The sequence below is a fragment of the Peromyscus eremicus genome, chromosome 2, assembly GCF_949786415.1.
Source record: "Peromyscus eremicus chromosome 2, PerEre_H2_v1, whole genome shotgun sequence".
In the NCBI taxonomy this organism is placed as follows: Eukaryota; Metazoa; Chordata; class Mammalia; order Rodentia; family Cricetidae; genus Peromyscus; species Peromyscus eremicus.
In genome coordinates, this window is record NC_081417.1 from 146,922,099 (window position 1) to 146,990,661 (window position 68,563).

General features: G+C 49.4%; 4 protein-coding genes and 1 pseudogene across 5 annotated transcripts; 2 read left to right on the forward strand and 3 right to left on the reverse strand.

Annotated features, from left to right (window-relative positions):
* Positions 1–9,085: 9,085 nt before the first annotated feature.
* LOC131905227 (Y-box-binding protein 1-like) lies at positions 9,086–10,027 on the reverse strand (annotated as a pseudogene).
* Positions 10,028–14,631: 4,604 nt separating this feature from the next.
* Hmgcl (3-hydroxy-3-methylglutaryl-CoA lyase) lies at positions 14,632–30,200 on the forward strand. Of its 2 annotated transcripts, none has more exons than XM_059255194.1 (9): positions 14,632–14,743; positions 18,649–18,732; positions 20,441–20,548; positions 21,150–21,245; positions 22,856–23,004; positions 25,717–25,780; positions 27,017–27,205; positions 28,235–28,360; positions 29,628–30,200. In XM_059255194.1, exons 1-9 carry the CDS (start codon positions 14,681–14,683, stop codon positions 29,727–29,729), a joined length of 981 nt encoding a protein of 326 aa, XP_059111177.1. In that variant the 5' UTR covers positions 14,632–14,680; the 3' UTR covers positions 29,730–30,200. The 2 variants fall into 2 exon arrangements, with proteins under 2 accessions (XP_059111177.1, XP_059111178.1); XM_059255195.1 differs by lacking the exon at positions 14,632–14,743 and adding an exon at positions 14,954–15,108.
* Positions 30,201–33,142: 2,942 nt separating this feature from the next.
* On the forward strand, positions 33,143–37,471 carry Gale (UDP-galactose-4-epimerase). The gene is made up of 11 exons (XM_059256195.1): positions 33,143–33,250; positions 34,816–34,941; positions 35,039–35,154; positions 35,605–35,718; positions 35,969–36,145; positions 36,408–36,521; positions 36,600–36,666; positions 36,739–36,824; positions 36,921–36,998; positions 37,136–37,250; positions 37,350–37,471. The coding sequence occupies exons 2-11, from the start codon at positions 34,821–34,823 to the stop codon at positions 37,406–37,408; spliced, it is 1,047 nt and encodes a 348-aa protein (XP_059112178.1). The 5' UTR covers positions 33,143–33,250; positions 34,816–34,820; the 3' UTR covers positions 37,409–37,471.
* Positions 37,472–37,802: 331 nt separating this feature from the next.
* Lypla2 (lysophospholipase 2) lies at positions 37,803–42,197 on the reverse strand. The gene is made up of 10 exons (XM_059256196.1): positions 42,013–42,197; positions 40,423–40,528; positions 40,169–40,200; positions 40,000–40,065; positions 39,518–39,565; positions 39,359–39,429; positions 39,164–39,237; positions 38,992–39,093; positions 38,714–38,887; positions 37,803–38,639 (listed from the first exon to the last, which is right to left on the reverse strand). The coding sequence occupies exons 2-10, from the start codon at positions 40,498–40,500 to the stop codon at positions 38,589–38,591; spliced, it is 696 nt and encodes a 231-aa protein (XP_059112179.1). The 5' UTR covers positions 40,501–40,528; positions 42,013–42,197; the 3' UTR covers positions 37,803–38,588.
* A 2,548-nt stretch (positions 42,198–44,745) lies between these two features.
* Positions 44,746–56,104, reverse strand: Pithd1 (PITH domain containing 1). The gene is made up of 6 exons (XM_059255196.1): positions 55,852–56,104; positions 55,302–55,345; positions 54,882–54,959; positions 47,608–47,712; positions 46,544–46,652; positions 44,746–45,647 (listed from the first exon to the last, which is right to left on the reverse strand). The coding sequence occupies exons 1-6, from the start codon at positions 56,047–56,049 to the stop codon at positions 45,546–45,548; spliced, it is 636 nt and encodes a 211-aa protein (XP_059111179.1). The 5' UTR covers positions 56,050–56,104; the 3' UTR covers positions 44,746–45,545.
* Positions 56,105–68,563: the final 12,459 nt, after the last annotated feature.

The following is a 68,563-nucleotide window of genomic DNA, read 5'->3' on the forward strand; positions in this document are numbered from 1 at the left end:
AAATAGCAAGTAGACTGGAGAGATGGCCCAGCAGAGGATCAGGGCTTGGTTCCTAACACTCATGACAGTTCACAACTGTCTGCAACTCCAGTTCCAGAGAGAAGGCCTGTTGCCCTCTGCTGGCTTCTGTGGGCACTGCACACGTGGTGTACAAACACACACACAGGCAAAACACCCATAAACAAAAATTAATCATTAAGAACAATAGTGTGAATATCTTTATGTCAAGATTTTAAACATGGCTGGGTGTTGGTATCTGTTATAAGTCTAGCACTCAGAAGCAGGGGATAAAGAATTCAAAACCAGGCTCTGGTGTAGACCAAGTTTGAGGCCAGTCTGAGCTACATGAAACTCTGTCTCAAAACCAATGGGGCTGGAGAGATGACTGAGCAGTTCCTACTGCTATTGCGGGGGACAGAGTTTGGCTCCCAGAACTTACAGATACAGACAACCACCTGGAACTCCAGCTCTAAGGAATCCAGTCTTCTCTTCTGCCCTCCAAGGTTACTGACTCACTTCCCATACCCATACAAAGGCACACAAGAAATTCAAATCTGGCCAGGCAGTGGTGGTGCACGTCTTTAATCCCAGCACTCGGGAGGCAGAGCCAGGCAGATCTCTGAGTTTGAGGCCAGTCTGGTCTACAGAGCGAGATCCAGGACAGGCACCAAAACTACTACTCTGTCTCAAAAAACCAAAATAATAATAATAATAAATAAAATCTATTTTACTGACATATAATTCACACTGTATGACTCACCCACTAAAAACGTACAGTTGGGCCAGTTATGGTGGCGCATGCCTATAATCCCAGCACTCAGGAGGCAGAGGCAGGTGGATCTCTGAGTTTGAGTCCAGCCTGGTCTACAGCATGTGTTCGAGGGGAGCCAGGGAGACACAGAGAGATCCTGCCTCAAAAAAAAAAAAAAAAAAAGAATAAATCAAACAACCACTTACAGTGGAGTGGTTTTTAGGGTATTTACAGGTTGTCCAGCCACCACTGCAGTAGTTCGAACAATCTCATCATCCCCATAAAAAGCAATGGCTGTTAGAAGTCATCTCTCCAGCATCCTACCTCCAGACAGTCACTGTCACCTTCTGTGTCTGTGAAGTCTTGTGTTCAGGGTCTAATGTCACTGTAATCCGGCAGCATGAGCTTCCTTGTTCATCTTCTAACACTCGGCAGGTTTTGTTTACATTCATTCACATTGTGACACATCCCAATACCTTCAATCTCCTTATGGCTGAATAATGTTTATGGACATAACATTACTTGGTTTCTGAGACAGGGTTTCTCTGTGTAATAGCCCTGGCTGTCCTGAAACTCGATCTGTAGACTAGGCTGGCCTCGAACTCAGAAATCTATCTGCCTCTGCCTCCCAAGTGCTGGGATTAAAGGCATGTACCACCACTGCCCAGCATAACACATTATTTGTTCATCATTTGATGGACATTTGTGTAGCTAGAGTTTTCCTGCCTGGCCCACGGTCAGGGCAAATCTCTCTCACCCGCCAGTCCCACAGCCACTCAGACCCAACCAAGTAAACACAGAGACTTATATTGGTTACAAACTGTATGGCCGTGGCAGGCTTCTTGCTAACTGTTCTTACAGCTTAAATTAATCCATTTCTATTAATCTATACCTTGGCACATGGCTCGTGGCTTACCGGCATCTTCATATGCGGCTTGTTATGGTGGCGGCTGGCAGTGTCTCTCTCTCCGCCTTCCACTTCCCAGAATTCTTCTCTTTGTCCCGCCTATACTTCCTGCCTAGCCAATGGCCAATCAGTGATTTATTTACTGACCAATCAGCAACACACTTGACATACAGACCATCCCACAGCACATTTGAATTGCTTTCAGGTGTGTCCAATCCACGGTTGGAGGGCCACATATGCCCTGGGGTGTCTATGAAGGTGCTCCAACACAAATCATAAATTTACTTAAAAACATTGTCTTAGTTTCTTGTTGCTGGGATGAAATACCCTGACAAAGGCAACTTGAAGGAGAAACATACAGGATGAGGTCATTGTCCAAAGGAAAAGATAGTCATCCTGTTTGGGGACATAGTTAGCCAAAGTCACAGAACACCTGTTTAAAAGGTTAGGGTGATAGATGAGAGTATGTCGGGGCATGCCCAGTGTGCTGGCTAGTTCTGTGTCAACTTGACACAAAATACAGTTGTTTGGAAGAAGGAACTTCAACTGAGAAAATGCCCCCACCAGGTGGCCTCGAGGCAAGCCTGTGGAGCATTTTCTTAAGTAGTGATTGATGTGGGAGGGGTCCAGCCCATTGAGGGTGATGTCACCCCTGGGCAGGTGGTCCTGGGGTGTATAGGAAAGCAAGCAAAGCAACCCACGAGGAGCAAGCCAGTAAGCAGCACCTCTCCATGGCCTCTGCCTTGAGTTCCTGCTCCTACTTCCTTTCAGGACAGACTAACTTACAACTGGAAGCCGGAATTAACACTTTCTTCCCTGGGTTGCCTTGGTCAAGATGTTTTATTTTTTCATTTTGTTTCTTTGTTGTTGTTGGGTTTGAAAGATTTACAACACGCCCCCACGGTCAGGCGTGTTCGCATATGCCTGGCGGACACTTCCGTCTAGCCAGGCCCAGGTCAGGATAGCCATTTCCGGGTCAGGGCATCTCGCGCGACTGAGATGCGTGACGTTTCACTGGCCACGTAAGCGCGCAACGTGGCCATGTGACCTACGCGCTTGCGTGTAGTAGTGACGCTGATCTGTCCACGCCCAGCATTTAAAATCAGGCGCCATGCTCCTGGCTCCCCCTTCTCCACACACGTGTTTCCCGCAGGCCTGTTCACTCTCTGTCCCTTTACCTTTAATAAAACTCTTTGTTAGCGGATTCTGTCGTGTTTCGTGGCATTTCCTTGCTGGGTAAGAACACAACGCAGCTAAAAAACTAACATTTTGGTGCCGAGACCGAGCGGGCGCTTCCAGGCGCCCTGCGCCTGGAAACCCGTAAACCGGGGACTGCAACACTCTGCTCCGTACGCGACAGACCGCTCTCCATTTCGCCTGACCGCAAAAATTACATGCAACACCACTTTCTCCGATTGTGAAACAAACAGGGCCTCTCACTCTCAAGCTCCAGAGGACACCAGGATCCACTGCCTTGTCACCAATTCCAGAGGAATAAGGTATCACCCCTTCATTTCCCAACCAGGGCCACACAGAGCCGGAGGCAAAAAGGACCATCAATATCCAGGCGGTAAGGAATAATGTAATACAATAATCTATCATTCTTCAATACTCAGCAACTGATCACCTGCGTTTCCTAAGTGCTAACCTAATAAGGGAAACAGGTGCCTTAAATAAACTACCTCTAATAAGGCTTGTCTCAGATAAAAATTAAGCAGAGTACTAAGGCCAGATCTACCTCAGGTAAATATCACATGTCTCTATCTGGACAAGCCAGATCTACCTCAGACAAATACAAACTCCAAAATAAAATAATAATGATTCTTTCTCTCTAAGTCTTTTCTATGTCAACAGTATCTTGTCAAACAGAAGGTTCCTAGCCACAGCACGGAAGGTTCTCAGCCACAGCACGGATGGACAGCTGCAGAACGAGGGGACGGCAGAACTTCATTCCAGGACCTGCCCACCATCATTCCAGGACTTCACAAGATACTCTCTCATCCCCCTGCCCCCAAGAGCCAACCAACGCCCACTATTCAGCTGGAAGCAGTCTTTGAGAGAAACGTCGCCCCCATACCCAGTCAACCACAATTTTTTTCTTTTTTAAAAACAAAGAGTCAGGAATGAAAGATTTACAACACGCCCCCACGGTCAGGCGTGTTCGCATATGCCTGGCGGACACTTCCGTCTAGCCAGGCCCAGGTCAGGATAGCCATTTCCGGGTCAGGGCATCTCGCGCGACTGAGATGCGTGACGTTTCACTGGCCACGTAAGCGTAAGCGCGCAACGTGGCCATGTGACCTACGCGCTTGCGTGTAGTAGTGACGCTGATCTGTCCACGCCCAGCATTTAAAATCAGGCGCCATGCTCCTGGCTCCCCCTTCTCCACACACGTGTTTCCCGCAGGCCTGTTCACTCTCTGTCCCTTTACCTTTAATAAAACTCTTTGTTAGCGGATTCTGTCGTGTTTCGTGGCATTTCCTTGCTGGGTAAGAACACAACGCAGCTAAAAAACTAACAGGGTTGGTTATTTATTTTTAGACTTAAAAAAGGAGGAAGGGAAGAGGAAAAAAAATGACTAGTTTTTAGTTGCTTTTTTGAGACAGAATCTCACTCTATAACTTAGGTCTTCATGGGACTCAGATGTGTTGCCCAGGCTAGCCTCAAACTCTTGGTGGATCCTCCTACCTCAGCTTTTCAAGTGGTGGTGATGTTGTCTAGAGGGGTGAGAATAGGTTCATTTTCTCTGCTAACTAAAGAATTAAAAGGGAGCAAAAAAGGTTACTGGGCGTCTTGGGAGTCCCAGCAGATCCTCATACGATACTGGAGATGTCAGGGTCCTTTCCTGGGCTCTCAGTTTCATTAATAACAGAATTTAAGAATGAGCACACAAGGACAAAGACCTGACTCAAATCGAAGCTTGGGACAATGTGTTAGAGTTTGAAAGGAGAAGCCCAGGGTGGGCGAGCTGTAAACCTCACAGCTGGCCGGAAGGGAGGAGCAGGATGGAGAAGAGGAGGAACAAATACCACTCTGCTGGAGATGTGGCAAGGTCATCTGCCGGAGGGAGACGCGGGGAGGTGGGGATGGGAGGACAAAGAAGCCCGAAGCTTCTTAGGGAACTTCATGGTAGCTCAGGCTCTGGACCAGCATCCGAGAGAAGAAGAGAAAGAGAATGATTATGCCAAAAAAGGGGAGAAGGAAGGGAGGGGGTTACACCTCCCGAGTCAGGCCTCAGACTAGACCCAGTGGAACTTCATGGTGGCTCAGCCAGTAGGACTTCATTAGGGGGTGGGGATTCTGAGAAGGAAAACTTCATCTTCTTAGGTGAACTTGCCCCAGCCGGGTCCTTGGCCTGTCCCACTGGCTAAACCCTTAAAGGAGGAGACAAGGGCCTGTCTCCACCCAGAAGTGTGTGTTTTCTTTATGGTGGAGTTGCAGGTACAGGCCGCCACCCCAGGCCTTGGCTTCCTTTCCAATGTAGCTATAATGTTTTGTTATGGTACCTTTTCCTTATCATTCCATCCTAATTACAGTGTGGGCACGTGTGTGCGTGCACGGGCATGCCAGGGATCATGTGGCAGTCCAAGGACCGGCCTCAGGTGCTAAAGTCTGGTCCTCAGCCTTGCACTCAAGTGTGCTTTTACTCACTGAGACACCTCACTGGCCCCATTCCTCTATTTTTGGGCTTTTTTTTTTTTTTTTTTTTTTTTGAGAAAGGGTCTTTCTGTAGCCCAGGCTGGCCTGGAACTCACAGAGATCCTCCTACTTCTGCCTCCAGAGTACTGGGATTAAAGATTAAAGATATTAAAGTTATGTGCCACTGTAGACAAATTTCTAAATGGTCTTAATAATAAATAAAAACACGTAGAGCCGAGTGGTGGTGGCGCACGCCTTTAATCCCAGCACTCGGGAGGCAGAGGCAGGTGGATCGAGGCCACCCTGGGCTAAAGAGTGAGTTCCAGGACAGACTCCAAAGCTACACAGAAAAACCTTGTCTCGGAAAACAAAAACAAAAACAAAAAAAAAACAGAGCCAAATATAGGGGTGAAAGTCTTAGAGAAAGATCAGAGGAATAGGACAAACCATGAGCCAACCCTCACCAACTCCGAAGCTTCCAAAGAGAGCTCCTTCCTGTATACTCACATTTATATGCCTTTTCTGTTCTGTTCTCTTCCGAAGGACCTGGGTTCAATTCCCAGCGCTCTCATTGACTCTCTTAGCCCAGCTACATCACTTCCTCTTCCTACACAGCTTTGTCACTTTCTGTCTGTCTGTACAGACCTTCAGACCTCTATGGTTGGTACAAGGATTAAAGGCATGTGTCATCACACCTGGCTCTGTTCCCTAGTGTGGCCTTGAACACACAGAGATCCTGCCTGCTAAGTGATAGGATTAAGGGCATGTGCTGCCACTGCCTGACTACTTTGTTTACTTATAATGGCTTGCTATTTCCTCTCATCTCCAGGCAAACTTATTTATTAAAGCACAAATAAAATATTACCACATGCCACTACATATGTGCCAGGTCTAATTAAAAAACAAAACGAAACAAGGTCTCATGTAGCTCAGGCTATCCTCAACCTCACTATGTAGCAGAGTGTGGAGGAATATTACTGTAACTATGTAAATGTGTGTTACATTTGTTTAACTATGTAAAGATGTGTTGCTGTTTCACCTTGCCTACCTAAGGCACCTGATTGGTCTAATAAAAAGCTGAATGGCCAATAGCTAGGAAGGGGAGGGATAGGCAAGGCTGGTGGGCAGAGAGAATAAGTAGGAGGGATCTAGGCTCAAGAGAGAATGAAAGAAGAGGAGAGAACAAGGGAGAAAGAGAGAGATGCTCAGGGCCAGCAGCCAGGCAGTTGCCAGCCAGTCAGACACATCGTAAGACATACAGCTTGAGGGCTGGAGAGATGGCTCAATGGTTGAGAGCATTGACTGTGTGTGTGTGTGTGTGTATGTATATATATATATATATATATATATATATATATATATATATACACACACATATACATATACATATATACATACATATATGGTCAACCTTGTCTCTACAGAGTTCCAGGCCAGGCAGGACTACATAGTGAGACCCATCTCAGAAAAAGAAAAGGCCCCTCTGCTTTCACATTGTCCCTTTACTTCGTGACCTTAACCTTTGGGACATATTCAACCCCGTTCTGCATGTAGCCGTGTTAACCATTTGAGGACTGTTTCCCACTTGAAGGCTGAGGACACCAAGATAAGAAGGGGGTGAGATAGTGTCTGCATGGGGACATCATGACTCACTAATGACCAGCTGCAGGGGTTCGCAGTTCATTCCAGAACACCAGGAGCAACAGCCAAAAGTCCTGGGTTATCAGTCCTTTCCTAACCTAGCCCTTCCTGCCTTCCCTGTTGCCACAGGTTAAAGGAGCTGGAAAATGGCTGAGCTGAGGCCTTTGTTGGCAAGAGCCTGCCACCAGTTTCCCTGTTATCTTCATCCCTAGCAACACGGCCTGGAAACACTAAGCCTCTCAGAAGGCAAGTAAATGGACTTGGGTTGGGAACCCTGTGTGTGATTTAAGATGTGGGGAAGCAGGTGGAGATGAAGTTATTGGGATGTGCACACGAGCTATCAGACATCACGGCTCTTCATGGGACACATGTTCAGAGAATCCTGCTGTGGGCATGATCTGAGGGTAGAGCTTCCAGGCCCTGCACACCGAAGGCCACTCACTAAACACTTCAGGTCACCAACGTCTCCATGACCCACACACCAGCCATGTCATCTACAGCAAAGCCAGTGAGACACTAGCAAGTTACGGCTCAGCTGCATTCCTGCTTCTTTCCACGCTCTCTCCCTCCTCCCTCCCTCCTCCCTCCCTCCCTCCCTCCCTCCTTCCTTTCTTTTTGATGGAGTCTCACTAGGTAGCCCAGACCGCCTGAGAACTCTCACCCCCCCCCACTTCAGCTTCCAGAGTGGTTGAGTTAGTCCAGGCTTCATTTTAACTAATACAGCCCCTAGGAAGAGTTCAGTTTAATTCAGCTGCTTCTTCTTCTTCTTCTTCTTTTTAAGATGAGGTCTCATGTAGCCCAGGTTACATGAGCCACCATGGCCAGTTCTAATTTTGCAGTGGAGTCTTACGTTATCCAGGCTGTTCTGGAATGGGAAGACTTGTCATCCCAATTCAGTCTTCTGTTTGCAATTTTTTTAAAGACCTTTATTAACAGGTGCTTACAGTTTGTTGACTTTTTTTTAAAAATCAAGTTGTAAACTTTTATTACAAATTAAAAATGAAATTCTTAAAATCTCAACTTGACCAGATATGAAACAATTTAAAAACCATTAAAGGTGTATTGAGAAAAACCAGACTTTTTTTTTTTTAAACCAAACACATTTGTCATTACCAAAAACAGATATCTTTAGGTAAAAATAGTAAAAACCCCATGCTGCATAGATAATGCAGACCATTCTGGTGTATCTGGTCAATGGGCAAAAAGCAAGCCCTTAAGGTCTTCGGCTCCAATCTTTGTTCATTTCTTCTTTTCTTTCTTTCTTTCTTTTTACGATTTATTTATTTATTACATATACAGTGTTCTGTCTGCATGTATGCCTGAATGCCAGAAGAAGGCACCAGATCCCATTATAGATGGTTGTAAGCCACCATGTGGTTGCTGGGAATTGAACTCGGGACCTCTGAAAGAACAGCCAGTGCTCTTAACCTCTGAGCTGTCGCGTCCGCCTCGACCAGCAAGGATGACGCGACGCCAGGCTCTTCTCTAAGCAGTTTATTCAGGAACCTTGAACAATCTTCTGACCCCGGGGAAAGTCATTTTCTTCTTCTCTCTCACTCATACTCACTCTCCCATTCTCTCTCTCACTCTCCTCTCTCACAGTCACTCTCACAATCACTGCTCGGGAAAGTCAGCCCACGCCCTTTATAGCCACTGGGCAATCAACCCCGTGGTGCCACGTGGACAATGCCGCTAGGGTCAGACATACACAAGTAAGCCAGATTAGGTCCAGGTGTGCAGAAGCAAGCCAGATCCTAGCCTTAGCCAAATAAGGAGCACCTGCCATCTGGAAGGCAGAAACCAGACGCCGCGCCATCTTTGAGGCACGGCCGTGCAAGGCTCTCTACACTGAGCTATCTCTCCAGCACCTAGAATAAGACAATGCTTTTTTTTTTGGTGGTGGTAGTGGGGGGGGGGGGTTCGAGACAGGGTTTCTCTGTGTAGCTTTGCACCTTTCCTGGAACTCACTCTGTAGACCAAGCTGGCCTGGAACTCACAAAGATCACCCTGCCTCTGCCTCCCGAGTGCTGGGTTTAAAGGCGTGGGCCACCACCGCCTGGCTGTTCATTTCTTGTTGCTGGAATTTCATATCATTTCTTCTTGTTGGATGACCAAACCGGATGACGGTAGAGATGGTAAGCCGGCGTTTACTCAGGCCCGCCCTGCTCAGCCCCGGGAGCGGACAAATTCTCAGCTGGTGGATCGGCTGCTTTTGTCTCTGCCACCTTGTGGTTTAGGGTTCTCTGGGCGTCTGCATCAGTGACTGAAGTTGTGGCGACACCGACGTTGAGGTGGCTGCTGACCTTGGGTCTCCTCTCCTTGGTTTTCCTTGTCCTCTTCCCTGCCATCCTCTCTAGGCTGTCTTTGGCGAGGAGGGACCCTGCGGAATCGTGGTCTGTAACAAATAATCTCACTGTCTTGCTCTCCCGCACCCCGGTTGTCAGCACCCTCCATCATTTCTCCTTGCACAGGAGGGTTGGAATACTGTGGTCCACGCCCGTAGGGTCTCCGCGAGTACTAAGGGGGACCCTTCGCCTGTGATAGAGCCGGCGTTGTTGGGCTTGGCCTTCAGGAGCGCTTTCCGATCCCTCGTTCTTTTCCCCACTCTCACTATTCCGGTAATTTTGCTGGTAATTGTGTGGAGGACCCCTACCGCGTGGATAGCGTCTATAATGGTTACGGTCGGCTGCGTATTTACTGCCTTGACCTGGAACTCCACCAGGGCCTGTAACATTTGCTGCCTCCGCACCGTTTTCTCCTTCAACAACACCAAACCCCACAGTCTCTCCATCTCCTACACTGCGAAGGTAGCTCCTCGGGTTGTTCTTTTTCATGGCCGTCTGGTGTACAAATACGTCTTCCTTGGTGTCATTCCTGTTGATGAATCCGTATCCGTTCCTCATATGGAACCATTTTACTGTTCCCAGAACCTTCCTTATGATGATCTTCTTGTTCCTGCTGGCTGGCGGCAGCCGCCAATGTGAGGCCCCAGGGCCGCCACTCCCCAGGCTGCTGCCTGTGGAGCCGGGCTTGGTGAGGACGTTGGTGGGTACAGCGGGTGGCTGCTGGGTCTCTGCCTCAACGCTCATATGAAGGCAATACAGATTCCATCTTATGGAAGGGCCACCATCTCAGACCACCTGCTGTACTCAGTTCCAGGAAGGACCTCAGGAATGTGCGATGACAACTTGAACAGCTACAGGGCAGTATGCTCCTGCAGACATTCTATCTGCGGCTTATGACCCTTGAAGATATCCAGATAATCCTGCCGAGCCGTCCAGATAATCCTGCTCAGCACGTTGTGATTTCCCTGCTGAAAGTCCAACCCAATAGTTTCAAATGTGGTTTCCCGCCGAAAGTCTAGACCAATAGTTTCAAAAAAATCACCTTGCCGCATATCCCTTCTACCCAATCCCAAGTTGCCAAAGCATGTAATTCCCAGCTTGCGGTTTTTCCCTATAAAAACTCTCTACCCCTGGGCCTGCCACCACTGCCACAATTCCCTCCATCTGCCCTCTAGTGGCCCAGGTTCGAACCTGACAATAAAAGGACCCTATGTGCTTGTATCAGAAGCCGGCTTCTTGGTGGTCTCTGGTGTGGGAGCCCACGACTGACTCAGTTTCCCAGTTTGAATCTGAAGTCTATTCTGAGTCAATAGAGTTCAAGCTTGCTTGCTCTGTGCTGTGAGAAAGTCCTGATTAGTCCATGGCAAGGAACATACTACCTAGCTAGATGCAGGCTGCTGATGCCAGCCGGAAGTACATCAAGACAGAAAATGGAAGCTGAGCAGTGGCGCACGCCTTTAATCCCAGCACTTGATAGGCAGAGGCAGGTGGATCTCTGTGAGTTCGAGGCCAGCCTGGTCTACAAATTGAGTTCCAGGAAAGGCGCAAAACTACACAGAGAAACCCTGTCTCCAAAAACAAAACAAAACAAAAAAAATAGAAAATGGAACTGCCTGCTCCTTGATGCAAGGCAGGATAGACAGTGGTTGAATGCCTGCGCTGTGCACTGTTCTACCTCTGTCCTTCAAACCTGTATACAAGCTGCTGTGAAATAAACTTGGGGCTGTCCAGCATTGACTGGCAATCCTCTCGACTCTGTTCTGTCTCTTTTATTGTCTCTACAATCCGAATGCCTCTACCCAGCTACCCAGCTGACTGTCGGCAGGCTCCAACACTCCGGGGGTTTCTCGAAATGGGTACAACACTCATGGTTTTGGTGATGGTGACTGGGGCCGGTGGCGATGGCTGTAACTCCTCCTCGGATGTGATGGTGACTAGGCCGATGGCAGCAGTGGGGCTCACAGGGCTCTCTGGGGTCTGCTCTCCTCTCCAGCTACCGATCGAACTCTTTGCAAGATTTTTTTTTTAAATGTGTGTTGGGGCTAGAGAGATGGCTCAGAGGTTAAGAGCTCTGGCTTCTCTTCCAGAGGACCCCAAGTTCAACCCAGAGGACCCAGCAACCACATGGTGGCTTATAACCATCTATGAAAGCTGGTACTCTCTCCTGGCCTGCAGGCATACATGCAGGCAGAACATTGTTATGCATAATAAATAAATAAATCTATAAAAAATTAAAAATGTATGTGCTCACATATGTGTGCATGGGTGTTCTTGCCCATGTGTGCACATATGGAAGCCAGAGGTCAATATCCGGTGTCTTTTTTTTTTTAAGATTTACTTATTGTGTATACGTGTACACCTGCATCTCACTATAGTGAGCCACCAATCAGGGAACTGAACTCAGGACCTCTGGAAGAACAGCCAGTGCTCTTAACCTCTAAGCCATCTCTCCAACCCCAATATCAGGTGTCTGTATCGTTATTCTCACCTTACTTTTAGAGAAACAGCCTCCCACCTAATCCTGAACTCATCATTCTAACTAGATTGACTGGCCAGCAAGCTCTACGGATCCCCATTCCCCAGCACTGGGGTTAGGTATGTGCTGCCATGCCCTGATCTTTTGTGGATGCTGGGGTCCAACCCAGGTCTTCATGCTTGTGTGCAAAGGCTCCACCCTCAGGCCATCTCCTCACCCTCCAAGATCTAACTCTGTTGTGAGACAGTTACAGCTCATCCTGGTTGGCCAGGAACTGTCTGGGGCTGAAGATGACCTTGAAGGTGACCCCCTGCTCCTCTAGAGGAACGCTGGGGTTAGAGGCCTGTGTGCCAACACTCCAGTGTATACTTCCTGCGTTCTAGTCAGGCACTCTGCCAACTGAGCTACATCTGCAGCCAGCCTTCTGAGTATCTCAGACTGCAGGAATTAACCACAACACCCAGTAAGTTTATTTTACTTGGCTGGAGAGCCAACTCAGTGGACCCATGCTCAGTTTTCAACACCCATCTGTAACTTACAACCATCTGTAACTACAGCTCCAGAGACTCCAACAGCGCTCACATGCACATTCCCATACGCAGGCACACATACCTACATGTAATTAAAAAAATAATTTTGTAAAATTTATTTTTGTTTTTTGTTTTTTGTTTTTTGAGACGGGGTTTCTCTGTGTAGTTTTGGTGCCTGTCCTGGATATCTTACTCTGTAGACCAGGCTGGGCTCGAACTCATAGAGATCTGCCTGGCTCTGCCTCCTGAGTGCTGGGAATAAAGGCGTGTGCCACCACCACCTGGCTAAAATTTTAAATTTTTAAAAATTTAATTTTACTTTGCAGCCTGTTGGACATGTGTTGTAGACACAAAAGTTTAAATGATTAATTGATCTTATGTATATGAGTGTTTTGCCTGCATGCCTGTGCATCACATATATGCAGTGCTTGAGGGGCCAGAAGAAGGCATCAGATGCTCTGGAACTGGAGTTACCAATGGTTGTGAGTTGCCGTGTGGGTGCTGGGAACTGAATTCAGGACCTCCGCAGATACAAGTGTTCTTAACTGCTGAGCCATCTCTCCAGCCTGTTTTACTACTCTACTATAATGTTCTCTGATACCCACTATTTCTTTATTTTCCATAATGACTGATACCCCCCAAGTGGCTACTGCGCCAGTTAATGGGGTGCAGCAGGCAGACTGGTGTAGCAGGACTCTTAGAGAGTCTTATTAATAAAACAAACCCAGAGCCAAGTATTGGGGTGAACTGGAAGATCAGAGAGACAGAACAAGCCACAGCTAACCTCACCTGGCCAACTTCTCAGCTGGTCTTGTTTCCTCAGGCTGGAAGCCTCTGTGTCCTCATATCCAAATGACTCTCAGCTGAACTGTGCTGCTAGAAGCCTGAAAGCTTAACCAGCCAAATGCTGCTTCTAGTTTCTGGTCCTCACGCCTTATATACCTTTCTACCACCACTCCCTCAGATTAAAGGCGTGAGTCACCATGCCTGGCTGTTTCCAATGTGGCCTTGAACTCACAGAGATCCAGAGGGATTTCTACCTCTGGAGTGCTAGGATTAAAGGTGTGAGTGCCACCATTTTCTAGCCTTTGTATCTAGTGGCTGTTCTGTCTCTGACCCCAGATAAGTTTATTAGGGTGCACAATATTTTGGGGAACACAATACCACCACAGATAAGTTTATTAGGGTGCACAATATTTTGGGGAACACAATACCACCACAGACTGGAGAACACGCCACTAGGCATTCAGTTTCCCTACCTCAGGGTCACTGCATCTGTATTTGATTTGTCTGGAAACCTTTTTGATTAACTTTAAAATTTCTTTTGTTTCTTTGAGACAGCATCTCACTATATAGTCCTGGATGTCCTGGAGCTCACTGGTTAGACCAGGCAGACCTCCTGCCTCTGACTCCCAAGTGCTAGGATTAAAGCCGTGCACCCCTAAGCCCGACGGTGGCGGGTACCCGGCGGGCACCAGGGAGTCTCAGCTCAGGACCTTCTGCTATGCAGCAATGGTTTCCCCCCACGGAGTCATCTCCACAGCCCAGAGTTCTGCTAAATCCTGAAGGGAAGACTTTCAATCTTCTACTGTCTTCTACTTGGTAAACTCCTCACTTGGATAGCTCTTACTCCTTCAAACATCCATCAAAGGATGTTTTCTTGCCGAAGATGTTTTCACCGTCTGAAGATGGTGGCAGATACTACATGCAGAAAACTCAGAACACAATAGAAAATAGGTGTACTGTGCCTTATCTTGAAAGTTAGACATTAAATGTCTACGTTTCTCTCCATACCTCTCAGACTCTAAACCCGGGAAGAAAGATTTTCTCTTTTTTTTCCCCCTTTGGTTGGATTTGGTTTTTTGAAACAGGACCTCTCTATGAAGCCTTGACTGGCCTGGACCTTGTTATATAGACCAGGCTGGTCTCAAACTTGAGGCAGTCCTGCCTCTGCCTCTGGAGAGCTGAGACGGCAGGCATGTGTCACCTTACCTGGCTGAAGTTTTACCCATCTCTATGTGCCTTGCTCCTTGCTTTCTATCTTTACAACAGAAACCTGGAAAACTATGTCAAGGGGGTGGTGGCTCACTCCTGTCCACATCTGGGAGGCTGAAGCTGGAGGATTGCCTCGAGTTCGAGGACAACCTGGGTGATATGTAAGTTCCTGGCTGACTTGGGCTACATAGTATCAGAAAGCCAAAATCACAACAAAACCGAATAACAATCCTGTTAAGTGGAGACTAACCAGTCGGGAAGGAAAACAGAGGCAGGCTGGGGGTGGAGCCAACTCTGGGAGCCACACGTCACGTACAAGGCCCCGCCCCACGCCTGAGTCACGCCCACAGCGGTCACGTGGGGTCCGGCGGGTGTGGCCGCGGAGACTGGGTTAAGATGGCTACAGTGAGGAAAGCTTTCCCCGCGCGGAGGCTGCTGGGCTTGGCGTCTCTCCGGGCTGTAAGTGCCCCAGGCGGGTGACAGTCGGGGTCGGGTGGGCCTCGTCGGCTGCTGTGACGGACAAAGCGGGGCAGCTCCAGGGGCCGGAGCCGGTAGGGTTTGAGAGTTCCGGACCCAGTCCATCTGGCTCAGATCCCTTTGCAGGAAACCGGGAAACTGAGGCGGGGAGCGGGGGGGGGGGGGGGGGGGGGAAACGTGAAGCAACCTGCTGTCACCGTGGAGACCTGGGACATCATTCTGGGTGTCCTAACTCCCTTACGGTGGCCCTGGCTCCTTTCCCTCATTGAGCTTCGGATCTCTCCAGCCCTTCGTTAGTGGAAAACACGTCCCACGTGGAAAAAGCAAAAACTCGCCGCTTTCCCCAGGTATTGTTGCTTTTCTGGACGCCTGGCGAGAACGTGGATCGCGTGGGCCGGGCAGGGATTCCCTCGGAACTGTACTTTGGGCCTGTTCGATCCTGGTGTTCTGTCCTCTCCCACGCGCAGTGAGGGAGGGAAGGGGCCAAAGAGCTGTGCTGGTTAAACCGCAGACTGGTGTCCGGAGGAGCCTGCCACTTTCGAGGCTGAGTGACAGAGATACTTACTCATACTTGGTGAATGATCAGTCATCGGTAGGGGTTTGGTGGAGTTGGACTTTGTGGGGATCAGCTCCCCGCTTCACTGCTCGACCACGGAGCTACATCTCAGCTCAGTGATGGGGTTATTATGATTGTGTGTTGGAGAGTTTAGGCATTATATCAGTACTTGGGAAAACCACACTTTGTTTGCATCTCTTGGTCTCTCTCAGAAAACCACTTCTGTATCCTTAGTCTGCCCATCTCCAAGGATCAAGTGAAAATACCAACTCCAGAAGTTAAGAAAGTTAAATGAGATGGTAATAGTGTTTTATTTATTTGAGATAGAGTCTTTCTGTCCTGTAACCCTGGCTGTCCTGGAACTCATTATTGTAGACCAGGCTGTTCGGAACGCACAGAGACCAGCCTGCCTCTGCCTGTAGGATTACAGGCATGCACCACCATGCCCAGCTAGATAATAATCATTTTTAAGAACCTGGTGTGTGGTTGATATATTATGCACCCCAATAAACTTTTCTGGGGGTCAGAGAACAGAACAGCCACTATATTAAACATAGAGGTTAGGCAGTGGTAGCACACACCTTTAATCCTAGCATTCCAGGGGCAGAGGATCCATCTAGATCTCTGTGAGTTCAGGCCACACTGGAAACATACCTTTAATCCCAGCACTTGAGATCTCATGTCTTGCTTGGGAAAGACACACGACTTTAATCCCAGGAAGTGATGGCAGGAAGCAGAAAGGTATGTAAGGTGTGAGGAACAGGAACTAGGGGCTTTTAGGCTTTTAAGCTTTGAGGCTTTTAGCAGCAGTTCAGCTGAGATCCATTCCTATTAGGACTTAGAGGCTTCCAATTAGAGGAAACAGAATTGGCTGAGAAGTTGGCGAGGTGAGGTTAGCTGTGGCTTATTCTACTTCTCTGACCTTTCAGAATTCACCCCAATACCTGGCTTCCCTGAGTTTTTTATTTAATAAGACCATTTAGAGATTCGTTTTACACTGGTGTAATGAAATGATCCCTCATGTGTTTGTGGCTAATGTCCAAGCTGTCACTTTTCACTTTTATTTGGTTTTTAATTACATTTATTCATTTGTTTGTTTATATGTGAGTTCATATGCATTGATGTTTTGTCTGTGTGAGGGTGTTGGATCCCCTGGAACTGTAGTTACAGACAGTTGTGAGCTGCCTTGTGGGTGCTGGGAATTGAACCCAGGTCCTCTGGAAGAGCAGCCAATGCTCTTAACCGCTGAGCCATCTCTCCAGCCCCACTTATGTGTATTTGAGTTATATAAATGCGTGTGTGCCTGGCTGTGTGAGTGCAGGTACCAGTGGAGGCCGGAAGAAAGTATCTGGTTCCTTGGAGGTAGCCTTACAGGTAGTTGTTAGCTGTCTAACGTGTGTTGGGGAACCCACCTCGGTCTTCTCTAAGAGCAGTATGCACTCTTAATGGCTGAGCCATTCTTCAGCCCCTGGGGATATTTTAAATATAAGATCTTTCCTATCTCAGGCTGGTCTCAAGTTTGCTATGTAGCTTTTCTGATCCTCCCGCGTCCACCTCCCAAGAGCTAGAATTAGGGGTGTGAGCCACCACACCTGGCCTGAGTTGTTATATGAAGGGCTGTTGTAGGGAAAGAAGTAGAACTAAGTTCAACTTGTTCCAAAAGAGAAAAAAAAAAGTTGGAAGCGGGTTTTGCTTCAGCATGTACTTACTGAGTCTGTTATGTCCCAGGGCCTTGGGAAAGGCGATGAGTAGAACCAAGTTCCTGGCCCATGACACTGAAGCCCCACTGGGGTCATTTTAGGGAAATACACCAGCAGAGGCTGACAGTCTGTTGGAGGGAGACTCCAGGAGCAGGGACCTTCACTCAGCCCTCTGACTTCCTGTAACCCAGGGCCTTATCCCTTGGTCTATCAGAAACCTTTGCTGGCTAAAACCAAAGCCACTTCAGGTGCGTTGATGTGTTCCAGCTGATTGGTGGCAGGGGATATGTCCTTCCCTAAGGGTTTCATGAGTTTGGAGTCCTCGGTATATTATTGTGCAGTATGTTTATTTGGGGGTGTGGGAAGGACTGGAGAGGTGGTTGCTGAGTGGCTGAGTTATTGCTGCTCTTCTAGAGGACCCGGTCTTGATTTCTAGAACCTGCCTGGTGGCTCACAACCATTTGTAACTCCAGTCTTAGGGCATCTGATGCCTTATTCTGGCTTATGAGGGTACTGCACATGTGTGGTGTACAGACAGAATACCCAAAGACGTAAAATAAACAAATAATTAACTACACAATCTTTAGGTGGGTAGGGAAGGTTTGAGGCAGACTTGATATACAGTAAACTTAAGGCTTTAAAATTTTTTTTAAAGATTTATTTATTTATTATGGATACAGCATTCTGCCTACATGCATGCTTGCAGGCCAGAAGAGGGAACCAGATCTCATTACAGATGGTTGTGAGCCACCATGTGGTTGCTGGGAATTGAACTCAGGACCTCTGGAAGAACAGCCAGTGCTCTTAACCTCTGAGCCATCTCTCCAGCCCAAAGCTTTAAAATTTTGGAAAAAGTATTTTCTTTAGCTGCTGAGGATATCATCCCCTCAGACCTACTGTCCCTCATGTTATTCATCAGCCTAGAATTAGGCTTTAAACAAGCTTTATAATAAAGCCAAGCCTTTCTTCACATGCTCATCACCACTGTGGGGTCGGAGACTAGCCTCTCCAGGTGCCGAGTGATTGCCCTCCCCTGGACAGCTGTGCCCTTGTGTGTCATTTGTTGTTCCTGTAGTGTTATTGAGTACCTTGCCAGGACAGTGTGCCAGTCAGGATGAGATGGGGGCGGAGAGAGGCAAGGCCTCCCAGCTTATATGGAAGGGAGTCGTGGTCGTCTTGTGAAATACAGGGTACCAAAGGTGATGGGATACTAGCTCTTCAAAGAGTGCTCCAAGGCTTTCTGACTGACTGAATGATTGCCAGGTGTCGGAATAGTTGAGCGTTCCAGGCAGAGGGCAGCCCTGCTGGACTGGAGCATAGCAACTTGTTAGGCAGAGGGCAGAAGGGGTGGAGCAGTAGGGGTGAGTAATGAGGTCAGCCAGCCAAACTCTGCGGAGCCTCTAAGGCAGCATGTCTAGAGGAAGGGGTGAGTCGGGTTCCAGCTGGGCAGCAGGCTGCATGTGATACCTTCTGCAGAAATAGACAGGATGGAGTCAAGTGGGTATTTGTACAGTGTGGGGTTTGGGGACTGCTCAATGAGAAATGTGCAATGGGGCTCGAAGGAGGAGCCTGGTTTTCTGTGAAGTCCTATGCTAAGTCCTGACACTTGTGTTTCCTCTTGTAAACCAAAGATTAGCACCTCATCCATGGGCGCTTTCCCGAAGCAGGTGAAGATCGTGGAAGTCGGTCCCCGAGATGGTCTGCAGAATGAAAAGGTAAAGATGGAGGCTGCCTCAGAAAAGATGATTCACACATATGTTTTGAGCATTCCAGGGAAGTTGGGTCAGGTCCATTATGGACTTTTGATAAACTAGAATATTAGGCAGCTTTTTTTTTTTTTTTAAGTTTTATTTATTTTTACAGTGTTCTGCCTGCATGTATGTCTGTACACCAGAAGAGGGCATTAGATCTCATTAGTAGATGGTTGTGAGCCACCATGTGGGTGCTGGGAATTGAACTCAGGACCTCTGGAAGAGCAGCCAATGTTCATAACCTCTGAGCGATCTCTCCAGCCCCTTAGGCAGCTATTAATACGGGTATATTAAGTGACTCCAGACTGCAAAACAGAATATATATTCAACTTTACTCCTGCGCAGAGGAACTAGAAAAAGCCTAGGTATATGTGGAAGTTTTTACTTAGAAAGGAACGTAAGCCTTCCTTTAAAGAGGAAGTGTTCTGCACCTGAGTATGCAGCCACACGTGTCCAGCCTGTGTGCACAGGACTCATGTGGCCAAGGGTAACTTTGAATGTGGCTCATATACCATTCATGGTAGCAACATGTGTGGCTTTTGAGCACTTGAAATGTGACTTGTGAGGGGCTGGAGATGTGACTCAGTGGTTAAGAGTACTTCCTGCTTAGAGGACCAGGGAAGACGATGGATGGGCAGGCCTGGAATTAGGACTTGTAACATAATCCTACTGGCTGGCACCAAGGAGCCATGAAAGGCTTTTTTTTTTTTTAATTTTTATTTTTTATATTTATTTGTTTATTTGTTTGTTTGTTTTGGTTTTTTGAGACTCTGTTTCTCTGAGTAGCCCTGGCTGCCCTGAAACTTGCTCTGTAGACCAGGCTGGCCTCAAACTCAGAGATCCACCTGCCTCTGCCTCCTGAGTGCTGGGGTTAAAGGTGTGCACTACCACCACCACTCAGTTTAAGGTTTATTTTTATTTTTGTGTATGTGTGTATGTATACCTGCGACATGCATGCAGTGCCCACAGAGGCCAGAAGGGGGCATCAGATCCCCTAAAGCTGAAGTTAATGGGCATTTGTGAGTTTCTTAGCGTGAATACTGGAAAGTGAGCATGGGTGCCCTGGGTCCTTTACTGCTGAGCCACCTCTCCAGCCCCTTGTGAACAGCTTTTGGGCAGGAAAGTGAGACAATAGAGACTGCAATTCAGGAAGTTTCCCGTACAGGATGAGTTGACAGAGGGGAGACCATGCTGTAATACACCTGGGATCTTGAGGGTAGACTAGAAAGGAATTCATAGGCTCTGGCGAGGGACTTGATGTGGAGAAGGAAGAAAAAGAAGCTATGAGAGAGAAGAGTGGAGGGTATGATATTTGGGGGTTCATCCCACAGCACTCAGAGAGCAGTCTTCATCTCTGCCCACTCTGGCCAAGGCACATTGCTCTCATTTATGATGGGGTCATAAACGAACACAATGAGTTAAGGAAGAGTACACTGGAGGAAAATGGTGTTTCTATGTATGTATGAACACCTCAGGCAAGCAGCCATCTGTTGTCAGGGGACACAGTTGGTAGAACTTGAGACCACGTGTGAGTTCTGGTGAGCATCTGAGGTCACCACAGTGAGGAGCTAGCACAGTGCAAGCTTAAGGCTGAGGTTCTGACTGCCAGCGAAGGCCCATTTCTGGTACCAGCGTCGCTGACTCGCCTGTTCTGGGTTTCCGTCTGTTACAGAACATTGTACCTACCGCCGTGAAAATCAAGCTGGTAGACATGCTCTCCGAAGCAGGGCTCCCCGTTATCGAAGCCACCAGCTTTGTCTCTCCAAAGTGGGTTCCCCAGGTGAGCCCAGCCTCCAGGAGAAGCCTGTCCTGATGGGAGGGTGGGAAGCCCCCATTTGCTCTTGCAGCCACTGGTCACTGGCTTGAGGGGTCTCAGGTGAGTCTCAGCACGGCGTAGCACAGGAAGGGCATGGCCTGGGAGCCAGGGGCTCCGATGCAGTCTGGGCTGTACCCTAGTTTACTGGAGCCTTTGCTAAGTGAGGCCTTTGCCCTCTCAGGTTAGAGGTGGCCTCTGAGGTCTCTGCTAACTCTAAGAGTATAGAATCCCCTGCACATCTGCAGCAGCTGTGCTTATAAAGGGAAAAGCAGGACTGCTGCCTCTCAGGGGTGGGCAAACCATCCCATGACAGCGAGTGCCAGGCAATGCAGAGGGAGTGTGCCCAGGGCCCACCAGAGAAGGTTGTGGTAAGTGGCTGCTGCTGGTTGTGACTGTAGGTACCGAAGAGCTGGCAGGACTGGCCATGGGAACTACAAGGTCATGCTGCCCAGGGTGTCTCCTGACCCCTCAGTGGTCAGACAGATAAGGAAGGTATTGGAGTCAAAAGATTGAGTGGTGAGAAGGTTTTCTCTGCCACTGAGCTCTTGGCTTCTTTGACTCCCAGATGGCTGACCACTCTGAAGTCTTGAAGGGCATTCAGAAGTTTCCTGGCATCAACTATCCAGTCCTGACTCCAAATATGAAAGGCTTCGAGGAAGCGGTAAGAGGTGATTAACAATATCGGTCCCTGCCTTGTCTTCCGGTCCTGTCCTGGGATGTCCCTCTGAACAGCATATCTCCAGTGATGATGAGCAGCTTCAGACTGGGTACTGGGGGGAAGTCCAGCCCCGTCACTCACTGCTCTGTTGTCTTGACAGATTGCTCAACCTCTGAGCGTCAGTTCTGCCCGTGAACTAGGACTGATAGTGGTACTTTATAGCTAAGCTGATTTGGGAGGTAGAAAGCACAGCGATGCTTCCTTCCATCACTCAGTGCTTAGTAAGAGCCTGAGAGACACGCACTTGCTAAAACCACTATGTCCTGGGATCACCCACTTTTTTTTTAATTTCTTTATTTTATATGTTCTGGTGTTTTGCCTGAATGTTTGTGCACCATGTGCATGCAGTACCTGCAGAGACCAGAAGAGGGCATAAGATGCTTTGGAACTGGAGTTACAGACAGCTGTTAGTGGTCCTGTGGATGCTGGGAATCAAACCTAGGTCCTATGTAAGAGCAAAGCGCTCTTAAGTGCTGCGCTATCTCTGCCGCGCATATCACTCACTTCTTTAGGGAAAAGTAACAATGCTGTCTCTGCATGGATGCTTTTGCAGTGGTCAATAAACACCCGCCACTTGTAATTTCCAAAACAGCATTTGGACATGCTGATTGTGTGATTGTCACAAACTTATTTCAAGAGTGACCCCCCAGGTTGACAGTGGCAGTCTTGATTTCCTTGGAGGATGTCAGACTTAGTGGTTTTTTGGGGATCTCCAGGTGCTAGGGTTCAAATCAAAAGCCTCACACTTACTAGGGGAATTTTCTAGCCCTGAGCTACATCTCCAGCCTTGTTTTTGTTTTGTTTTGTTTTTTTCTAATTGAAATGTAAGTTTCCTAGGGCTGCTGTGAGAAAATACTGCAAACTATAAAAGACATCGCTTTACTGTCTCACATTCTGGAGGTCAGAGGTGTTGGCCGCTCTTGAGGCCTCACGAGCGCCTGTCCCATGCATCGTCTAGTGACTGGGACAGCCGGTTAGCCTTGGTATTGCTCGATTTGTACGTGCCTTGCTCCAGTGCCTGCCTCCACCCTCAGGTCACCTTCCACATGTCAGTGTCTCCACACAGCCGTCTCTTAAGGACACCAGTCATTCTGGACTGGGGGCCCAGCCTGCTCCATTGTGAACTCATTTTATCCAAATACATTTGCAGTGACTCTATTTCCAAGTAAGGTGGTATTCTGGGAAAGTAGGAATTGGGATGTCCACATATTTGTTTATTGTTATTAAATTTGTTTATTTACTTGTGTGTGTGTGTGTGTGTGTGTGTGTGTGTGTGTGTGTGCGCGCGCGTGCAGTGGCCAACTTGAGGGACTGGATTCTCTGCTCCTGCCAAGTGGGTCCTGGGGAATTGAACTCAGGTCATCAGGATTGACAGCACATGCTTTTTGCCTACTGAGCCGTCTTGCCTGGCCCAGCGTATTTCCTAAAGGATATTTATATGACTGTTTAACCTGTAACAATTACATACCGTAAAACTTGCCCAAGAAAGATTTTACCACTGGACCAGTTCTTCCAGAGCAAAATGCTAAGCGTGTTCACCTGGATATTGGCAGGTAGCTGCAGGTGCCAAGGAAGTCTGCATCTTTGGGGCGGCCTCTGAGCTCTTCACCCGGAAGAATGTGAACTGCTCCATAGACGAGAGTTTCCAGAGATTTGATGGAGTCATGCAGGCCGCACAGGCCGCCAGCATCCCTGTGAGAGGGTGAGTCAGGCCTTGAGGGGCTTTTCCTCAGTGTTCTCGTGGAATGGAGCCAGATTCTCCCACCAGCCGGTCTCTCCACCTCAGGCTCCTGCTGGGTAGGAACAACCCAAGCTCCATACCTGAGTGACTGGAGTCAGAAGATTAGCTGGGATTTCTCTCAGACCTAAATATGGTGACTGACCAACAGTAGATCAGGCCAGCCTGGAACTCACAGACATCCCCCCTGTCTTTGCCTCAAGTGCTGAGATGGCACATGCCACCATGGCCAGCCCCAAGATTTGATTCTTACAGTGCTGGGAAGCCAGGCCTGGTGGCTCGGGGCCTGGTAGTATATGCCTTTAAATGTCTCAGAAATAAAAAAAACAAACAGCAACAACAAAATCCAGTGCTGGGGCTGGGTGGGGGTGGCTCACGCCTTTAGTCCCAGCACTCAGGAGGCAGAGGCAGAAGGATCTCTGTGAGTTCGAGGCCAGCCTGGTCTACAGATCGAGTTCTGGGACAGCCAGGGCTACACAGAGAAACCCTGTCTCAAAAATAAAATAGCATAAAATATAATAAAATAAAAAATACAGCACTGATGAAGCCTTATAGCATGCAAGGAAAGTACTCTCCCACTAGCTGTAGGCACATGGAGTGAAGGCCTTTACTGTGGCTGTCGGGACTCTGTGCATCCCTGCCACTCTGCAGTGTGAGCAGCAGTTCCTGGCTCTCTCCTGGCCTGAGGTTCTGCACACTGTTCCAGCCCTGTGGAGCTTCTAACCATTCCCACATGCCCTCTGCCTCCTGCCTCGAGGCCTGTGCGCTCACCCTCCATGGGCGGAAGGCTGCCGCCTCCTTCACACTGCTTCTCGGCTCCTGCAGGGTCCTCCGCGGCTGTTGGCTCCTCTTGGTTTTCTTTGCCCCTCAGCAGGAGATAGCGCCCCTCCTTTGGGGTTCCAGAGTCTTCAGAGATCCTGAAAAATGGCACTTAGCTGTCTAGCTCCTCAGTCATCCTCACCACATGGGGCTGTGCTCTCTCTCGGGGCAGGCCACTTCCCACAGTCCCAGGGTGTGGTGCTTTCCCCTCAGGGCCCTATACACAGAAGGTGCTTAAGACCTGATAGGCAGGTGGGAGGCAGGGAAGGTGCGTCTCCAGTCATATGCCCTCCTGTGCTCTGTCTTGGTAAATCTTTTAACTTTTCTTTCCCTTTTTTTGTTTGTTTGAGGCATAATCTTATTATCTAGCTCTGGCTGTCCTGGATCTTGCTCTGTAGACCAGGCTGGCCTTGAACTCAGAGTTCTGCCTGCCTCTGCCTCCCGAGTGCTGAGACCAGATGCATGTAATACCATACCCCTTTTTTTGTTTAGCAATGTTTGGAGAGTAAATGAGAAATTAAGATGGAAAAGCTCAGCTCACCAATATTTTTGGAGTGTTGATCCAGCAAACATTATTCCATCTCTTTTTATTTTGATTTATACACTTTATTTATTTACCTAATTATTTATTGAGACAGGTCTTTTTATGTAACCCTGGCAGGCCTCGAACTCACAGAGATCTGCCTGCCTCTGCCTCCCGAGTGCAGGGATTAAGTGTGCACCACCACTCCTGGCTCTATCTCTTAATATATAGAATATTTTCTTGAGGGTGAGAAGTTTGGGTTTTTTGGTTTGCTTTTTTTCTGACAACATCTCTTTAGGTTCATATTGGCCTAGAACTCATTTTGTCACCAAGGCTGGCAATCCTCCTGCCTCAGCCTCCCAGGTGCTAGGATTATAGGCTTGAACCACCCCCCTCAGCCCAGCTCTCTAAAGATGCCCCAATGCCAGCAGGCTGGTGAGAGCAGACCCTGCATCTAACACCCAGAGTCCTCAGCACAGCCCACTAGACTGTCATGGGTCAGGCCTGGGCTCCCCTCCTGTCTCCTGTCATCCTTCTTTGCCCCTGACACCCCCGTGGGTTAGGTGCTCTGTCCTGGGCATGCCAGCTTCTGACCTTACCTGAAACATGCTTCCTGAAGACCCTCCCCTCTCTAACTCCAGCGCCATGGCCTCAGGGAGGTCTGCCTAGCCAGCCCTTACTACATTGGCTGGCTGTGCTGCTTGATGTTGCCGCTTCCTTCACGGCTTACCTCCTTCTGGAGCTATCTCCCTCTCCTAATGTGACTACGGGTTTATTTGCCGTCTCCCTGACTTGAACAAGCTCCTGGAGACTAGGGCCCATCCATGGGTCCTCTCACTGCTCTGCCCAGTGCCTGGCACGCGATCTTCATCTCAGTAAACCTCAGCTGAATAAATAAGTAGATGAGCCATCAGGCCCCCGAGCCTTGGCACTGACTCACGTTCTTGCCATCCTTACACTAACCTATGTGTTCATCCTGGCATTGGTGACCTGAACCCTGGCCCATCTCCCCCAGCACATGGGGCTACCCCTCCAGACAGCTCAGAGGCACTCTATTTCCTTGTACCTGTTGTGACTTCTCAGCCGCCTGCAACCCTGCTTCTGAAGGGTGGCCTCTTAGCCCCGCCTTCTGCAGGGTTCTCTGGTGCTCCCGCCCAGGAACTGGGCCCAAGAGCCTTTCTCCCACTCCGAGTTAACCTTTCACCCAGTCCTGGGCCTCCTGCCCAGTTCCTGTTTACTGTGGGCTCACCAGGGATGTGTGTCACATGGTCACCAGTCACTCCTGATGGCTAGCAAGCTGGGGCACTGACCCGCTCCTCTCGGTTCTTCCACAGGTATGTCTCCTGTGCCCTCGGATGCCCATATGAGGGGAAGATCTCCCCGGCTAAAGTAGCTGAGGTGTGTGCAGTGGGCAAGGTCTTGTGAGGGTCGGCTGCCTTGCCAGCCTGCGTGCACAGGTGCCCTCCCCTCCCTTCCCCAGTAGGACACTTTTTACCCACCCTCACACCCAGACTGAGCACAGCCCGCACATGCCCCTTGGGCCACCGCCTCGCCAGGGCTCTCCCCCACCCGAAAGCCCTGTGTTCAGCTTCCCATCTCATCAGCTGAGGCATGATCGCCAGTGTGGTATCCCCAAGGGTCCCCAGATTCCTTGTAGTGGGTGAGAGACCACGCACATCCTCTTGACTAGTAACCAGGGCTACCCAGAGGAGGACCCAGCTTAGGATTGGGGTGTGAGTCACCCAGGAACTTCAGGCTTTTCATCCGGAAAGCCTCACTGCCGATTTGATGCTGTTCTTCCGTGAACAGCTGAGGGAGCAAGTCATCTGCTACGCAGGGTGGCAGAGGGGTCTCACCCACTGGGCTGGTCCTCCCCAGTACCTTGTGGCATTGTTAAAGGAATGCCCCCAAGGCTGCTGTGGACTCAGAGTGGCTGCTGTTCCCTGGTCTGTGCACCCCACCCCTGACGTCACCTGCCCTTACTGTACCCTATCCCCATGTCCCAGAAGCAGAAATTGAAGCTCAGAGAAGTTACACCCCCAAAGCAGGTAGACGGTGAGACCCAGAGTGGGGACTGGAGCTCAGCATCACATGACCCCAGAGGCCCGCCACTGTCATCTGATGGGCACATAGACAGGGGTGGAGGGTCAGATGTCACTGTGTCATTTATCAGGACGATCATCAGTAAACATCAGTGTCCTGCCACAGCTTCACTCTGCTCAGAGGCAGGTGTGGGCAGCCTCCTCGGGGGCGGCTTTGGCTGCTGAGGTTTTACAGACTCCCCAGCTGCAAACGAGCTGCTGCAAAGTGCCAGAGCTCCCTGTGGCTCCTTCAAGTACACGGCTAGTGTCTTAGACCCACAGTCCACACACCCTACTGCCAAAGGAAGAAGGGCTTCTCCTGACCCCAGTCAGCACAGTGGAGGAAGAGGGAGTCACGGGCTGCGGCTGCGGCTGCTGCCCCGTTCTCCGCTGGGTAATGCTCATCACCTCCACTGGAGCTGTCGGGCTCTGGGACCCAATAGGAACACAGTACCTCAGGGAGGGGACTGCCTGGGCAGAGTCCCTGCTTCTGAGCCCCAGTGTCACATGCTGGTGCCTCGGGGGTCCTCTACGTATCTGTTCGCTTTTCCAGGTTGCCAAGAAGTTGTACTCGATGGGCTGCTATGAGATCTCCCTTGGGGACACCATTGGCGTAGGTACCCCAGGACTCATGAAGGACATGCTGACGGCCGTCATGCGTGAGGTGCCTGTGGCCGCGCTGGCTGTCCACTGCCATGATACCTATGGTCAAGCCCTAGCCAACACCTTGGTAGCCCTGCAGGTAAATGGAGGCCATGTGCCCATTCTCCAAGAGGGCATGGGGCAAGGCAGCCCAGTTTCATTTTATTTATTAATAAAAGTATTGAGGTGTTAGGTGGTGGTGGTGGCACACGCCTTTAATCCCAGCACTCAGGAGGCAGAGGCAGGCAGATCTCTGTCAGTTCGAGGCCAGCCTGGTCTACAGAGTGAGTTCCAGGACAGCCAGGACTACACACACACACACACACAAAAAAAACGGTCCTGAAAAAAAGTACTGAAGCAAACGTGCACGAGGCCAGAGATGGTGACACATAGTTAAGGGATGGCTTCCCACAGAAGGTGACTGAATCTTGATGGACAAGAGAGGATGCTGTGCAGGGCCAGAGGCCTGAGGGGTTGCTTGCTGTGTTGAGGGAACCTGGAGAAGGCTTTGGGCAGCAGCAGTGTGACCCAGAGAGAAAGCGGGTGGAACCTGCTGCAATGGCGCCCTCTGGTGTTGGCTTCCATGCTGGCATCAGGGCCGTAGCTGGTGTTACACCTGAAAACCAGACAGGATGGCCTGGACCTGTGGAGGTCAGAGGAGGACTAGGAGGAGCTGGTTCTTTCCTTCCGCCAGAGGATCAAATTTAGGTTGTCAGATTTGGTGGCAAGCACCTTTACCCTCTGAGCCATCTCACCAGCCCATTGTAAATCCCTTTGGAACCCTCCGACCTCCCATTTCTTTGGCTCTATTCAAAACAAAACACCTCCAAAGAACTGAGTCTGCCATTCTCACTGGACCGAGGTGCCCAGAGGGGCTTCTGTAAGGAGAGCCCCAAAGGGGGAAATGGAGCCAGGAGTCAACCATGAAGGGATGGGGAAGGTCCTCTAGCAGAGGAGACTCGCTGAGCCGGGGAGGGAAGCTCTGTCTCTTAATGGATTCCCTGACGGGATCCCAGGCAGGAGAATGGCTCTGGCAGAATTCCCGACGCCAGGGCAAGAGGTTTGTGAGGAGCAGATCCATGGGTTCCAGCTCGGCAGCAACCACATTTCCCCATTCTTCTGTTTCCAGATGGGAGTGAGCGTGGTGGACTCCTCCGTGGCGGGCCTGGGAGGCTGTCCCTATGCACAAGGTGCCTCAGGGAACTTGGCTACCGAGGACCTGGTCTACATGCTGACTGGCTTAGGGATTCACACGGTAAGCCCGCCTATCCTCTAGCAGTGACTTCCCTGAACTAACCAGGACTGGCCTGGAGCTCGCTGTGATGGGCATGCTTAGCGTTGGTGGTAGCGTTTAGGAGGATGGCAAGGATTGTGGGAGCTTTATATTTCTGAGAGAGCAGAGATGAGATTAAGCAATCATCTGGGAGAGTGGTGAGTGGCTGTTACGGGGAATGAGCCCTTGTGGGGTTTGAGGCCCCGGCAGAGCAGCTTGGAGTGTGTATGTGAATGACCAGTAGACGAGGGTCTCAGCAGTGGGAGAGGCTTGGTTGGTTGGTGGTCTAGAAGGAGTAGACCAAGACTCCAAGGATGAGAAGGAGCCAGCCAAAAGGAGGTGAGGAGAGAGGCCTCTGGCAGAGGGGGCAGCATTGGTAGAAGGGACTTTGGTCTGGTTGACCATGAGCACAGGAGACCAAGACCTCAGAGTGATGTCCACAGTTAGTTCTAGGAGGCCCTCCAGAAGCAGATGTGGAAGGAGCCTGATTCAGAGGGGCCAGCTCTGTGACCAGCAGTGAGAACTTCCCCTGAGCCTGTTTTCTCTGGGAAATGAGGACAGTGAAATTAGCTGCACAGGACTCCACCAGACTCTGTAGGGACCTCAGTGGTGGCTTAGAAGTCACCCAATCTCTGCTTTGAGATCTGATGGTTTAAAACCCAGATCTGTCCTCACAGGCCGTGCAACTTCAAATTATTTCATTTCTCTAAACTCGAGTAATGGCAGTAAAAGTAGTACTCATTGGTTGTTACAGGATACAAGTAAATGTATGGCCAAAGGTATAGGTCAGTGGTGAGGCCCTGGGTTCAGTCTCCAGCACCAGAAGAAACCATGTAGAGTGCTTAGCACTTGGTACTCAGCAGCAGATAAGAGTTGCTCTCACAGACTGTTGTGTAGGGGTAAAGAAGCGGATCAGGAGTAGAAACCTTGACTAGCATGAGCAATGGGGTGGGTACCATTCCTGGCACAGGAAAAAAAGACAAAGACAAATAAATGAACATTTCATTTCTCATGGACCAGGCTCTGTGCTAGACCCTGAACATGGAGATGGGACAAAACTAATAAGGTCCCTTTTCTGGTGGTGATCACACAAGCCACTCTCAAGAACTGGACATGACCTCCAGACAGTGGTTGAGAGGGTCTGGGGACTGCCACCTTCCCTTCTTCCATGCCACAGCTGTCTAGTCTCTTTCCCTAGGTGTTGAGGGCATGCCCTGATTTACTTCATCCTCTAACTTATTTCTTCAAGGGCGTGGAACTCCAGAAGCTCCTCGAAGCTGGAGACTTCATCTGTCAAGCCCTGAACAGAAAAACCAGCTCCAAAGTGGCACAGGCCACCTGCAAACTCTGAGCTCTTGTTCACCCGAGACCTGGGACTGTGGGAGGTGGGCACGCACAGATGATTCCTTGATGGGGGAAATGAATGAGAACAAATGAGCAGGTATCACCAAGGTCCTTCTAGACAGAAAGGGCTGGAGCTGCCAGGCCTGGGGGTGACCGAGTGGCCTTGGAGCCCAGAAGTCTCCCTCCTCTGTGGACCAGCTCCAGAGAGCTGAGTACCTGAGCATTTGCTTGGGATGGTCCTGGGTCTCCTGGGCGAATCTGCTAGCTAACCACCAGAGCTGATGCCCGCCCTGCCATGACTGTGGGTCCTGTGCTCTGCTACAGAGAACAGAGAGCAGTTTTTCCCCATGCCAGCAGAGCATTTGGTGGCGATTGATCTGTGGTGGCCATCGGCCAACCCCAGCATCTCTGGGAAATCACTGTACATGATTTTTGAAAACAGCTTATGTAATTAAAGATTTAATTTTCTAATATCCAATCATGCAAATGTGTGTTTATGAGTGGGGGAATAAAATCATTGAGGGAAGACTTTGACTAGTTCATCTCTGGATTTCTTCCATCTCCACACTGAAGGGAGATCCTAATTAGTCTTAATGAATAAAAACCTGGAGTCAGATATCAAGGGAAAGCTGAAAGATCAGAGAAGCAGAGCAGCGGCCACCAGAAACCTCTTACCTTTATGAAATCTCAGACCGAATCCGGTGGGATCCCGGATCTAGGAATCCTCAGACTGAATGGACTCTCCTGTCTCTACCTGCCTTATATTCCTGTCTCAACCTCCGGATGCTGGGATTAAAGGTGTGAGCCAATTTCGTGTAGCCCAGGGTGGCCTTGAACTCCTGAACTTCCTGCTTCCTCCAAGTGCTGTGATTAAAGGAGTGTGCCACCACTGCCTGGCTTCTATGGTTAACTAGTAGCTAGCTCTGCCCTCTGATTCCCCAGGCAAGCTTTGTCAGAACACAAAATATCATACAATACCACACTGAGCCCCCAGTTCAGTGATTGGAAATCATGGCTGTGAGTTAATTCCTGAGACCAGCATGGTGGCTGGCCAGGACACCCAAGGAGTTGCTTCTGAGGCTGTGTTCCCAGAGCAGTGAGACAGGTCTCTTACTGGCCTGGTATTAGCCAGGTAGGCTGGCTAACTGGCCAGTGAGCCCCTAGGAATCCACCTGTCCCTGCTTCCCTAGGATGACAATGTCCAGCTTGACTTTTTATTTTTTAAAGATTTAATAATTTGTATGCTGTTCTGCCTGCATGTATGCCTGCACGCGAGAAGAGGACACCAGATCCCATTGTAGATGGTTGTGAACCATCATGTGGTTGCTGGGAATTGAACTCAGGACCTCTGGAAGAGCATGCTCTTAACCTGAGCCATCTCTCCAGTCCCAGCTTGACTTAAAAAACAAAAACAAGCGGGGGTAGGGGAGTGGGCTACACGGCTTTGAATCCCAGCACCCAAGAGGCAGAGGCAGGCAGATCTCTGTGAGTTCAAGGCCAGCCTGGTCTACAGAGCGAGATCCAGGACAGGCACCAAAACTACACAGAGAACCCCCCTCTCCCCAAAAAAACCCACTTTTTTTTTCATATGAGTTCTGGGTACCCAACTCAAATCCTCCTAGACTTTCAGACTTCATAAGCCCTACATTGGTTTTGATATTGCCCTTGAACTCAGCAATTCTGCTTCTGCCTCCAAAGTTCTGGGATTACAAGCAGGAGCCAACATGCCTGGCTTCTTCTTTTTAAAAATTATTTTTAGGGTTTTGTTGTTACTTGAGACAGGGTCTCTCTATGTAGCCCTGGCTGTCCTAGAACTCACTCTGTAGACCAGGCTGGCCTTGAGCTCCCAGAGATCCATCTACCTCTGCCTCTCGAATGCTGGGATTAAAGGTAAGTACTGACACCACCACCAGGGTTTTTTAAAAATAATTTTTATTTATTTTTAATTTTATATGCATTGTTATGTTGCTTGCATGTGTGTCTGTGTGAGGGTGTTGGATCCCCTGGAACTGGAGTTACAGTTGTGAGCTGCCATGTGGCTGCTGGGAACTGAAACATGGTTCTCTGGAAGAGCAGCCAGAGCTTTTAGCCACTGAGTCATCTCTCCAGCCCCTAGGATTTATTTTTAATTATGTATACACACACACACACACAAATACACACATGTGTGTATGGGTATGTGCATATGCAAGTACAAGGGCTAAAGAGCCCAGAAGATGTTGGGGATCACCTGGAGCTGTCTGTACAGACATTGTGAGCCATGCAGGCTAAGAACAGAACTTCCATCCTCAGCAAAAGTAGCACCCGCACCAGCTCCTAACTGCCAAACCTTCTTGAAACTTTTCCTCCCCACTTTAAAAAAATTGTGTCTGTGTGGGTGACTCAGGAGCCCCAAGACAGAGTGGCTCTAGATTCCCGGGAGCTGCACTTTTTGCAGATGATTGTGAAGAGTAACAAGTAACTGATTCGCTATCTTCCAGCTCCGCCTCTTTTTTTTTTTTTTTTTTTTTTTAAGTTTTTGGTTTGTTTGTTTGTTTTTGGTTTTTTTGAGACAGGGTTTCTCTGTGTAGTTTTGGTGCCTGTCCTGGATCTCACTCTGTAGACCAGGCTGGCCTCGAACTCACAGAGATCCGCCTGGCTCTGCCTCCCGAGGTTTGGGGGTTCTTTTGAGACAGGTTCTCACTATTCATCCATGGCTGGCCTGGAACCCACTAGGTAGATTACGTTGTCCTAAAACTCACAGAAATCCGCTTGTCTCTGCCTCCTAAGTGCTGGGATTGAAGGCCTGTGCCATCAAGAAAGATTTATTTTTATTTATGTTTATGTGAGAGAATGTCAGGTATGTGCAGGAAGCCATGGAGGCCAGAAGCGGGCATGGGATCCCTTGGAATGATAGGGAGTATGTGGGTGCTGGGGAAAGGACTCAGATCCTTTGCAGGAGCAGCAAGTGCTCTGAGCCATCTTCCAGAGGCAAAACTGTGTCTTGAATTGCTGTAGGGTGGGCAGGTGCAGACACACTTTTAGGTGAGGGAGGGAGGCAGTGGCTCAGTGATGGGCATAGCAATTGCTACTAAGAATTTAAAGGTTCCTTCCCGCTCCAGGGTTTTTTCCCAAAGTAGACTTGGATCCAGCTCGCAGCCGGACGAAGGGTTTGACATATGGGGGGAAACTCGGAAGCCAGCGGCTCAGAGTAGAGCGGGGCGCGATCATTCGGGGTGCAGCTGCCAGGGATGGAGACTAGAAAGGCCACCGTCCTGGCACTGTTTCTCCTCCACAGCCCGGGACTCACGGGATGGCTTCTGCGCCGCGCCCCTCATTTCCGCCCTCGATGGAAACGCACTGCGCAGTCGCCTAAAACCTGTGCCGGCCTTTTGTCCTTCCAGAGCCGCCGTAGAGCAGGTAACCCGGTAGACACGTTTCCTGGAGGGCGTGAAGGGGGTGTGGCCAGGCTGGGCTGTCAGCTCTTAAAGGGGCCGCCGCGCTGGTCGCGGGAGGCGGCACCTGGAGCCAGCGCGGGATCCTCAGCAGGTTTGGGTAGCATGAAGGGTTTAGTGGGCTCGGAGGGGCCTGTGGTTGGCGGGGAGCGAGGGAGTTCCAAGAGGGTCTGTCCGTGTTCGAGGCAGGGCCGGATCCTCCCCCATTCTGCTCGAGTTTCCCGCGGCGGTGGCGGGGGGCCACCCGAGCCCATTCATTCCAGGCCTGGCTCCCCGCTCGCGCTCCCAGCTCAGGACCAAAGTCCGGCGCTACGCTGGGCCGCGCCTGGGCTCTTGGTGCCCAGCGTGCGTCCTCACCCCTCCATTGTACAGACTGGGAAAACTGAGGAGGGGACAACTGACAAGGTCACCCGCCCAGGTCTGGAGCAGAGCGGCCTCAGGGCAGCCTTTCTGCCTCCAGGGCCCCGCGGTGACCGCTTCACTGCGTCTGTACGCAGTGCGGGAGCAGCGGGGAGCAGCGGGGAGAAGGCTAGGGGATCCCACGCAGGCCAGTTCTCGCTGCTGTGTGACCTCAGGCAGACTGACTCTGGGCTGACCCTAGTACCAAGTGCTAGTGGAAACAGCCTGCCTCCTCTAGATGTGGGGAAAACTCGGTGGGGAGGGGACGCACAAGTGCGGAGCAGTGAGTCTGGCGTGCAGTGGGCGCCCAGTCCAGTGAGTTGCAGCAGAGTAACCCCAGCAGCGACTTGAGGCAGCCCGGAGAAAGAGGGCAACAGGCCAGATCTCGAGAATGAAAGGCCTCAGTGTGTGGCTTTCCTTTCTGTCCGCCCAGTGGTTTGCTCAAGGCGGGGATGCACACCTGGCAGTGAGTGCGGGCCAAATCCACGTCGACACCGGCCCACTCCCTGCTGCCCGAAGTTGGGCGGGATCCGTTGCCTCAAGCCAGGAGTGACCCAGCTGTGCCAAAACTGAGCTATTGGCTGCCCCAGGGTGGAGAAGCCCTCTCCACTCCAGGGCAGCTGGTTCTGCAGCCTCAGAGCCAGGCTCAGCCTCCCTGGCTCAGGACACCACCCTTGAAGTCGTTTACTGTATTTTCTGCTTCCTCCCAATTGACCTTCCAGGGGAGGATTGTTAGAGAACTAGACATTAGTCACCAAACCCAGGAACCTTTTGCCCCTGGGAGAAGGCCTGAGTTTATAGAGACAAACCCCCTTTTCAAATTCTAGCATCCCAATCCTGAAGTGGTGGTCTCTTCTGCCCGGGACTGCCCATTCTCCAGACAAGGAGGCAGGAAGGCTGGGTTCTCAGAAATCCCTTCTTCCCACCCCTATATCAGTGGGAACTAGACAATATGGTGTGCCTGACTCTTCCATATACAGGTGGCAGACCTTTAAATCACCTCATCGGGCCCTCCTAATACATGGTATGCGTACAGTCATAGAGATGGAAGCTATGGCCTACAGAGGGTAGGGATGCTTCAGCCCCTATAGCCAGAAAGCGATAGTTATCCAGTCAGACCCAGGGCTGACCCTGGAGCCCCTCCTTAAACTAGCGCCCACAACTGCAGCCTCCGAGATGAGGTTAAGGGACCAGCATCCCTGAGGGAGGCCCTGAGCAGACACCTTTAGTCACCTCTGAAACTCTGTGTCCTCTAACCAGGCACCATGGCGGAGAAGGTGCTGGTCACGGGTGGGGCTGGCTACATCGGCAGCCACACAGTACTGGAGCTGCTGGAGGCTGGCTACTCACCCGTGGTCATTGACAACTTCCATAACGCCATTCGTGGTGAGTGAGCTGGATGAGAAGCAGTGAGTGGTTTCTGGAGGGGTTTTAATCCAGGGCTCAATCTTCTAATGCTGATAGCCCCTGCGTGCCCCACCAGGAGGGGACTCCATGCCCGAGAGCCTGCGGCGGGTCCAGGAACTGACCGGCCGCTCTGTGGAGTTTGAGGAGATGGACATCTTGGACCAGGCAGCCCTACAGCAACTCTTTAAGAAGGTGGGTGTGTGGGTGTGGGGCTGGAGAGATGGCTCAGAGGTTAAGAGCGCTGGCTGCTCTTCCAGAGGTCCCGAGTTCAATTCCCAGCAACCACATGGTGGCTCGCAGCCATCTATAGTGGAATCTGATGCCCCCTTCTGGCATGAAGGTATGCATGCAGAACACTCATACATAAAATATAAATAAAATAAAATAAAATAAAATAAAGGTGAGTGCTAGCTGGATATGGTGGCACACGCCTTTAAACCCAGCACTTGGGAGGCAAAGGCAGGCGGATCATTTGTGAGTTTGGGGCCAGTCTGGGATACATCACAAGTTCCAGGGTAGCCAGGGCTACATAGAGAGACCCTGTCTCAAAACAAACAAAGAAGGTGGGTGCTGCTTGGCAGGTAGGAGGAGCCAAGTTCTGAGGCTGCAGAGCCTCCTCTGACCGGTGCTTTACCCATGCAGCACAGCTTTAAGGCCGTCATCCACTTTGCTGGGCTGAAGGCCGTGGGCGAGTCAGTGCAGAAGCCTCTGGATTATTACAGAGTTAACCTAACAGGGACCATCCAGCTCTTGGAGGTAAGAGGAATGGGACACAGACCCCAGCTGGGCCTCAGGCGCTCTGGCAGGCCAGCCACAGTATGGGGCTGTGTGGGAGAACCAGACGCGACCCAAGCTGTATTGGACACATGCCTCTCTTTACCTCCCAGCCTGTTTCCCTCTCTGTAACTGATCGTGCCCATCGCCTCAGGCCCGCCCTCCTAGGGTGGAGTAACAAGTGGGACTAATTCGTGAGGTACAGGCCATTGACCCTCCCCTCCACGGCCAGATCATGAGGGCCCACGGGGTGAAGAATCTGGTGTTCAGCAGCTCAGCCACCGTGTACGGGAACCCCCAGTACCTGCCTCTGGACGAGGCCCACCCCACTGGGGGCTGTACCAACCCCTATGGAAAGTCCAAGTTCTTCATCGAGGAGATGATCCGGGACCTGTGCCGGGCGGACACGGTGAGGACCTCTTGCCCCAGCTTTCACCCCATCTACTTTGAGCCCAGGATTGGGACCCTGGGCACTCTTAGCACAAGGAGACAGAGGCTGCTCAGAAGTGGCAATATCCTGCTTAAGGGCACAGCAAATGGCACGCAAGTGCCATCGCTCGCTCATTCATAGAGAGCACAGAACGGACATGGGCGAGGTAGATGGCTGTGGATTGAGTGGGACTCGGTGGCGGCCTGCGCCCCGGCCCCATTGTCTGACCCGCACCACACAGGCCTGGAACGCGGTGCTGCTTCGGTACTTCAACCCCACGGGCGCCCATGCCTCCGGCCGCATTGGCGAGGATCCCCAGGGCATCCCCAACAACCTCATGCCCTATGTCTCCCAGGTAGGGGGATAATCCTAGGGTGCCTGGAGTACCACTGGTACCGGGCTCTTGAGGAAGCTGACCTGACCTCTGCCGTAGGTGGCAATTGGGCGACGAGAGGCCCTGAATGTCTTTGGTGACGACTATGCTACGGAGGATGGGACAGGTGAGCCGAGGAGTCAGAGAAAGGAGGGGGACCGAGGGAGACCAACTTCCCATCTAACCACTTCCTCTGCAGGGGTAAGGGATTACATTCATGTGGTGGATCTGGCGAAGGGCCACATAGCAGCCTTGAAGAAGCTGAAGGAGCAATGTGGTTGTCGGGTAGGAAGCCAGGGAGGGAAAGGGTTGGAATCTGGGGCAAATGTGCCATGGGGGGTGGACAAGCCGTCCCTTTCAACATCCCGTTCTCCCGGGCAGACCTACAACCTGGGCACAGGGACAGGCTACTCCGTCCTGCAGATGGTCCACGCCATGGAGAAGGCTTCAGGGAAGAAGGTAGGCCCGCCATGCAGTAGGCGGCCCAGCATGCCCTTCTCCGGCCATCTGGAACTTCAGTGCCTGTGACAGAACCCTTGCTTGTGGTTCCTAAGGCCCAGGGCCTGTTCAGCTGGTACCCACTCTCTCCCTCACAGATCCCCTACAAGGTGGTGGCACGGCGGGAAGGGGACGTGGCAGCCTGTTACGCCAACCCCAGCCTGGCCCATGAGGAGCTGGGCTGGACAGCAGCCTTGGGGCTGGACAGGATGTGTGAGTGTCTGCCTAAGCTGGAAGAGTGATGAACTGTCTATAGGGGGACTCCGCTCTGGGCTGTCCTCGGGCAAGCTCTGACCACCCATGTCTGCACAGGTGAAGATCTATGGCGCTGGCAGAAGCAGAACCCTTCAGGCTTTGGGGCCCAGGCCTGAGGACCTCCTTACCATGGACCAGAAAAGGAAGAGGAGCAGCTGCCTGCTCTCCAGCCTCCACAGGACCCTGTACCCTCATGCTCTGGGGCCAAGCTGAGGCCACCCTACCTCAAATGCCAGCTGCCTGTTCAGCCCTCCAGGCAGGAGACCTCTGTCTGGCTCCACTAACCAGGAAGAAGCCTGGGTCTTTCCAGCCTATCTCCCCCAGGGCCCAGGAGCTCATGGGACCCCTAGAGCCTGTGAGGGCCAGGGGGTCTGGGACCATAGCCTCCCCCAGGCACTAACTTACACTGCTGTGATTGAGCTTTCCAAAGTATTTAAAATAAAAATGTTTTCTTTTCCTGGGGCATTCTCACAGATGGCCACTCTGCACTACATCAGGCAGGCCTGAGAGTTGAGGAAGCAATCTCTTTAATTTTATCGGAATCCAGGACAAACAAGAAAAACACCCAAAACCACATGGAGACAGAAGACAAGACACAACCCCCCACACACCTCCCTGCCCTAGAGTGGGAACATAGTGAGGGTGAGACGGCAGGGGGCGGGGGGCCCTTGAACCTCAATCCAGCCCTGCAGGCTCCAGGCCTGCAAGGAAGGGCCATGGGGAGGCAGGGCCCAGCCCCCCTGGTGGCGGGGCTGAGGGGAGGCCCTGAGGGACTCTACCTCCTCGCTGGCTTGCCTGCCCAGGAGCAGGCAGCCCACAGTAGCAAGGGCCCCGGGCCATGGACACATTCGTGACAGAAGCAGCTGCAGTGAGGCAGGAGAGACGCGATTATCCGGGCAGAATCGTTGGGGTGGGGGGCCCATGAGGGCCCCACGGGCCAAACCCTGAGGTCGCAGGAGGGGGCCCAAAGCGGGGCTAGTGAGTGAGGTCCTGAGTGAGTGGGTCAGCAGCTGGGCCCCTTTCTCCCACTGCCACAGCCCCTCCAATACTGCTGCTGGGGCCCGCCTCTGGGGAAGTGGGTAAGAAAGCAGCCCACCCCTGCTGCTGACTTCCAGATGGCCGAGGCCAGCAGGAAGGCCCGGCCAGCCTCAGCCACCTGCCCCAGAGGCCAGTGGGAAGAGGACAGGGTGGGAAGAGAAGGGACAGGGGTTCGACCGGCTCAGATCCAAGATGGTGCGGTGATTGTTTGCGGGGTCCCTCGTGAGCTGGGGGACCGCGATGGGAGCCAGCAACTAGTTAGACCGGAGGCAGAAGCTTCTCCAGAAACTCCTTTACAGCTGCCATCTCCTGGGATAAGGGGAGACTGTGAGCTTCCGCTGGAGGGAAGAGGGAGAGCATAGGAGTGGGCCATCCCCACTAACCTGAGGACAGGAGCTGTGCATGACACCTGGGTAGGTCTTGAACTGCACCCTGGCAGGTGTGACAACAGACCGGAGCTTCTCAGCTGTCAGGGCCCCAAACCGAACGGGTACCATGGGATCCAGCTCCCCATGGCACTGCAGGATGGCCAGGTCCCTGGCACTGCCATTGGCTGCCTGTGGGCCAGAAAGAATTTCCAAGGCAAGACCAGCGCCACAGGCAGCGCAGTGCCCAAGCCCCAGGGTCCCTCAGGAGAGGAGGGGCTTACAGGGATCCTCACCTGGGGGAAGTTCCGATGCAGAGGCAGCCAACAGCTCAATGCCACGATGCCAGCCAGAGGGTGGGGGCAGGTAAGAGCTGTATAGAGGGACAGGGCCCCGCCCTGGGGAGAGGAGAAAGGTCAGGAGAGAACAGCTCGGACACCCAGCCGCTCCCCCTCACACCCTCCTCACCTGCGAAAAGCCACCCAGGACGATTCGATTGGCAGGGATCCCATTCTTCATCTCATGTTCAATCAAAGCCTTGACTGGGGGTGGGAGAAGGGCATGACTGGGTGGAGGAAACTGCCGGAGGCTTGAAGGGAGCAAGTGGGCACTGCCCAGTGTGTTGGGAAGGGGGAGGTGGGGAGGGAGCGGCTGGGGGCTTACTGTTCTCTGCTGCCTTCTTGATACCAACTTCGTCCTCTGGGGCGTCTGGACTCAGCCCCATCAGGTCAAACCTGGGCAGGCAGAGGCAGCAGTTTTTGGAAGACCTGGCCAGCCCCTGTAGCTCCCTCAGTTCCCGTCTCTTTCCTGTCCCAAACTCACCAGGAAGGCATCACCATCTTCATGTTGAGCGTCACAGGGATCCTGGGCCTGTGGAGGGGTGGCCAGGTCTCAGGAGGGCTAAAGCATCAGCAGAGAGCCTGGGAATGGGCACAACTGCCCTTGGGGGCCCCTCCCAGCGGGCAGGGCCTGTGTTTCAAGTGTTGCCAGGCAACCTGCCACGTGGGGCTGGAGGCTGGGGTTGGGGCATCAGCGGGGAGGATGGAGAAGCAGAGACTAACACCCGGTGACGGGGTCCAGCTCAGAGGGTGAGTACTCGGGAAAGGCTCTTTTCAAGAGGTCTTGGGTCTAGGAAGCTTTGGGGGTGAAGGCAGGAACCCGAGCCCATTCCTAGGGCCCTAGGGAGGTGAGACTGGACAAGGCCTGACTGCTTTAAGCCCAAGCCCCAGGAGGCAGCTGATGAAAAGAGCAGGCCTAGGACTAGAGGACCCCCGCCAGCCCCTCTCTAGCTGGGTGACACTCACGCATGGGGACAGATGTACTTGACATGAGGAAGCCGGATGGTGGAGAGGGCGTCAGCCCAGCTGTGCCTGTGGGAGGGAAGAAGAGGCACCGGTATAGGAAGGATTGAGAGGGACAATGGCCCTCCATCCCCACCTGATGAAGGAGCACCTCACCCCTCAGCTCACTCACCCTGTGTCTCCAAGTCCATGTAAAAATATAACCTGGGAAAAAGGCAAACATGGGATGGGAAGGACCCCTTTAGATCTTCCAACTCCAGCTCACCCCTCCCCCAGGCCCTAGACCTGGGGGAGTCAAGGTGGGAGCCAAGAGATTATTAACCCCCTCCTAGCTTCAGGCTAGTCCCTTCTCACACTGCCACCTCCATGTTTCCCACACTGCCTACATCCAGTTACCACCCACAAGTCTGGCCCAGGGGTCCTTACCGCGGCCGTTTCCCGCTCAGCTCCAGACACGGTGGCAGCGTCGGTGAGCAGGGGCACAGACATGGTGTTACCACACATACACTGCAGGGCTCCCTGCAGGCTGGGCCTGTGCAGGGGAAGGCGGTAGGGTCAAGAGCAAAGCCGGGTCAGAGAAACCTTCTGGCTTAAGAAGCCCACCCAGGCCATCAGCTCTACACATCACCAGGGTTTGAGTCTGAGCTGAGAGAAAACACAGGCAAAGAGAAGTCTGGGGCAGAGGGAGAGAGAGTTGGCCCTTGCCAGGGGGTGGGAGCACACGCCTTTAATCCCCGCACTCAGGAGGCAGAGGCAAGCGAATCTCTGAGTTCGAGGTCAGCCTGGTCTACAGAGTGAGTTCCAGGACAGCCAGGGCTACACAGAGAAACCCTGTCATGAAAAACCAAAAAAGAAAGTTGGTCCCATCCCAAAGTTGAGAAGCAGAGGCAGCCATCCTCATGGTCTAGAACTCACATCCCTGGTTCTGACGCAACCCCAGAGCCTAAGTATGGTACAGATGGGCTGGCACGGGGGTTGGAAATGGGGGACAAGGAAAGGCAGGGTGTTTCCTGCAGCCTCCCCCATAAGTATCTGAGTGTTAACTATATCCTCCCAGGTCCCAGGTGTTCCTTTCCTGGAACCCCTGGTGCCCCTCTTCCCTGAGTCCTGGCCCTAGTGAGATGAAGGAAAGAAAAATGCCAAGGAAACAGACTTTCAGTCCTACCCACCTCCCCATCTTCCCTCTCTTCCCCTCTCTTCCCCTCCAGCCCCTATCCAGTCTTCACAGCAGTTTCTGGCTCAGTAAAAAATTCCTAGGGCCTCTGGAAGGCCCCCATGTCCCAGAAGAGCCTAACAACTCCCTTCTGACATCTTCCACCACAAATTGGTGCTCCAAGCCTTCCCACCTCCACGGGGCTACCTGCCGTTGCTGCTGCCACTGAATCCAAATGGGTCTCCAAATGAACAGGTGTTGGGACTCCCAACACAAAAGAATATCAGGCTGCCTGGCCCCTCCCATCCTTAGCATCCTCCAAACTCCGGAAGCTTCCGCTACCTGCCTCTTAAGTGTCTTCTAAAGGGCGCCCCGCCCTCCTGCAGGCTCCCACCTTCCAGCTCTGACCCGAACTGCCCCTCCACAAGGTAGGAAGATCACACAGCGTCTTTCCACACCGCTGACCCTGAGGTTCCTCTTCCCCCAGGGAATGCACCTGCCGCTCTAAGCTGGGATCCCCTTCCTCCTCGGCTCTGGGGACTCCCACCTCCACCCGGCTCCCACTCTCCAAAGGATGACCTGGTGTCTCCCACTCTCCACAGTGGGAACTTGGACCCAGGGTCATCACATCCCGACAGTGGCATTTGCTGCCCTGCCCCTGAGTTCGCACCCGCCCACAAAGGGGCACTGACCCGGGGGAGCCTCCGCCCCACAATGGGGTCTCCCACTCCCCAGCGCGCAGCCGCGCGCCCGCCACGCGCGCAGCCCCTGGCCCCGCCGTCCCAGGACTGGACAGCGCCCTCCGGACGCTCCCCGCCGCCGCCCCGGACCCTTGCAGCCTCTCCGCACGCCAGGCTGGGTACCTCACTCCCAGGGGCTTCCGAGACCGTTCGGGCGATTCTCCCCTTTCTCCCGCACAGACACACACTCTTCCCCCTCGGCCGCCCCCGCCGGAACTTCCGTTCGAGTCCCGGGAACCCAGCCATCGCGCTGCCGGAAGTAGCCTGGCCAGCAGTACGGAACCCGGAAGCGGGTCCGGGTTTCCCGGCTAGAAGCTGCCATGTTGCCCACAGTGGGACCACTCCCTGTGATGCGACGCTGCCACCTGCAGCGTCTGGACATGACATAGGATTTCCAGATGCCTGCCAGCCAAGCCCTTCTAGCCGACTTGCGTCCTGGCGGAGAGGCATTCCACTTCCCTTCCCCATAGGGCAGGGCACACTTCCAGGTGTGGTCTTGGGTATTAACCACTGGTTTTATTAAGATACATTTTACTGCTTATGTCTCCAGCGCACAGTATTGTATACATATATAGTAAAATGGTTACTATAGTGGAACACTTTAACATCTCAGAGACTGGCTTCCTTCACAAAACTTGTGAATGCTTTTTAACTACACACCTCGTACACTTTAGATCTGTCTTCTTGTTCATCTTTCGTCTTGCTCATCCTCCATATTGGTTTTCAAGCCCTATTTCAGTTTCATAGGGTCATGGATGCAGTCATACACCCTGACCTGAAAAGACCTGAGATCACACAGTACTCCAACGCTTATCTTTACAGACGAAGAAACTAAGGCTTGGAGAAAGGAAGTAAATAAATAGCAACCTCAAGATTACACTGTAATCTGCCTTTCCTGACCGGCTTCCTCAACTATAAAATAATAACCACCTACTATTTCATAACTTTGCTGTTAAGCTCCAATGAGGCCACGTAAACTTGCTTTGAACACTGTAAAATCACAGTGTGAAGCCTTAATCACTTGAAGGACCCTGGGAAAGTACGTAGGCTGTATCGGGATACTCAACAGCACTGGCAGTGTCGCCTCGACACTGTCCTTGTCGAGCGATGCCGTGAAGGTTGCACAAAATGCCACCAGCTGCGAGCGGAGAACAAAAGGGTTTCATCTGATCACCACTGAGTCACACGCGTGAAGTGGAAATTGGGCTTGGAGTCCAGGCTGAGAGACAAGCTGAACGAGGATTGAATCCGAGAGAGAACCAGCAGGGATCTGCAAACAGGAAATGAGTCACAGGGGTCCCTCAGCAACTGAGGACTCTTTCTCCTAGTTTAACCTACACTAATTTTTTTTTTCTGTGAACCCAAATCAATACAAGCTTGGAACCTCAACAAAGCACTTCCCCTCCAGGCCAAGCAGCGGCTTGTTCTTGTATTTAAGGCAACACAGGTCATGGAGATGGAGCTTGGAATACTAGGATCAAGGGACCACAGCAAGCCAAAGACCTGGAGGTGGATGTCACAAAAGAAAGGGGAAAAAGAGTAGAAGAAAACAGCCAGGTGGTGGTGACACACCTGTAATCCCAGCACTCGGGAGGCAGAGCCAGGCGGAGCTCTGTGAGTTCAAGGCCAGCCTGGTCTACAGCGAGAGATCCAGGACAGCCAGAGCTATTACATAGAGAAACCCTAAGTAGAAGAAAACAATACAATAAGCCAGCTCCCCTGACTGCAGAATCCTGCTGGGTTGGTTTATGGATGAAATGCAGGGCCGGTAGACTCATCACGTGGGCACTTTGGCAAGTGATGCTTCAAACCTACAGGTCCAGTTTCAGGAGCTACATGTGAGCACATATTAGTGGGACAAATGGGCTAGTGTTTAGAGGTGTTGGGTGTTTTGTATGATGTGTATACTTATTCACATCAGAGAACATGTTCAGCCATCAGTTCTCAGAACTTGCTATGTAAACCAGACTGGCCTTATACTCACAGAGATGTGCCTACCTCTGCTTCCTAAGGACTGGGACTAAAGGCAGGGACCATTATGCCCAGCAAGCCTCATTTTTGAGGCAGTCTGTTTTGCTGCTGTATTGTCTACTCCAGTCAAACTAGCCTGAGCACTTCCTGGGGAATCTCCTGTTTCTGCCCATCTCACTGGGATTACAGACATGAGCCACAGCCTCTGGCTTCTCAGTTGGGTTCTGGGGATCCCAACTAAGGTTGTCAGACTTGACCAGCAAACACTTGGACCCACTGAGCCATCTGCATGGCCCTGTTTTGAGGTTTTTAACTTTACATTTCCACTTAATCCAAAATTTTTAAATAGCCCTAATTTTATCTTGGTGCTAGGAACCAAACCCAGGGCCCTGCACATGCAAGTACTCTACTGCTGAACTACACCCTCACCGTAGCCTTTCTGCACATCTTCAGAATGTCTCAAAGCAAGCTGTGACTGAGTAGATAGCCTTCATGCTCCGAGAGAACTGTTTGCACTATAGTTTCTTTCAGAACTTGGATTCCCAACAAGGCTGGGTGGCACACCTTTTTTTCAGAAAGAACTGCATATCCTCCTTGACTAGGATGGGCCATCCTGGAATCCTCCAGGACCAGATTCAGCCCTCCTTCCTTCCCTCACCAACTCTTCCTACTTAATGAGAAAATAGGGTCTCAGTGCTTTCTGACACTAGGATTCTCACCAGGTGCTACCTCTGTTCACCGTGAAGCAACTGTTCTCACCAGCCTTGTCCTCGCTCTGTCTGACGCCTCCAGAATCTCCCCTATGTTTAATATTATTTCATGTGTATGGGTGTTTTACCTGCTAGTAAGTTTCACAGTACCAAGAGCACAGAAGAAAAGACAAAAGTCTGGCAAGGATTTATTAGGAAGCTCATGAGTCACAGTGAATAAAAGCCATGAACAGAAGAACCAGGGTGTCCAGATTTGAGCACTTAGTTTACAACACAAGTTAGAAGCAAGTAAACACCAAGGAGGTCCCCAGGGTAGTCTCTAGTAAGTCTCACTCTTACCCTAACCAGGTCACCCAGAGAAACGACTTCATGCTCTCTCCCGCTTGGCTAGACAGTGAGAAGAGACCTCCCCCAAGCAGTCATTTACCAGGAGACCCCTTCCTTTCCAGCCACCATCATGGGACACTTGTGCGTGACATGTGACACCAGCTGGGCACTCTGACACAAATGCTGAGCAATGACAGGGAGGAGGGGCAAGCAGAGGCATGTGTTTCTAGTTGGAGATCTTCCTGATGGCTAACACAAACACAAAACTCAGGTTTCAGAAGGATTCCTGCAGCCGAGGAAGCTTCCTTTTTAAAAAAGGACAAATCACACACAAAAAACCTGCCACAAGCAACAAGACACTTGGGATCCCATGGCCACACTGTCTGAAAAGCAAACGTTATTCATGGCTGCCAGATGCCACCCAGCCTAAGCCTGTTTTCTGCAATGCCTTAGAGAACGTCTGTCCCTTGGCACCCACACGCTCCTGGTGGTGAGGCGGTTTCCACAGGCCAGGTTCCGGCAGCAACCTCAAGACAGAGCCTGGCCGAGGCTGCAGCAGGCAACTCTTGCTGGAGCGTCCTCAGTCCTTCCCAGCAGGTGGTCGCACATCTTCACTCACAGTGCATCCGAGGGAGCCTGGGCCGGCCCTTAAGAAATGAAGTGTGTCTGTGGGGTGACCTGATGGACCCGGTGGTCTGCCGGGTTAGCTGATGCTTCGTAATTGCAGATGGTCACCTCATGCCGGCGAAGCTACAAGCAAAGGGAGAGGTGAGCTCGGTGGTCACTAGGGAACCCTCCTTTCCCAGAGCACGTACAGTCAGGCTGCCTGCCACATGTGCTCTCGGAAGCTCCCCGCTGCTGACACTTTAACCTTGAGAAGCCGGAAAAGACCACTATCCACTACGAAGGATTCTCAGCAGCCAAGCAAATCCAGGTGAGAACAGGAACTTACCTGATCTCCGGTGCCCAGAATAAGAGATTGTCAAGAATGTGAGATGGGGTGGAACCCATGACCTCCTACCTGCTAAGCAAGCTGTCACTGAGATGCACCCACACCCTGTATCAAAACACTCATGAAAACTAAAACTTCAAAACTGAACTGATAGGAATGCTATCATTTCCATTCCCTTACTATTACCTATAGCGGGGCCAGCAAGACAGCTCAGCAGGTAAGAACGCCTGCTGCCAAGCCTGATGACCTAAGTTCTACACTTGAAACCAACACGGTGGAAGGAGAGAAATGACTCCCACAAGTTGTCCTGTGAGCTACACATACTGTAGCACACATCTATCTATACCCATATACACATAAATATATACAGAAAATAAAATACATGAATTAGAAAAACAAAAAACTTAAGAGTCTATCCAATGAAAAAAGTTATTATGATGAAATCAAGAAAAATTATGAAGCCAGGCACTCAGGAGGCAGATGCAGGTGGATCTCTGTGAGACCCAGGCAAGCCTGGTCTACATAATGAGTTCTAGGCCAGGTAGGACTGTACATTGAGAGCCTGTCTCAAAACAAAGCAAACAAAAAAGAAAGAAAAATTATAAACATATGGAGCAACCAACACCTCCCTTGCTCTCTTCCCTGGAGCTCCTGCCCCACGGGGTGCGGACGCACACTGATCAATTTCTCTTACCTCAGTCCACTCTCCTCTCAGGCCAATATAGAAGATCTTCGTGGTATCTGCTCCAAAGTTTTTTGAAATATGAATAGAGAGATGATAGACATTTGAGAACCGGGAAATTCTAGAGGACAGAAAGGAAGAGGGAGAGAAGACACAGTTTACCAAGGAAGACAACAGTTCAGCCCCAACTTGCAGCAGATACCAGAGGACACCTGGTCCTTCACCTGTGTCCTTCAGAGCAGCAATTCATGCAGTGAACACTTACTAGGCATCTGCCAGACCTCGTCTAAGGCAGGAAGGACAGAAAAATGAATGAACAACACACCTGACAGAGTGGCATATGTCATCACCATACCCGGAAGGCAGAGGCAGGAGGATTACCACAAGTTTAAGGTCAGTCTGGTCTGCATGTTAATTCTAGCCCTGCCAGGAATATATGGCAAGACTGTCTAAAAAAAAAAAAAAAAAAAAAAAAGAAAGAAAGAAAGAAAGAAAGAAAGAAAGAAAGAAAGAGAAAAGAAGGAAGGAATATACAATGGCCCTAACTTCAAGAAACAGGAATGGCATGTGACCAAGCAGGGTTCTAAGCCATGCTTATCATGTCAACTTCCCCCTTAGGAGAAAGAGAACACTAAAGAAGAGACCAGGTGGACACAGGTAACCAAGTCTGCCATAAACCCACTTTGCAGAGGAATTCTGCAAACACCTAGGCTACGCCATACTAGCTGCTCAGCCAGGACTGCCCAAAGCTTCCAAGTTAACAAGTCTGTGATGTGCACTGATCTCTGCCAAAAGTTGGCCACGCCAAGGATCAAGCTTCCTCTGCTGCTGTAACTCGATTCCAGTGCTCAGAGAGCAGGATACTGGCCAAAAGAAAGAGGCAAGCTCACAGGCTGAATGCTCACTGCAAGCAAAGAGAAGCCATGGCACAGGCCAGGGCAAGTGAGTATGTTCTATGAGGAGACAGATACACAGGAGAACTGAGTTCAAGGCCAGCCTGGGCTGTATATCAAGACCCTTCTCCAAAATGAAAGGAAGAAAAGACACATAGAGTAGAGGACAGGTCCCATGCTTACTTTGTAGCATACTCTAATTCTCCTGTAGCATCTCGGTTCAGACTGAAGGTCTGATCAGGTTCCCTTTCTGTATCATCAAAGGACATCTGTGGGATGTTCTTGTACCTGAGAGGGGAAAAAAAGGGAAGAAAAGTCAAGGAATATGCATTATTAAATTTTTCAGTGTTTTATAACTCCCTACTGACTGCTCAATTAGCCCCAGTTCCAGCAAAAGGAGATCCAAAGTTAGGATCAAAACGGCATTTTACTGGCATTAACATCCAAACATCTAGGCCAACGACGACGAAGCTAGAAGGGGCAGTGGAGGCCTGCAGCCCTGGTTACCAGGGAAACAGAACAAGAGGACTGCTGAGCAGAGCTTATTTGGGGCCACTGCAGGCAAACAGCAAGACCCCACCTTGAAAGAAAGAAGAGGAAGAAGCAGAGGGAGGGAGAAGAATGAAAAAGTAAGTCAAACCAGGCAGTGGTGGCGCACTTCTTTAATCCTAGCACTTGGGAGGCAGAGGCAGGCAGATCTCTGTGAGTTCGAGGCCAGCTTGGGCTACAGAGTGAGTTCCAGGAAAGGCGCAAGGCCACACAGAGAAACCCTGTCTCGAAAAACCAAAAAGAAAAAAAAGAAAAAGCAAGTTAAGAGCTAGGAACCACAGCACAATCCAGTGGCATCTTCAAGTGATCTGAGATCCCAGGAAGCAATGTAAAGAACGCTCAGCTGGGGTCACACACAGGGACCGCACGTTAAAGAGTCAGTTCAGCACATTCAGCCCATGCTGCAATGTGAACTAAAACAGCTTACTGATGGGAAAATGTATACTTCAGCAGAAACATTAAACACAGCTAAGAGATAAGATCAGGTAGGTGGCCCAACACTCAAGCGGGTTTCATGTCTAAAAATCACCCAAACACCATCATATTATATTTTTCTTTTCTTTTCTTCTCTTTTCCTTTCTTTCTTTCTCTCTCTTTCTCTCTTTCTCTCTTTCTCTCTTTCTCTCTTTCTTTCTTTCTTTCTTTCTTTCTTTCTTTCTTTCTTTCTTTCTTTCTTTCTTTCTTTCTTTCTTTTTTGAGACAGGATCTCTCTATTATGTAACCCTGGCTGTCCTGGAACTTGCTAGGTAGACCAGGCTGGCCCTGAACTCACAGAGATCCACCTGCTTCTGCCTTCCACATGCTAAGAGTAAAGGTCTGTGCCACCATGCCCAGTAATATTTCTTAAAATACAACCAGGGGGGTTTCCACTTCAAAAAGAGTACACAAAGACCACAAACTCATAAAAGGCATTGGAAAGTTAAAATTGCCAGTAAAGAAGATATTCAAAAACAAAAACACTGAACAAATTCTGAAGCACTCAGCCAAATGTCCCTCCAGGTATTTTATTAACACACCCACAAAGGAAGGGCTATAATTTCGCCGCAGCAGAATGTGTGTCATTTAAGAAAGCAAGTGTTTGCTTCAAAGTGTTTCCAAGAATGATCCACAGCAGGATAATAACAGTGAGCATTCACGAGCAGCATTATGAGGCAGTGTAGCACTGTCGTTAAAAATCCATCTTTCAACCTACAGAATGACAGAAAGTATGTGCAAGCTACTCCAAAACGGGTAATGTCCAAAATACATATGGAACTCAACTCAACCACAGAACAGCAGATAATCTGGCTAAAGAACAAAGGATCTGAGAAGACATTTCTCAAAAGGCACACAAGCACAGTGCGATAACACATGCTTGTAATCCCAGCACTTGGGAGGCAGAGCCAGGAAGATCCCAGGTTTGAGGTCAGTCTGGGTTATAGTAAGACCCTGTCTCAAAACTCCAAAATGAAAATATTCAAGAATCCAACAAGAACATGAAAAAATATTCAGAGTCACTGACCAAGGAAATGCACATCTAAACCACGGGCTATCATTCTACCCTTTCACAATGGCTACTACCAAAAAGACAAGAAATACCGGTGAGGAAGCCGGGCAGTGGTGGCACACACCCTTAATCCCAGCACTCGGGAGGCAGAGGCAGGCAGATCTCTGAGTTCAAGGCCAGCCTGGGCTACAGAGTGAGTTACAGGACAGGCACCAAATCTACACAGAGAAACCCTGTCTCAAAAAAAAACAAAAAAAAAAAAAAAAAAACAAAAAAAAAAAAAACAAACCAACAACAAAAAAGGGAATACTGGCCGGGCGATGGTGGCGCACACCTTTAATCCCAGCACTTGGGAGGCAGAGGCAGGCGGATCTCTGTGAGTTCGAGGCCAGCCTGATCTCCAAAGCAAGTTCCAGGAAAGGCGCAAAGCTACACACAGAAACCCTGTCTCAAAAAACAAAACAAAACAAAACAAAAAAAGGAAATACTGGTGAGGAAGCAGAGAAAGGGACACACACAAACACTGAATATAGGAATGTAAATTAGGGGTGTGATTATGGAAAATTCTTTAAAAAAAGAAAAACAAAACAGGAACTAGAAATACCGTATGATCTAACAATTCCCTTACTGAGCAAATGCCCAAAGGAAAGGAAGTGAGTCTGGGAGAGACATGTGCACTCCTACCGCCATCTGCTGCTTATTATGGCACTATTCACAATGGCCAAGACAGAGACTCAACCTCAGTCCCATCAACACATGAATGAACAGAGAAAATGTGATGTAAGCACACTATGGGATGCTGTTCAGTTATAAAAAGAATAAAATCTGTCTCTGTCATTTGATGCAGTGTAGACAAGCTTAGAGGATATTATGTTAAGTGAAATAAGCTAAAGACAGACAGACAGACGCTGCATGCTCTCACACATACCTAGAAGCAAAACAGGTTGATTTCATGGAAACAAGAGAAGTGATTACTAGTCTGAAAAAGGGTGTGAGCACACAGGAAGAATGGTTAACTAGTACAGGATGCAGCTAGGTAGAAGGAATACCTTCTAGTATCCTATAGCACAGTAGCACAAATATGGTTAACAACAGATTACCAGGCACAGTGACCCAATGCCAGCATGTGAGAGGCTGACACAGGAAGACTGCCATGAGCTTGAGACCAGTCTGTGTTGCAGAAGACAACGACTGTGGGGGAGGGGGCTTTAAAAAGGAAAGAAAAAGCTTCTCAGGCATGGTAGTACACACCTGTGATCCCAGCACCTGGGAATCAGAAACAGGAGGACCAGGAGTTTAAGGTCAGCCTCAGCTACATAGTTAAGTTAGAGGCCAGCTTGTACTGTGTGAGGTCTCCTCTCAAAACAAAACAAAACAAAAAAGTCAGATGGTACATGCCTTTAATCCAGTACTCAGGAGGCAGAGATAGGTGGATCTCTGTGAGTTCGAGGTCAGTTTGGTCTACAGACTGAGTTCCAGGACAGCCAGGGCTACTTAGAGAAACCCTGTCTCAAAATGCCCCTCCCTCCAAAAAAACTGCCAGGCTTGGTGGCACACCACTTTCAACCCCAGCACTCGGGAGGCAGAAGAGGCAGAGGGATCTCTATAAGTTCCAGCCTGATATACAGAGTTCCAGGCCAGCCAGGATTATATAGAAAGACCTTGCCTCAGAAAAATAAATAAATAAAAACCCATGGGACTGGAGAGATTTAAGAGCACTCAGTTTTGGTTCCTAGCACCCATATGGTGGCTCACAGCCACCTGTAACTACAGTTCCAGAAGATTCAGGACACTCTTCTGACCTCTACAGGTGACTGCACACATGTGGTGCACATATATATTTACATACTCCCAGGCAAACACACATACACATAAAATAAACCAAAACACAAAGATGAACAGTGTCGGGAAGTCACGGAGCAGTTAGTAAGTATACAATGTGACAAGGAACTCACTTCGCTCCACAGACCACACTGTTAACCAGACAGCTACAGGGAAACACCAGCTTGACTGAAGCCAGCCAACCTCCCAGTAACTAAGTATCCAAAGCATCTCAAGTATCAGATTAAACGTCCAGTTTCATTACAATGATTCAGCATGACAGGGTCTCATTTTGTAACAGGCTTGGAACTCACGATGCAGAAACTTCTGGCCCTGAACACACAGATTGGCCAGTTTGAGAACACTGAAATTAAAGGAGCGCACAGCCATGGCTGACTAATTATTTGTCTTTCTTTTTGATGTTTTAATTTGTTTGCCCAGAATAAACGAAGTGACAATACTTTAAAAAAAAAAAAAATCAGCACATTTAGATATGCTTTTTTTTTTGTCTTGTTTTTTTGTTTTTCAAGACAGGGTTTCTCTGTGTAGCTTTGGTGCCTGTCCTGGATCTTGCTCTGTAGACCAGGCTGGCCTCGAACTCAGAGATCCGCCTGGCTCTGCCTCCTGAGTGTTGGGATTAAAGGCGTGCGCCACCGCCGCCGCCACCGCCACCAAGCTAGATATACTTTTCTTTTAAAGATTTATTCATTTATTTATACAGTGCTCTGCCTGCATATATGCCTGCATGCCAGAAGGTGGCACGAGATCTCATTACAGATAGTTGTGAGCCACCACGTGGTTACTGGGAATTGAACCCAGTCCTCTGGAAGAGCAGCCAGTGCTCTTAACCTCTGAGCCATCTCTCCAGCCCCAGAGATATACTGTTAAAGATTTATTTTTATTTTTTTTTTAAAGATTTGTTTATATATGAGTGTTTTGTCTGCATCTACATCTGCACACCAGAAGAGGGCATCAGATCCCATGGGACTGCAGTTATAGGCAATTGTAAGCAATCATATGGATGCTGGGAATTGAACTCAGGACCCCTGGAAGAGCAGCCAGTGCTCTTAACCACTAAGCCATCTCTTCAGCCCTAGATATATTTTTATTAATGTGTGTATTTCTGTGTGAGTGAATGTCACATATGTATGTGTGCCCAAAGAGGCCAGAAGAGGGTGTCTAATCCCTTTAAACTAGAGTTACAGATGATTGTGAGCCATCCAATGTAGTTACTGGGAATGGAATTTTAGTCCTCTCCAAGGGTGGCAGGGACAGGACATGGGACCTCACACATGCTCTGTCCTCTACCACTGAGCTACAACCTTAGCCCCAAATTAAGTTTTTTTTATTATTATTTTAAAACTATTAAAAATGTTGTTTTCTTGTAATGGGGTGTTATGCAGTAGCCCAAACTGGCCTGGAGCTCACTATATAGCTCCAATTGGTCTCAAATTCTCAGCAATCCCATCTTCCTTCCAAGTGTTAGGATTATAGGCATGAGATACTATACCTAGCTTAATTTTTCCTAAAGATTTGTTATTATTAACTTATTTTACAACCTCACTGCAGCCTCCCCTCCCTCCTCTCCTCCTACTCCCTCCCCGCACATCCCCTCTGCCCACCCTCCTCAATTCACCTCTCCTCCGGATTTGCTCAGAAAGGGGCAGGTATATCTAGCACCTCCCCTTGCATTCAGCCTGGCAAGGCAATCCAGCATGACGAAGATTTATTTATTGTTTATGTGTATGTGTGTGTGCCTGTATGAGTGTGTGTATCTATCACATACAAACAGGTGACCAAGGACACCAGAAGAGGGCGTTGGATTCCTGAAACTGGAGTTACAGGCAGCTGTGAGCCATCTGACATGAGTGCTGGGAATCAAATCCTGGTCCTCTGTGAGAACATTAAGTTCTCTTAACCACCGAGCCATCTCTCTGTGGTTCTTTTCATTATTTTATGTACGAGTCCTTGCATGTATGTCTGTGTACCTCATCTGTGCATCTGGTACCTCAGAGGACAGAGAGGGTGTCAGATCCCCTGGAACTGGAGTTAAGAAATAATTGTGAGCCACCAGGTGGGTGCTGGGAATTGAACCTGAGTCCTCTGGAAATGGCTTAACCACTAAGCCATTTCTCCACCCTTTTAATGTGTGTGTGTGTGAACTTATGTCTGTATGCTTGTGTGGTAGTTACAGGACAACCTTGGGTGTGATCCTCGGGAATGCTATCATTCACCTTGAGACAGGGTCTCTTATTGGCTAGAAGCTCACCAATTAGGTGAGGCTGGCTGGCCAATGAGCCCCAGGGATTATTATGAGCACACTCTACCATGTCCGTGCCAGAGATGCAACTTAGGTCCTCGTGACTGCTAGGCAAGCAGTTTGTTGACCAAGCTATGTTCCTAGCCCTGTCTTGAAAATTTTCAACATTTCCACAGCATCACAAAGCACATTCCTCTTCTTTCAGGAGGGCAACACCAAAAAAACCAAACTCTCCAGAAGGGAGGACTACCAGTGGTGCCAACAACAGATCTGGTGTTGCCAAAGGTACATGGAACTTGGCTATGAGGCCACACAGATGTGGGTGGAGTGACTCCATGTCAGCACAACGGTGGAAAGATGTTACTGTTTGCAACAACAAGAGCAGCCATGAAGAACATTCAGGAATCTGCAGCGAGGTCATTAAGGAAACTGCAAAGTCATCAACAACTGGCATTTGTTTTACACCGTCTGAATGAATGGCGTCACAGTCAGCACTTGGAAAAGAGATAAAGCAGCTGGCCCTAAGGATGCTTAATCTAAGATCGTCACCAGGCTGGGGATGAGGCTGTTTGTGCCCCAGGGGCACAAAACACAAAAAGTCAGCTGGGCAGGGTGGTGCATGCCTTTAATCCCAGCACTCAGAAAGCAGAGAAAGGCAGAGCTCTGTGAGTTCCAGGCCAGCCAGGGTTACACATTGAGAACCTGCATCAAAAATCAATAAAGTCACCTGGGCATGGTGGCACATACCTGTAATTTGGAAAATGGAGGTAGGAGTATGAAGCTGAAGGCCAGCCTGGGCTACATGATTCCTTGTCTCAAAAATAAAGCAAAACTTATATTTTTATTCATGTACATATTACTTAAATAACTTATTTCTATACATAATCAATTCAGGAAGCAATATATATATTTCAAAGTAAATGAGAACCAGGTCAATCCACTGAACTCACAATAATCCTCCTGCCTCAGCTTCCTGAGTGCTAGGATTACAAGTGGGCACTGCCACACCCAGCCTGACCAACCTAGTTGTGTGGTATATGCACATTGAGGCTAGAGGCAGACATCTGGTGTCCTCCTCCATCATTCTTTACCTGCTCCCTCGAGACAGATCCCTTTGAACTTGGAGCTAGGCTGACCTCCTGCAAGTCCTAGGAATCCTGCTGTCCCCACAGGACGGTGCCCACACCAGCTTTCCACCTGGGTGCTGGGGATCCGAATTCTGATCCTCACACTTGTGCAGCAAGCATTCTTACCCTGAGCCACCTCCCTAGCCCTGGAACAAAACGTTAGCAGAAAAAGGCAGGTGGGAGTTTGAGGAGGGCCTCAGCCCTTGCTACTCACAGTCTCATCTCGGAGGGGTGTGAGTCATCGTCCTCTCCCATGATGATGATGCCTTTGAGCTTGACATTGCCCGTAAATCTGCCAGAATGCAAACGAGAAGGTTGTCTGCCTGGGATGGAACCCCACGAAGCTGTGTGACCCCCAGACCCTTCCCTCTCTTAGCCCAATTTACTCCCTTGTCACTTAGAGTCATTTTAAAGGACCTGTCAGTCCACAACTCTAAGAAATTTACCTCAATCTCTCCATTATTAATTCAACACACACACGCTATGAAACTTTCTCCCTCAACCCCACCAAAGTAATCTATCCCATTTCTGGAAACAGATGTGCACTCTTGACACAGCCAACGAATGAAGCCATCTGAAGAGACAACTGGGTACAGCCTACTTCGCCTGAGGCAAGTGCCAAGGAGATACTTACGGAATATTAAACAGAAGCTCTTCATCCGCATCACTTTCAACAAACTGGGGGTGGGGGAGAAAGCAACACACACCTGCTGAGAGCTCGCAATTTCAGGCATCCTGCCTCCCTGTCCTACCAAGGGGCATGGGATGCAAACAGATCTGCACGCCCTCCCCTCCCCCCAGGGTCCCAACAGCTTGAGGATAATGAGTCTCAGCCAGGCTTCTAATCACCACGGACCCTCTAACCTAGAGGGATTCTAATGGGGGTTTTTCCGGGCTGCGAATTCAAAGACCGGTGCTTATGTGTATGCTTCTGGGGAGCCTTCAAATGGCTCTCACAGGGGCCTGGGCTCTAGGTGGAAACTGGAGGCCAGGTGGTGCGGTCGGGCAGCCATTAGGACCAATGGTCAGAGGGAGAGGCGGCAGTCCTCTCTGCTCTCGATCCTCACAAGCCCCCGCCGCCTTGGAATGGAGGCCAAACGCCCACCTTGCTCCTTTGGTCCTCAGTTTCCCTGCCTGTCTACCCCCGGAGGCCCCGCGGCCCCGGGCCCGCCCGGGCAGCCCACCTTGGAGCGGTCGGTCCGCTCCTCCCAGGGCTTGAAGACGCCGCGGCCGCTGCCCTCGCGGCTCTCGTTGAGACACTGCAGCCGCTCCAGGTCGATGCGCAGGTACAGCCCGTAGGCCAGGCCGCGCTGCTCGGGCGGCTCCTCGCGTTCGGCGGCGCAGCGACAGCCGCCCCCGCCGTGGCTGTGCCCGTGCGACATGGCGACGCCGCCCGCCTGCGACTCCCGCGAGCCGCCGCTCGACCGGCCCTTGCTCAGCTCCGGAGCGCCCGCCGCCAAGCGCAGCGAGTCAAGCGTCGTAAAAGGCGCCCCTGTGCGGCGCATGCGCCTTGAGGCCGGAGGGCGGGGCCTGGAGGGATTGACCTCGGACGTGTGCCCGCCGAGCTTGACGCCGGCGATGGGGATGAGCGTTATCTTTCAGGCGTGGAACCTGAAGGGCTGGGGACGCCACGGCGTCCGAGAGGACCGCAGTGGCAGGGACGCGAATCCTCCTCTCCCGGACCGAAGCGTACGCTTTCTTCCCGAGCGGCTATCTTTCTCGGGAGAGGTGGATAAGGCGGGGCCCATAGGACAGCAAAGCCCTGCCTCTCCCCTCCCTTCCCCGCCCAACCCCTCTCTACCTACCCCCTACTTTCTTCACCTCTTCCCCTTCTCTCTCTTCTCTCACCCCTTTTTCCTTCCATTTTTTACAGATAGGTTCTTATGTAACCCAGACTGGCCTCAGGTGATCAATATAGCTGAGGATGACCTTCAACTCCGGATCCGCCTCCAAGTCTCAAATTCAGGGATTACATGCATCACCATGTCTGGTATTAGATTCTTTTTTCTTTTTCCTTCCTTCCTTCCTTCCTTCCTTCCTTCCTTCCTTCCTTCCTTCCTTCCTTCCTTTCTTCCTTCCTTCCTTCCTTCCTTCCTTCCTTCTCCTCCTTCTCCTTCTCCTCCTCCTTTTTAATAAACAGTCTCTCACTATCTAGTTCTGGCTATCCTGGAACTTACTGTGTAGACCAGGCTGTCCTGAAACCCAGAGAGATCCACCTGCCTCTGCCTCCTGAGTGTTGGGATTAAAGGCGTGGATCATCACTCTCAGCCACATCTTATTTTTTGATGCAGAGTCACTGAACCCGAAGTTCACCATTTAGTAGACTAGACTAACTGGTCAGTGAACTTCTGGACTCCACACTCCAAAGCTAAGGTTGCTGCATACCTGGGGCCATGCTCAGTTTTTCCGTGACTGCTGGGGATTTGAACTCTGGACCTTGTGCCACTGAGTCATCTCCATAGCCCATAGCTACTCTCTTGATAGCAGGCTATAGTCACCACCAGAGCTAGGATACAAGTGCTGGGTCTGCCACTGGTGATGGGACACTAGGAAAAAGTCGTCCATTCCCTATTCTGAGGTTGTCTCCTCATCCGTTCTGTGGGCACGATAGTATCTGTTTAGTAGTCACGGTGACTAGTGGGTGGAAGAATGTGACACACGAACTCAACATGCACTGCCTTTTATTCCAGCACTCACTCAGGAGGCAGAGGCAGGCAAACGGGGGATATTTTTTATTGTATTCTGACAAATAACGCTTGCTTGGAGTTAGAGGGCAGAGCTAGCCACTAGCTGACCTACATTAACCATGGAGGTTTGGAGGAGACAGGAAGTAGTAAGGCGGGGCAGAGAAGATCTTGACCCTTTTGGACAGAGGAATGGAAGAGGCAGGAGGCGACTGGTGCAGGAGGCGACTGGTGGTTGCTCCCTGCTTCTCTGATCTTTCAGGTTCTTACCCCAATATTTGACTCCGAATTTTTTATTGATAAAATTTTATTAGATTAAAACTTCATCTGGTGTCTAACTTTTGGGGCACAAATTCATGAGATAGCCCCTGGCCCGTGGTAATGCCACAGGCACCCGCCTTAGCTGCACCAGCTGGAGTCGCCTCCCTGCCCTGCCAGTTAGCTTTTCCTTTCTTTCTCCAAGCCCTCTGAGTGAGTCTGGGACTTTCCTGTTGCAGCCTCTCTACAACAATCTGGCTGCCACCCAAACTCCACAGGACCCAAACTCCAGAGGCACCTGGGTTCCAAATGCCACTGAACTTACCTGCCCATGGCCAGCTGGCTCTGCCTTCAGGCAGCTTCTGCCACATGTGCTTCTCATGCACAATCCCTGTGCCTTTTTTTCAGACAGCTGGCTCCCTCTCCCCGTGGGCTCCCTCTCCCCGTGGGCCCCCTGGACCCCCTCCTCAGGCTGCTGCCACACTAGGTGGCTGCCTCGACACCACTCAGGCTTCTGTTGTTGCAATGGACACACTCACTCTCAGCTCACAGCTGATGCTTGCAGCTGCAGCTGCTCTCAGCCAAGCTGTGCACTGTCTGCGTTCTCTGCAAGCTGCACACTTCACAGTCTGAAGTGCGCTCTGCAAGCTGCACACTTCACTGTCATCGTCAGCAGATTTGATGAAACAACTGGGAATTCTTAAAGGGGAGGAGTTAATTTAAAAAAAAAAAAAGAAAAGCGAGTTTTTTTCCCCACGTTAAAAATGGGAAACACTATTACAGTGGAGGGAGTTAGGTCTCTGTATGATACCACAATGGATGGTTTAAAACTGGAACAATTAAGGGGATAATTAACTTAGCTGTGATTTACATAATGACATGGTTTGGTAATTCTTGGGTTATCCCTAAAAAGTTGGTTTATATCGTTGTCAAATATGAGATTTTGACTGATAAGATACAAGCTTTACAAAGACTTACTAATCAAAATAAGACAAATTTGATAAGATACAAGCCTTAGAAAGACTTACTAATGAAAATAAGAAAATTACTCAGGCACAGACAGAGGAATTTAGACAAGAACCCACTGTGCCACCACATGATGAAACTGAGAGGGACAGCCCAAGGTTACTAGAAAACCAACCTTAGTTTATGGAGAAGTTCAGTGTAATCCTATAGAAATATTAGATTTGAGGAGATTTAAGAAAGATGTTGTTTCGTATGGTGTGCATTTATGTGAAGCAGATATTAAACTCATTGGCAACTCAGAACAGAATTATCACTCAAGACTGGGAAGATTTGGCATCAGTAACATTGGAAGCTGGCCCTCAGTTACAATGGCAAATATGATGGAAAGAGGAAGCTAGGGCCATAGAAGAACAAAATAGGGCTAGAGTGTTGTTCATTTTAACTCTTTTGGGGGGCCTACCTCCCAGCTCCCAAATAAATCACACACAGAGGCTTATACTTAATTTTAAATGCCTGGCCTTAGCTTAGCTTGTTTCTTGCCAGCTTTTCTTAACTTTAATTATCCCATCTACCTTTTGCCTCTGGGCTTTTCCTGTTCTCTTACTTCTGTTAATTTTACTCTTATTCCATGGCCCCTAGAGTCCTCCTTCTTCTCTGGCTACTTCCTTTCTCTCCCTCCTCCATTTTTTTCTTTTTCTATATATTCTCTCTGCCTGCCAGTCCTGCCTACCCTTTCTCCTGCCTTGCTATTGGCCATTCACTTCTTTATTAGACCATCAGGTGTTTTAGACAGGCACAGTAACACAGCTTCACAGAGTTAAATAAATGCAACATAAACAAAAGTAACACACCTTAAAATAATATTCCCCAACATTAGAGGTATTAATATTTCCCAAAATCAATTGCTACATGATGGTCAGTATGCTGATTTGCAAAGGCAATTTGAATTTGATGGCCACACCTTGGTGCTATATCAGTTAGAAGCCTTAAATGCTTGGGACACGGTTAAAGAAACAGAAAAGAGTTCTGAGTCATTTACTAAAATTATACAAAGCCCAAAAGAAGCCTTCACTGATTTTTTTTTTTTTTGGCAAGGATTGACCCCAGCTATAAATAGAATAGCATCAGATCCAGAAGTCAGACAAATATTAATTGAATTTTTGGCTTTTGGAACTGCTAATTCTGAATGCAAAAAGGTGATCAGGCCTCTAAAGGCAAGATGGTCATCAGTAGATGAATAGATTAGAAATATGGCTGATATTGGATATCATACTTATGATGCAACTTTAATAGGAGAATTAATCTCTAAAGGTTTTAAGAAAAGACAAAGTGTCAGCAAGGCCATTGCAATAGGGATTGTAGGCAAGACGTTCCTAGAAACAATGTTTTTTTCTAGAGATAATTCAAAAAGAAGGTCTTTGCCTTCTGGAGTATGCAGAAGATGTGTCAAAGGCTGACATTGGACTAATGAATGCAGATGAACAAGCAAAAATGAAACAGTTTTTTGTATATTACAACATAGACCATATTACAGGTATACCACACAATCCTACAGAACAAACAGCTATAAAAAGATCTAATCATACTTGAAAAGATTTGCTTATTAAACAGAAAGGGGTTACAGATAGATTACATAGCACTTTATTAACTTTAAATTTTCTAAATGCTAATGAGAAAGGAGTGACAGCTGTGGAGAGACCTTGAATAATAGAAAAAAAACTGCTGAATTAGATCAGCCTGTATATTTAAAAGATATGTTGAGCTCAGATGTAGTCATGTTAGGTATGTTTTCAAGTTCAAACAGATATATTTTAGATAGACCAATGGTCTTCAAACACTTCAGAGATCTACAGAATATGGCATTTAGGATGTTTTAATAACATAAGGGCTTTTTTGACAATGAGACATGTCTGCTCCTGGCAGTACCAATATATTTCAGAGAATATGATGGGCACTGAAGAACCTCCATATGGAGTTCACTTTCTTTGTGGCAAGAGTTAGTCACTGGGCAAGAAACTGCTCTTGCCTAAACTGCTGACAGAATGCTGTCCAAATTGGACAAGCAGAACAGAAAAGAAAGTGACTGCTGAACTTTGCCAAGATAAGGTTGGACAGTCCTTCAAAATTTCAGCTTCACAGACAAATCTGTCAGATATTCTAGGCCTGTAGGCCAAAGATAGATGCCCCAGCATTGCAGAGGAACCTTAGGAGATTGTCCAGGCAGCCAGCTGTTTCTGTCATTTCTTAGTTTTTGAAGTTGTTTGCTCTACACTTCCTTATGGTGATATTTTATTCGTACTGAAATGTGATTTTATTTGTATATTAATAAATAAAGTTGCCTGGGGGTCAGAGCTAATAGCAAGCCATAGCAGAGCTGGGCGTTCGTGGCACATGCTTTTAATCCCAGTACTTGGTAGGCAGAGCTAGGTAGATCTCTGTGTGGTCAAGGATACAGCCAGCATTGGAGACACACGCCTTTAATCTCAATACTAACCATAGAAAATCTGGAGGTCTGTACAGACAGGCAGTGACGAGGTGGTCATGTGGTTGGGTTTACAACCAATGAGAAGGCAGAACAGAAAGTCTGTATAAAGACAAACACTCAGGAAGTAGGTCTCTCTTGGCTGAAGAGGCTAGCTGCAGCAGACGGGTAAGGCTCTTAGCTCTGATCTCTTGGCTTTCTTCTTTGCATTGGTTCTGTGTTTCTTATTTAATAAGACGGTTGGTTACATCTACACTTCCTGTTTACTCAGGTAATATCATATCCTTCTCAGGTCTCTGATGGACTTGAAAACTAGATAGTTACAGTTTTCCATGTTACCAAATTCAGAAAAGAAACTCACTAAAGAGGTGTAAAGTGTATAAGGTTGAGAGACATAAAAAGACAGTTTTGGGTTGGTAATGCAAGTTAGGATAGAAAGTGAATTAGGTACAACACTTTGGACTCACCAAGATGGGATAGATAATGGAGTATTTTCTATGAATGTATCATATGCTAATGGGCTAGACTTTGCTAATGTAATTATTGCCTGTATATATTTGTATATAGTTATTACACTTATTGTATATGGTTTTTCTATGTTAGTTAAAACCTTCACTTTTTTTTTTAGACAAAAAGGGGGAAATGAGTGATATTTTGATTGTGTTCTGACAAATAAAGCATGCATGGAGTCAGAGGGCAGAGCTAGCCACTAGCTGACCTAAATTAACCATAGAGGTCTGTAGACTGAGAGGAGACAGGAAGTAGTAAGGTAGGGCTGACTTTTGGACAGAGGAATAGAAGAGGTAGGAGGTGGCTGGCAGCTGCTTCCTGCTTCTCTGATCTTTCAGGTTGTTACCTCACTATTTGACTCCCGATATATTATTGATAAAGATTAGATTAACGCTTTACAGACCTCAGAGTTTGAGGCCAGCCTGGTCTACAGATTGAGTTCCAGGACAGCTAGGACTACACAGAGAGACCCTGTCTTAAAATGCACCCACCTCCCCCAAAAAAGAACTCAATACATGTGTGTGGTTGTTCTCAATGGAAATCTAGCATCAAAGAGGATGATGCTGGAGGATCTCACATTCAAGGCCATCCTGGTATATAAAAGATCCTGTCTCAAAACCAAAACAGAGCAGACAACTCAGTGCAATGAATGGCTGACACAGGTTAAGTATTCAATTATTCGTAACCACCATCAAACCTAAACACTACTACTTACTAAAAATGTGGTCTAGGGCAAGTGACTTAACCCCCTGATCATCAGGTTGCCTTCCCGTATGGTATTTCAAGGACTTTTATGTTTCCATTTTGAGTTGAGTGTTCACATGGAATGGCTTTCATATTGTGGACTGACATCAAAAGAATTGAAAGTCACACTTTCCAGCTAAAATGACCTTGTCTTCAAAGTAGAGCTCTTTCTTCCTCCCTCATCCAGGGAGGGGGAAACCCAGAGGGTGCTCAGAAAGTTATAGAATTTTCTGGAGATTCCTTTCCCTTCACAGCTGGCTCAGGAGTACCCAAACTAAGTTGGTCAAGTACAGCCTCAAATATCTATTTGTTCAGAAATATTTTGGTGTACTACTCCAATTATTTGTGAGATGGGCAGGTTCTATTATGCTTCTGAATAGCTCAAGGTCCTGAATTATTCTTGCTTTTACAACACAGTCTCAGGCATTGTCCTAAGTACATTATGCAGGAGTTTTTCTGTGGGCAGTGTGTGTGTGTGTGTGTGTGTGTGTGTGTGTGTGTGTGTATTTGTATATATGTGTGCACATTTGTATATGTGTATGCACAGATGCACTTACCAACGTGTGCAAATGTGGGGGACAGAAGTTGACCTTAGGTGTCTGCCTCTATCATGCCCCACATTTTAAAAAGATTTTTTAAAATTTGTGTGTGTGTGTGTGTGTGTGTGTGTGTGTGTGTGTGTGTGTACACAGGAGTGCAGGTGCCTGCAGAGGCCAGAAGAAGGTATCAGATCCCCTGGAGCTGGAGTTACAGGTAGTTGTGAGTTGCCTACTGTGGGTGCTGGGGACGAACTTGGGTCCTCTAGAAGAGCAGCAAAGGGTGTAACTGCTGAACCATCTCTCTAGCACTCACTTTTTTCTTTAAGGCAGGGGCTCTCATTGAACTGGAAGCCCACTGTTTCAGCTAGACAGGCTGGCCAGTGACTCTGGAGAATCCTCCCGACTCTCCTCTCCCAGCATGGAGACACTTGCCTCTGACACTCAGCTTTTACAGGGTGTTTGGGATCCAAACTCAGATCCTACTTGTGTGGGGCAAACACTGTCCCACTGGAGCCGGCTCCCCTGTACTTTAAGGGAGAGAGGCTGTAACGTAAGGTAACCTCCAGTTTGAAGGTAACAAAAACAGGCTGAAAGAGGTGAGCTAAGCTGTCCAAGTCCAGACAAGGTAGGAAGGGGCCCTGCTAGGAACTCATCCAGTAGTAATCCTGAAGACACATCCTCCCAGAACGCCCTGGAGGAGAGAGAGGCCGAGTCACAGAAGTCATTGTGTTGAATCAATTAGCTGGGGGCATGAAAACTCACTCCAAATCGTAGCTTTGAGCAGGCATCCAGTTTGTGATTAGCTGGGTCACTCCTTCACTCTCTTCCTCATGTGCTGAAAGTCTGGGATTGCCTCTCCAGACTAGTCACACTGGCTGCCATCTGGAATGACGGGGGCCATGGACCAACAGAGGTGCCTGAGCTTAGATACAAGATGATAGTCACCAATTCCCAGTATCACAACACAAGCACGTTTTTTTGCACTGTGTGTGTGTGTGTGTGTGTGTGTGTGTGTGTGTGTGTGTGTGTGTACTATTGTAGAAGACAACTTGCAGGGATCTGTTCTCTCATTCCACTGTCTAACTCAAGCATCGTGTTTGGTAGCAAGCACCCCTACCTCATGAGCCACCTCACTGGCCTATTTTGTTGTTCAGTTGGTATGTGTTTTGTTTGCTTAATGAAAGGGTCTCATTAGCCCAGGTTGGCCTCTTTGACTCAATCCTCTCACCTCCACCTTCTGAGTCCTGGGGTATTCCAGGGATCTGCCACCACACCAGGCTGGGCATAGGTGCTTTCTAGCCCCTGCTTCAGCAGTTTGTTTATAATGATTCCCTAGTCAAAACAAGTTTCATGGATGAGTGCAGATTCAAAGGTGGGGGGACAGACTGTTTCCTTCTTGGGCTATAAAAGTACCTCAGCCCTGCGCACCTCCCCTCTGTTAGAACTGGGTCTCTTTTGTTATGTAACAACTCCCTGGTTTAATGGCTTCAAACAACAATCAAGACTTATTATCTCAGTTTCTGAGTCAAGAATTGAACTTGGGGTGGCTTCTAACTTGGGGTCTCTCAGGAGCCTGAAGTCACCTGAAAGTCCAAGACGGAGTATTCAGGTGGGAGCAAGTTTGTGCAGGCCTGGCTTCCTTGCCATGTGGACAGTTTGAGTCAAGCTATGGTATGACAGAAGATGGCTGTCACCCGAGCAAGTAAGTCAAGACAAGGCAAGGTAGAAGAAACCAGCACCTTTTTTGAGCTAACCTTAGTCATCGCATGCTGTCAGGTCTGCAGTGTCCCATGGTTCATGCAGGGTGTGAGGAAGCTGCATCATACAGGAGACAGAGCTCAGAGGCCACCTGCCACACAGGCACACGTGGTACATGGTACTGAAGATCACTTCTGCTGATGTGTGGAACTGGTTATTTAGATGAATTATTTCGGAACATTGAAGAGACACAATGTCATTGAATTTCTTAGTTCTCTGTGCAGCGTTCTAGTCTGTTTTTCTATCCCTGTGATAAAAACCATGACCAAAAGCAAAGCAGAGATGAGAGGCTTTATGATGATTCCACTTCCTGCATATGGCCTCCATAGCCTCATACATTTGAATGCTTGGTCCCCAGCTCACAAAAATGACATGGAGACCTATTATTATGAAAGCTCAGCCTTAGCTTAGGCTTGTTTCTAACTAGCTCTTATAACTTAATCCATACTTCTTAATCTACGTCCTCCCTTGTGATCCTTACCTCATCTCCATTCTGCCCATCCTGTTTCTTCCATCTCTGGCTGGCGACTCTGCCTTTCTTTCCAAAGCGCTCTGTCCCCAGAAGTCCCACCTAACCTCTTCCTGCCTAATTAATGGTCATTCATCTCTTTATTAAACCAATCACAGTGACATATCTTTACACTGCGTAATCAAATATCTTGCAACAGGAACTGTTTGGGAAGGGTTAGGAGGTGTGGTTTTGTTTGAGGAGCTATTCACTGCGGGCGGACTTGGAGGTTTCAAATGCCCATGCCCAATCCTAGTTAGCTCTCTGCCTCTTGCCCATGGATCAAGATGTAGCTCCCAGCTCCAGCACCCTGCCTGCCTGCTGCCACTGTTATGAATTTGCAGGAGTGGGGAACCCCCAGCTGGCCAGGCCAGGGTATCCCACACCTGAGGGAAAACCTGCTGGGCAGATGCAGCAGGGGCAGCGGTGCATGGAAAGTCATTCACACCCAGGCGCTGCATCCATGTGGAGAGTTTATTATAATAGAGAGGTGAAGAGAAAGAGGAAAGAGGGAGGCAAGGAAGAAAGAGAAGGGAGAGAAAGCAGAGGTGTGTACACCTCATGGGAATGGAGAGAGAGAGAGCAAAAGAGAGAGAGGAAGGGGAGAGATTTTTCCTTTACATCAGGATGCAGGGAGGCCCCAAGGGGTGGGTCAGAATACTTGGTTTCCAAGGGTCGGTCAGAATACTCGGTTTCCAAGGGGCAGGTCAGAATACTAATAACCATGCTCCCTGCCATAATGGACTCACCCTCTGAAACTGTGAGCCCCAAATAAACTCTTTCTTTTCTAAGTTGCCTTGGTCATGGTGTCTTATCACAGCCATAGAAAAGTAACTAAGACCCTCGTCATCACTTTCTGTCTTGGAGGAGTATCTAGTACAAATGGTAATTTCCCATTATATTCTGATTTATTTATGGGGGAAATGCCACAGTGCACATGTGGGTGCAGAGGACAACTTGCTAAACTTGGTCTCTCCTCCTACCATGTGGGTCCCAGGAATCAAACTCAAGTTATCAGTCCTGGCAACAAGGGCTTTCAGGTGCTGAGCCATCTCACCATCCCAAATGGGAATTCTTAAGGACTCTAGGACTCCCTGGGTGGGTAGGAGATGCTTCCATGCTTTTCTTTCTCCCATTTCCAGGCTAATTTTCATCCTTCAGGGACAGCCAAGTCTGTGTCCATCTATCCCTCTCGTCTCAGTGAAACTAGATACTGGAAACTTTAAAATTTTTTTAAATGTGTATGGGTATTTTCCTTGAATGTTTGTCTGTGCATACATCCTGGTGCTCATGGAGACCAGAAGAGGGCATTGGATCCCCTGGAACTGGAGTTACAGGCAGTTGTGAGCCATCATGTGGGGCTGGGAATTGAACCTAGGTCCTTTAGAAGAGCAGACAGTGCCCTTAACCTATAGTCACCTCTGCAGCTTGAAGATGAGAACTGTTAATACTGGGTATGGTGGTGCACACCTTTAATCCCTATGCTTGGGAGGCGGAAGCAGGCAGCTCTCGGGGTTTGACACCAGCCTGGTCTACAGAGAGAGTTCCAGAAGAGCCAGGGCTACACAGAGAAACCCTGTCTTGAAAAACAAAAACAAAACAAATAAAAAAGAGATGAAAATTGTTAAGGTTTTGTTGCTTTTGAATATTTTATTTAATTTTTTGGTTTTTCAAGTTTTTTAGACAGGGTTTCTCTGTTTAATTCTTGCAGTCCTGGAACTCACTCTGTAGACCAGGCTGACCTCAATTCAAGAGATCCGCCTGGCTCTGCCTCCCAAGTGCTGGGATTAAAGGCGTGCGCCATCACCACCAGTACTTGTTTTATATTTTTATTTTTATTTTTATTTTTTTTTTGGTTTTTCGAGACAGGGTTTCTCTGTGTAGCTTTGGAGCCTGTCCTGGAACTCACTCTGTAGCCCAGGCTGGCCTCGAACTCACAGAGATCCACCTGCCTCTGCCTCCCAAATGCTGGGATTAAAGGCGTGCGCCACCGCCGCCCAGCCTTTGTTTGTTTGTTTGTTTGTTTGTTTGTTTTTGAGAACATCAGGGGTTCTGTTCTACCACTCTCCACCTTATTCCATCCATACAGGGTCTCTCCAGGTTCAGGAGCTAGGCTACCTCTGCCCCCCACAGCACTGAGGTTATAGATGCAACTGGAGCCATGACTGGCTTTTCTATGTGTTCTGGGGACCTGAACCCCAGTCCTCATGCTCATGTGGCAAGTGCTCTTTTGAGTCATCTCCTCAATCTGGAAAATTATAGTTTAAACAATTGCTTACACAGTTATTTGATTATTCTATACTACACAGCTTTACTTTTTTTTTAATTTAATTTTATGTGTGTGTTTGCTTCAAGTGTGCATGTATACTCGGTTTGTGCTTGGTTACCACTGGGGGCTAGCAGAGGGCATCAGATCTCCTGGAACTGGAGATACCAATGACTGTGAGCCACCACATGGCGCTGGGAACCAAACCAAGGTCCTCTGTAAGAGCAATTCTCTTACGCACTGAACCATCTCTCTAGCCCCTACTACATGGCTTCTTGAGGACAAGGGCCATACCTATTTAATCAGTGATGGGACTGCAATAGACCCCGCAGGCATGTGATGAGCAGACTTCCTAGCCCTGGCCCTCGGCCCTGCAGGCCAGAGCTATAGCACTATTTGTGGCAAATTTAATGGAGTAGCTCTCAAACTTTTAATTTTTAAAAATGTTACATATGGTCTCATGTGACCCAGGCTGGTCTGAACTCCTAATCCTCAGCTTTCTGAGGGCTGGGATTACAGCATGTGCCACCATGCCAGGCTTGCTTTTCTCTTATACAGGAGATATCCTCTTCACAAAGCTAAAGCTGTCATGACCTAGTTACCTCCAAAGGCCCTGCCCCCTAACACCATCACACTGGATTTCAGGATTTCAACATCAGAACTGGTGGGGGAGGGGAAGAGGACACATTCAGGCTAAAACCCTTCTGTTGCTTTTTTAAAAAGTGCATTCTGGGTACAGAGCATGCTTGAGAAGCTTTGGGTGGATTTGAGCTTGGATGCCTGAAACTCAGTAGTCATTTAAGAACACTCAGACAGCAGGTGGGACAGAAAGGGAGGTCCAGGGGATTTTGTAGATGAACTGTTATATTTCTCTACTTAACTTGTCAGGGAGCCTCAAGGAAAAGAGGAACACTGAGATGATGGGCATCTTCAAGGTGCCGAGCCACAGAGGATTCTGCCAGGTGTCAGTTCCAGGCAGTAGCCAGAAATTCTCAGCACTGACTGTGGTCTTGAGGCTCTGTGTGTCCATGACTTAGACAGTACACGTCATGAGAGCAGGTGCTTTGGAATCAGGAAACCACACAGCACTATAGCCCAGGACAAATTCTATGACCTCAGGCTAGATCCTAACATAACCTCTCTCTCAACACGCACCTATAATTCCAGTGCTTGCAAACAGA

What these genes read in the sequence shown, in the direction of transcription:
- Gale (XM_059256195.1), top strand. Translation starts at nt 34,821, where the DNA reads ATGGCGGAGAAGGTGCTGGTCACGGGTGGGGCTGGCTACATCGGCAGC. An exon ending in ACCTGTGCCGGGCGGACACG is followed by an intron (nt 36,146 to 36,407) that starts GTGAGGACCTCT and finishes CGCACCACACAG; the next exon opens with GCCTGGAACGCGGTGCTGCT. An exon ending in AGGAGCAATGTGGTTGTCGG is followed by an intron (nt 36,825 to 36,920) that starts GTAGGAAGCCAG and finishes TCTCCCGGGCAG; the next exon opens with ACCTACAACCTGGGCACAGG.
- Pithd1 (XM_059255196.1), bottom strand. Translation starts at nt 56,049, where the DNA reads ATGTCGCACGGGCACAGCCACGGCGGGGGCGGCTGTCGCTGCGCCGCC. An exon ending in AGCGGACCGACCGCTCCAAG is followed by an intron (nt 55,346 to 55,851) that starts GTGGGCTGCCCG and finishes CCCCACCCCCAG; the next exon opens with TTTGTTGAAAGTGATGCGGA. An exon ending in GAGCTTCTGTTTAATATTCC is followed by an intron (nt 54,960 to 55,301) that starts GTAAGTATCTCC and finishes GCATTCTGGCAG; the next exon opens with ATTTACGGGCAATGTCAAGC.
- Hmgcl (XM_059255194.1), top strand. Translation starts at nt 14,681, where the DNA reads ATGGCTACAGTGAGGAAAGCTTTCCCCGCGCGGAGGCTGCTGGGCTTG. An exon ending in ATGGTCTGCAGAATGAAAAG is followed by an intron (nt 18,733 to 20,440) that starts GTAAAGATGGAG and finishes CGTCTGTTACAG; the next exon opens with AACATTGTACCTACCGCCGT. An exon ending in TGAAAGGCTTCGAGGAAGCG is followed by an intron (nt 21,246 to 22,855) that starts GTAAGAGGTGAT and finishes GGATATTGGCAG; the next exon opens with GTAGCTGCAGGTGCCAAGGA.
- Lypla2 (XM_059256196.1), bottom strand. Translation starts at nt 40,500, where the DNA reads ATGTGTGGTAACACCATGTCTGTGCCCCTGCTCACCGACGCTGCCACC. An exon ending in CATGGACTTGGAGACACAGG is followed by an intron (nt 40,066 to 40,168) that starts GTGAGTGAGCTG and finishes TCCCTCCCACAG; the next exon opens with GCACAGCTGGGCTGACGCCC. An exon ending in AAGATGGTGATGCCTTCCTG is followed by an intron (nt 39,430 to 39,517) that starts GTGAGTTTGGGA and finishes CTGCCTGCCCAG; the next exon opens with GTTTGACCTGATGGGGCTGA.